Source organism: Pelobates fuscus, chromosome 1 (genome assembly GCF_036172605.1).
Source record: "Pelobates fuscus isolate aPelFus1 chromosome 1, aPelFus1.pri, whole genome shotgun sequence".
In the NCBI taxonomy this organism is placed as follows: Eukaryota; Metazoa; Chordata; class Amphibia; order Anura; family Pelobatidae; genus Pelobates; species Pelobates fuscus.
In genome coordinates, this window is record NC_086317.1 from 172,001,789 (window position 1) to 172,073,877 (window position 72,089).

The 72,089-nt window shown below is 42.8% G+C and overlaps 1 protein-coding gene across 1 annotated transcript; it reads left to right on the top strand.

The window, feature by feature from the left end:
• The first annotated feature begins 12,293 nt into the window (after positions 1-12,293).
• On the top strand, positions 12,294-56,318 carry FMOD (fibromodulin). Its single transcript, XM_063452634.1, has 3 exons — positions 12,294-12,668; positions 15,825-16,789; positions 55,801-56,318. Exons 2-3 carry the CDS (start codon positions 15,835-15,837, stop codon positions 55,950-55,952), a joined length of 1,107 nt encoding a protein of 368 aa, XP_063308704.1. The 5' UTR covers positions 12,294-12,668; positions 15,825-15,834; the 3' UTR covers positions 55,953-56,318.
• Positions 56,319-72,089: the final 15,771 nt, after the last annotated feature.

Here is a 72,089-nt window from a genome sequence, read left to right on the forward strand (position 1 = left end):
GGAGAGAGAGGAACATTAAGGGGGGCACTAAGGTACAGGGGAGGCAAGGTAAAATTACCACTAAAAGAGAAGGGAGAAAAACACTAAGGGGGGAGGAATGGGGGGGGGGGCACTAAGAGACAGGTAAAGGAGGGGGGAGGAACACCAAGGGACAGGGGAGGGAGGAGAGAGGAACACTAAGGGACAGGGAAGGAAGGAGAGAGGAACATTAAGGGACAGGGGAAGGAGGGGAGAGGAACACTAAGGGGCAGGGAAGAGGACCACTAATGGACAGGAAGAGGAGGGGAGAGGACCATTAGGGACAGGGAGGGGAAAGGGCCACTAATGAACATGGGGGGGGGAGGAGAGAGGAACCCTAAGGGACATGAAGGGGAGAGTGGCCTGAGTGGGGAGAAAGACACACAGAGGCACACGAGGGGGGATAAAGACACATAGATGGGCCTGGGGTGAGAAAGTCCACAGAGGGGCTGGGGATGAAAGCAACACACAGAAGGGTCTGGGGGTGGAAATACAAAGGTGCTGGGGGTGAACAAGACACAGAGGGGATGGAAAGGAGGTAAAGGAGACACAGAGGGGCTGGGTGGAGATTGACTGGCTGGTGGAGAAAGAGAAACACACAAAGGAGCTGGAAAGAGTAAAAGACACAAAGGGACTAGGAAAGAAGGAGACACACAAAGAGTAATACACAAGGGGATATAGAGGATAAGATACACTAAAGGGGGTAAAGGAGAAAAGAAACAAAAAGGAGGGTTAAGAGACACACAGGTGAAGATGCTTTTGGGGGGTGGGGGCATCTTCGCCTGTGTACCCAAAAGTCCTTCCATCGGCCCTGACTGCCACCAATGACAACCTGCATGTGTAATGAATGTCATGAGCACTGTCTCATTGGTGGTTACCTGGCACATATCTCTAGGGACATCATGCATACTAATCATAGTTTGGCAGCCCAGATGGCTCCACATACTGCAGTCCACTAGGAAATATCCCAATTGGTCATTTTAGGCCTAGAGTGCATTGAGGTAGCAGGCCACCAGCCCGCAAACCAACACAGTGCTGGTTTAGCAAAGACCTTACACAAATAATGCCTGCTATCTCACCCCTTGCAGAATGATGTGAGCCCACAACTCCTGTGTACCAGTGACCTGTTACCAATTGCCTCCCTGACCCATTTCCTGTATTTAATTTGTTTTCAAGTCTATAATTTATGTTTATTTGTATATATGATATATTTAAATATCTTTACTTTAACAATAACTGCCCATAATCTATTGATACAAGTAACTTTTTTTTAATTATAGTTTTTTTCTAGATATATGTAGTTTACTCGGTGCAGTTGGTTCCTCTAGAAAAAAAGTCATTGAGTTAAGTCAATATTTGTTGAAGAAACAAAAGGAAGATGACCCAATTTTTCATGATAAGTGGAGGCTTAGACTCCTGAGAATGGTCACCAATCCTGACCCAGTGGCATTAAGTATGCCGAACAAATGGTCACATACATACAATTCTTAAACACAAGCTGTAGACTATCAGAAGAATCCTACCAACAAATTGTTGAAATGTATGAAAAAAATAATCTCCTTTAAAATTGATTCTGTGTCAATCTTCTGCATATTTTACTTTGTCTAACTTTCATAAATTTGTATCTATGACTTTTTAAATATGAATACTTTCCAAGACATTCTTTAAATTTTAGGATCACCATATGTTAAAGTCTACTTTCCTGTGCTCTACTATGCACTAAAACAGATGTTTTGTACATGCCAGCAGCTGTAGTATATGGTTACTTTTGGTCTCTTTCAGTTACACTTGGCCATTTAACCAATAAAAGCATCGCCCAGAATTCAGTTTTTATATTATCTGGGGCTGTAAAAGTAATTTGTGTTTCCCAAACTTGGCCAGTTTCTATTATGAGTGTAAAACAAGAGTCACTAGACAAATAAATAATGGCCTAGTAGCTTGTCCCATGCATGGTGACCACGAAGAGGTCATCTCAAATAGCTTTTAGTCCTCTTTACCATTACAAAAGAAACCTTTCCATACACTTATGAAGCAGGTCACAGATACAGATAGTATATATACAAAATATCAGACAACTGATACAGAAACTTCAGACAATTGTTTCAGCATCCAATGATCTTTATCGAAAGAACTAGAGGCAAAATCAATCTAGGGGGCAGTAAGCACTAGGTCCAAGTCTTAATTCCCCTTCAGTTTCAGAGAGATCTGCATTCTGCATTCAGTGATAGGTAAAATAAGTGAAGTAGGCACTTACCAAGTATATTCAAACACTTACTGTAGAATAAGTGATGCTATTCTACATTCACAGGTCAGACTGGTCCCACTCATAAGATAGGTCTAAAGTGTAAATGCAAAACATTAGAATGGACTTGCCCAGTGTTCTAGAATTGAGTTACAATCTAGGTTGCCTATTGAAAAGTATTAACCTGTAGAGGTAAAAAAAGCCACCAACCTAGAGCAGGCTTTTGTCCATCTCCGTGAGTATCTGTTACTAGACTAGATTGATTGTTGTGATCTCCATTTTCTATTGGCAAATATACATACCTAAATATAAACTGAATGTTTTGGATGCAATTGTAAACTATCCTGATGATTCTGCATTTAAGGCTAATTTCCACCAGGCTGCACTACAGAGCCGATCTAATACATATCAAATGGGTCACTATAATTGCATTTTGAAACATTTCTAAAGTTTCACATGTTGTCTGCTCCATTGTATAAAGAGTTTTCTGTATATTTATTTTTTGTTGAATTTAAAACTGTATCCATGTTTAGTTTGATCATTTTAAAGCAATATCAAAAAATTTAAAATATTAATATTGGAAAGAAAATAATATATGTGTACACAATATTCGCATTTTCCATATTCCAAATACAAAGACATATTCCTCCTACGCACCTGCACATTCTCCCTCTCCCCCTACTCTCCTCCCTCTCCCCCTCCTCTTTAAATTATTCTAACCCCAATAATAATCATCTGTTAAATCCAGGTATCACATCTATCTGCCATACCCTAGTATCTACGTATCCATATGTTTCACCAAATAGATGCTCTAAGGACCACAAATAACTATCCATGTTACATTCGGTCTGAAATCACCATTCTTTATAAGAATCAATTTCATAAAGAGTATAAATTCTCTATTTTCTAATCAATATGTACCCGGTCCCATAATTGATAACTCTCTATCCAAATGAGTACTAACATTACACTTACACTAAATATTGTTATATTTTTAATTTTGTTACCAATAAGTTTCCTTTTTTCTTTTATTACTTTGTGTTACATTTCTAGTTTCACACATTGTTATAGATCAGTTAAATATCTTTAGGGTTAAATCATTAGCGACTACAAGTAACGCCCCCTCTCGCTATTGGCCATCAGGACAGCAAACCTGGCCAATCACTTACGAGATTTGGATTTAAATACTGATACTTACCTGTCTCTGGTTCCCCTCTGATGAGCAACTCTGGCGAAACGCAAGCGTCAGGGGCTCAGGACGCCTACTCGGCATATCCTAGGTGTTAATATTCACCGCTGCAATTTCACAACAATGGAACTTTCACTCCGTGTATAGGCGTCCTGTGTGTGGATGTTCAGTCCTTGTTACCATTTCGTTACCTTGATTTCCTCCTTGAAAAAGTAGCGGGTGGCTTTAGTATCAGAGCAGGCTTTTTTTAAGGGGTGCCCATGAACATTAGATTCTTACCAATATAGGAGCTAGCCAATTTGCACCTCCTTTCTCCCTTTTTCTCAGCCTTGACTCTGTCTTATGTGTTACAGTGTCTAAATAATAGCATACCTATTTTCTTATTGACAATTTTCATAGATTCACTGTTACTCTGATACAATAGTATCTATCATTAGGTACAAAAAGGACTGCGCACCCTGCTTTATTCTATTTATCAATTTCTATTTTTATTTAACAACAGTAAAAGTTAAGTTTTACTTTTGCACTAATTGTAATTACTTTCTTAATTAAGAGATACTTGCAGGTAGATTTTGTTTTCTCTCTATCTTTAGTATTTTTCTCTTAAGCTAAATTAACAATTATGGGGTTATCCCCCATTTTTTCTTTATTACTACCACGTTTTGTCTCTTCTTTATCCTATAGGCTCTATTCTCTCTAAGTAACTACTTCAAATTGTACAATCACAAAGATGACCACAAGGTACACTTTCCCACCATATCGGACTCACACTTCGCTGCTTTAGCAGCCCCATCATCTTAACAGAGGAAATAGCAGTAGCCATTAAAATGTTAAAACCCAGAAAATGTCCAGGCCCTGATGGTGTTTCAGGCCTTTACTACAAGACATTTGCAGACATCCTCATGCCTTATCTGGGCTCTCTTTTCCATATATTCCGAGCAGACAATACAGTTCCCATGGAATTTTTGAATGCACATGTCATTATGCTCCCTAAACCAGGCAAACCTCCAACAACGTGCCAAAATTTCCATCCCATATCCCTCCTCAACACAAACACTAAACTTTACGCAAAAATCCTAGCAAACCGCATCATACTCATACTGCCCCAGCAGTTGCACGCCGACCAGGTGAGGTTTCTCCTGCATAGGCAGCCCTTCGATAATACCAAGGAATTTATATACATATTACACCATGCCTGCCGAGAATCAAGGTCATGTCTGCTCCTCTCCAAGAAGGCATTCGATAGGGTGCACTGGGGGGTATATGTGGAAGGTGTTGAAGCAATATGGATTTCCGAAATCCTTTATTGAAGCTGCTAATGTATTATATTCCTGCCCGACCGCATCTGTTGTGTCCTCTGGGTTTTACTCCGCCATTTTTCTAATATTGAATGGGTCCAGACAAAACTGCCCATTCTCTCCACTCTTATATGACCTGATACTAGAACCACTAGCATTAGCTATACATGAAAATCCCAATATCTCTGGTTACTCAATGTCTCCATCTGTATCATGCACCTAGGGAATGTTTGCTGACGACATAATGGTAGCCATATCAGATCCTGAAACCTCACTTCCTGCAAAATAGTCAGTTCTGAAGGAGTTTGGATGAGTTTCCAACTATAAGATTAATTGGTCCAAATTACAGGCATTGCCAATGTGTCTCGCTGGAGGTTTGGTCAAGTCCTTGAGACATCGGTACAGATATGAGTGGAGAGATACTTTTCTGAGGTACTTTGGTATTGAAGTTCCAAAAGCCATACAAATGATAGTATCGTTAAACTTAATGAATCAATGAATACAGATCCAATGTAGCTTAACTAAATGGATAAGCCTTGACCTCTCATGGTTAGGCAGGATAGTCGCTCTCAAAAGTCAGTTCTCACCAAATGATTATATACGATCCGCACCATCTCCCTTCCAATTCCAGATTCACTAATACTAGCCATCCAAAAAGGTCTGAACATTTACTCAGAAAACCCAGAAGAGTCAATAGAAGCACCATGTATTTATCTTGCAATTTGGGGTTACTGTGTTTACACACTTATCACAAAGCCCTGATTATTGTTCAATGTGCAATCATGTTTACCCCACAGGGAATGCCTCCCTTGGTAGATATGGAGTACTCCTTAGTCCAGCCTTGGAGGATTAGCTACTTATATAAAACAGCAATCCTTGTGTCCACCTAGTGTTGCCTTCCTCCCAATACCTTTAGAATCTGGGGTTATTTAGTGCACTGACACCCATAAATGTGCCTGCTTACTACCAACAATCCCATTGTGTACTTAAAGTGACGCATCGAGGGGTTGTTTACACAAATCTGAGAATCCAGGGGAATAAAGTCATTAGGTGACCTATACAATGGTACCTCACTGTGCTCTTTTCAAGAACTATGCCAATTATACAATATGTCATCCTGGGATTTTTATAAATACATCCAAATCAGACACTTTCTAAGCTCACATACAACACACTTCTCACTCCCTTATCCCTTACTATAATTAATACACAAACATACCTTCCACAGGCAAGATATTACCATAAGTTATCAAACCCTTGGCGACTCCCACAAGAATATACACCCACATAAAGCTAGATGGGAAAGGGACCTTAACATCTCCATAGAGGATGGGGAATGGGCCTCATCCCATGAAAACCTCAAGGGAATCACCCACAATGCTTCACACTTGGAACTATTATACAAAATTATTCTATGTTGGCACTTAGTACCTGCCCAGTTGACTCACATAGACCCAAGATAATCAGCACTATGCTGGAGAGCGTGGGGCATGACGGAAACACATGGCCATGTCTGGTGGGGTTGTCCTAAGATTCAACCTCTGCTTTCATTCTGCTATCTAGGATACTTCAGACTCCTGTATCACCGTCCACATGTGTTTTCCCAGACACCTGGTCTAGGTCACAGAAATACTTGCCTGCCATACTTTTCTGGCGACTAAACAGACTCTTATCAGAAGCTGGAGAACCACAGAAATTCCCACCATAGAGGCTATACTTAATGTTCTGATACACAATAACATAATAAATAATAATAATAAAATAGGGCCCATTCTGCAACAGAAGCTATGCAAGCATGTGATATGATTTAGGACCATGGGAAGACTTTTATGCCATCCTAGGCAATTTAGGATCAGTGATAGGGGGAAAAGGGTCGGGCGGAACAGGTAGCTGGACATATTGGGGTTTGAGGAAAATGTGTAGCAAACATAACAATGCAAAATGTATTTATTTATTTATTTTAAAGCAATTGTTGAATGGGAGGATTCTTTCTAACATAACGATGTTGCTGTGCTTAACAGCAAGTTATATGCAATATACCTATTTAATTCAAACCATTTTTCAAACGCCATTGTCAATGATAACTCCCACCTCCCTTCAATGCTATTATTATTTATTTATTTTATTTATCTTTTTTTTCATTACTAATGTTAACCATACAGTTATCTCTGTATTGTAATAAGACTATGTGTTCAATACTCCACTCTCCCATATGTGTCGGCTTGTCACTGCTGTGAGTTATTTTTCTTGTAAAAAAAAAACAATAAAAGCTTATTATTGGAAAAAAATATATATTATTTACTACACCATATAATGTCTATCTTTGTTTTGTATTCATATTCCCAGACCTTCTGCTGAGATCAAGAGACGTACCTCAATATCCTTAGGCGGGGATCATACTGCTCAAGCGCAACATATAGGAGCGATACAGCTTATTTTCCTGTAAGTGCATCTCTTTTTCTCTTGCACTTTTGATTATACAACATACTACACTATATTACTTTCCCCAGTCTTTTTATTTTTTTCTCTTATATATACACCATTGGAGACTATCATAAGGTGCTACTCCAAATTTCCTCATTCTAGTACCTCATATTTCTTCCGGATAAGAGGTACTCTGGCCTGGGTTGTTCTAGCTGCCTTACATTCACTACCAGTCTTTTCTTTAGTGTTAAAACCTACCGTCTGTTTTATTTGGTTGGTATGGAAAGCTGATATTAATTTCCCTAAATCACACAGTTTCTCACCTTTAAATTTTGCTTGAGAATACCAAAGTATTGACTACTGATCTCTCACAGGTAGGATCGTCTGGATGTCAGACGCAAACATGTTAAGAGGGAACTCTCTCAATTTCTCTGTAGTGGAAGATCATGGAGTACATTACCTAAGATATTGTACCTCACTTTTGAGAGCAAAGTGAAAGAAAAATATTTTAAGTATATATGTAGTGATGTCGCGAACATAAAATTTTCGGTTCGCGAATGGCGAACGCGAATTTCCACAAATGTTCGTGAACGGGCGAACCGGGCGAACCGCCATAGACCACAATAGGCAGGCAAATTTTAAAACCCACAGGGACTCTTTCTGGCCACAATAGTGATGGAAAAGTTGTTTCAAGGGGACTAACACCTGGACTGTGGCATGCCGGAGGGGGATCCATGGCAAAACTCCCATGGAAAATTACATAGTTGATGCAGAGTCTGGTTTTAATCCATAAATCACCTAACATCCCTAAATTGTTTGGAATAACGTGCTTTAAAACATCAGGTATGATGTTGTATCGATCAGGTAGTCTAAAGGTTACGCCCGCTTCACAGTGACAGACAAAACTCCCCGTTTAACGCACCGCAAACACCCGCAAACATCCATTTGCACAACCGCAAACTCCCCATTTGCACAAGGTTGGATACCAAGCTAGCTATGTCCCGTTCCTTGTCCTCACTGATGTCATTGAAGGTCTCTTCCTCCACCCAGCCACGTACAACACCAAGGGTCCCCGAAAGGTGACAACAAGCCCCCTGTATTTTTTTTTTAAATGTACACTACTGTTACACCAGATATGAGTTGCACTGGTGTGACACTGTGCCCTAGCAGGCCCTGAAATGCACACGTGTGAAGGAAACTGACTGCTATTATTTCACAGTCAAATTTCTAGTTTTTTTTTTAATGTACACTACTGTTACACCAGTGATTGGCCCACGTCATGTCTACGCCCCCAAAACGTTCGTGTGTGGGGGTGCTGGAATGACGTGGGCCAATGGGAGCCTTGTAGTGGAGCGGCAGGGGTTAATCCAAGGGCTCTCCGCTGGTACTCAGGATTCATCATACAGAAGGCAGGACACACAGCATAATTCCCAATCCCAAGGACCACGCGACACATAGCCCTGGAGTCAACTGACAATTTTTATTCACGGCTCCAGGAGTTAACTGTCAACTGTCAACTTTTAAATGTTCTGCAATGCAGTAATAGCAAGACATACACAAGGGAAAACCATCACAGTACATATTGGAGACATAGAATATAAAACCAAACCTCTGAATACTCAGGGAACATGGCACTTAGTGGCCTGACTCACACGGGTCGCTGGCTGCTGCCCGGAGTGGACACAGTCTTTTAGTGCCATGTCCCTCTCCATGTCCTCCTCCGTTAATTCTATTATATTAGATTTACTGCCCCATGTCTCCATGTCTTCCTCCTTTAATTCTATTATATTACATTTACTACCCCCCTCTCCATGTCTTCCTCCCTTAATTCTATTATATTACATTTACTGCCCCTCTCCAATAGTCCTTGTATTACACACAGTATCCCTGTATTACACTCAGTATCTCTATATTACACACAGTATCCCTGTATTACACACTGTATCCCTGTATTACACACTGTATCCCTGTATTACACACTGTATCCCTGTATTACACACAGTATCTCTATATTACACACAGTATCCCTATATTACACACAGTATCCCTGTATTACACTCAGTATATCTGTATTACACTCAGTATTTCTATATTACACACAGTATCCCTGTATTACACACAGTATTCCTGTATTACACACAGTATCTCTGTATTATACACGATATCTCTATATTACACACAGTATCCCTGTATTGCACACTGTATCCCTGTATTAGACTCAGTATTTCTGTATTACACACTGTAACCCTCTATTACACTCAGTATCCCTGTATTACACTCAGTATCCCTGTATTACACACAGTATCCCTGTATTACACACAGTATCCCTGTATTACACTCAGTATCTCTGTATTACACACAGTATCTCTATATTACACTCAGGTTACTGGCTATGGGAGGATAATGTATAATAAACACAGGTTACTGGCTATGGGGGATAATGTATAATAAACACAGGTTACTGGATATGGGGGGATAATGTATAATAAACACAGGTTACTGGCTATGGGGGTTAATGTATAATAAACACAGGTTACTGGCTATGGGGGTTAATGTATAATAAACACAAATTGTATGTTGTCTAGGAGGTGGGAAGGTCTGGGAGGGAGGGTCTGCTGCTTATTGGCTGGAATATGTCTGCTGACTGTGAGGTACAGGGTCAAAGTTTACTCAATGATGACGAATAGGGGCGAACGCGAACAAGCTATGTTCGCCAGGAACTATTCGCCAGCGAACCATTCGGGACATCACCATATATATATGCCACTTTTGTTAGCAGTGATTGTGTACTTAAAGGGACCTTGTACCAACTGTAACTGCCTCATCTCACAGAAGTAGTTATAGTGCCTGGTGTCCCTAGCACTGTCCTTCAGCATTGCTCAGTTTTTAATGCTTTAATGTTAAACAAGAGCAGGGCCGGACTGGAGATACAAAGCAGCCCTGGAAAAAAATCTATGCCAGCCCCATAAGTCATTGCGCCATATATTGTCGCATGTAATATGTAAGGCTATGTCTTGCCACCCCAGATGATTGAGTTATATATATATATATAAAAGATATGTTGCTTTTTCTAATATAAAATATTGGTCCTTTCAGAGTAAAATGTTTAATTATACAGTAAGCATACTCACATGCAGACACAGATAATCTCACTGACACCCACAAGCTCAGAGATACACAGCATCATAGACAAACAATCTCATTGATATTCATAAGCTCATTGACATAAAAATACAAGCTCACTCACTAGCAGGCACACACACACACACACACACACACACATGCAAGCAAGCTCACTCACTAGCAGGCGCACACACACACACACACACACACACAGCTTAATGTAGTGGTTCTGGTGTCTATAGCCTGTCCCTGCAGTATTTTCAATGTAAACACTGACTTTTCAGAGAAAAGGAAGTGTTTACATTGCTTCCTAGTGACACCTCTAGTGACAAACACTCAGATGGTCACTAGAGGCACTTCCTGTGTCAGTGCGGATTGGCTGAGATCATCAAGCTTGATGATCTTAGTCATAGAGGCAGGGCCAATCAAGGGGAGACCAGCAAGACGTTGGGAAAAAAAAGGTGAGTAAAAACACACATAGACACACACATACACCATGACAGACACACACACACGCACCCCATGACACATACATATACCATGACAGACACACACACACCATGACAGACATACACACACCTTGACACACACATATACCATGACAGACACACCATGACACAGACAGACAGACACACACACACCCAACATTACACAGACACACACACACCATGATACAGACACACCGTGACACAGAAACACACACCATGACACAGACAGACATTACATGACACAGACAGACACACACACCATGACACAGACAGACACACACACACACACCATGACAGACACACACACACACACCCTGACAGACACACACACACACACACCCTCCATGACACAGACAGACACACACACACCATGATACAGACACACCGTGACACAGACACACACACACATCGTGACACAGACAGACACACATTACATGACACAGACAGAAACACACACACACACCATGAAACAGACAGACACACACACCATGACACAGACAGACACACACACCATCACACAGACACACACACACACACACCATGATACAGACACACCGTGACACAGACACACACAAACAATGACACAGACAGACACACACACACCATGACACAGACAGACACCCACACACACCATGACACAGACACACACAAACACATCATGACACAGACAGACACACACAGCATGACACAGACACACACACATACACTCCCACTGACAGACTGACATACATACTTGTTGCTACTTGTGGGTGGGCAGACAGATAGGTGTGCTGGCGGCCGCAGGGAGAGCTTGGATGGTGGCCACAGGGGGAGCTTTTCTGGCGGCCGCAGGGGAAGCTGTGTGTTCTGTCTCTGCTCCCCCGCCCTCGTGTGCAGCTTAGTGAATCCGGGGGCCGGAAAATGACGTCATATTCCGGCCCCGGTCTAATTAAGTAGCATGCGAGTGCGGGGGAGCAGAGACAGAACAGCCAGCTCCCCCTATGGCTGCCAGAAGAGCTCCTCCTGCAGCCGCAAGTCACTCAAATGTCTCCCCAGCCCCAGGTGCCGACGGCCGACTGGGAAACTTCCCGGTATCCCGGTGGGCCAGTCCGGCCCTGAACAAGAGTCTCCAGCAAACCATAACTGCTGTGCATCTTGGGCTACTGAGGATCATCGCCTTGAGTACCAATGGGTGGCTGTGATTGGAAGAGAGTGTACGCTGACTGCTTTTAGCCTACGACAGTGTCCATTGCAGGTATGCATCAGTATGACTCGAAGCAAGTGTGCAACCTCAACCTTAAGCATTCCTTCAGTGGGGGCTGAGCTTTGGGCTGTCATGAACCCTCATTCAGGCTGCTCAAAATACTGAACTGAGGGTCAACACCAGAGGACTCCAGACACTATGACCAATCCATTGAGATAAAATAGTTATACTGCCTAAAGTGTCCTTTTATCAATATACAATGTGCTTTATTGCAGGAGAAATCCTTGACAATATTCTACAGGGAGCAGGAAACCGAGTGGTACCAGAGACGTTACTGGGAAAGGTCGTACTTGGCAGGAGACTCAGGAAAACTTCCATCCTCATCCCAGGTTTCAATTTCCATAAACACCTCATAAGGGCACGGAAGGAGGGAGTGTAACAAATTGGAGAGAAAGACAGCTTAACAGACAGAGTATATGTGTGTCAGGGAAACAGTACAAGAAAGAGGACAGAATAAAAGCACACTAGTTGGTGAAATGAGATGCACTGTCACATCTTGTTAGGATTCTGGTTGTTGTGAATTAATAACTTACAAAGCTAGAAAGGCACTGAGCTGTGTACCTGGGCATCCAGCCTGAACACAAACTCACACTAAGACAGTCTTCAAGAATACTGACCTGAAAGAAAACACCGGACACGTCTGGTAAGGACATGATTTTATTCAGTTATTACAAATTGAAAATGCTGTGGAAATGTATCACTGAAAGATATGCAGTGTGAGAAATTTTCGTTGTGTAATGGGTTTTTCATGCTGGTGTCATTGTCAGGTACCAGATCACATCATATTTTTTTACCATTTACATTTCAGGAAAACAGTATTAGCTTAAAAAAAAAAAAAAAAAGAACATGAATCGGTCTGTTCCTGCTGTGCGTGAAATATGCTGTACAACTAAGTGTATGAATATAATTTGGATATTATAGTTGTGCAATTTTGTTAAAACATTTTAGTTTTACCAACATAGTATAATGGTTTTCAAACATCAAATGTGTTTTTTTGCATGTAAATGGGAAATATTTAAATTAATATTTATTTTCTTTACATTTGCAAAGCATTCGCTGGCTAAGAAATCTCATATATATATATATATATATATATATATATATATATATATATATATATATAATTTCACATCATAGAGGTGTCTTTGTGATACAGGTGTCTTTGTGAACAAACTCTACTAAACTACACGATAGTGGCTCCTCATGTATAAAGTACTTTCAAAACCTGCAATATATTGCAACCATGTGTATAGATTTATCAAATCCACACGAGGTTCAAAGTTTACAGATTTCTGAACCTCAATCTCTTAAATACACTCCCAAATGTCTGTGTTGCTGCTATTTATAGAGAATAAAAAATCCTTATTCATTTTATTCACTTTAATAGAACTATTTGTAAATGTATAAATGTGCAATTATTTCCACATCGCATATATATTCTTATTGTATTCTTTACAATTGTGCACATTATTATAATTCCTGAAACATTATTAACATTTAGAAGTTTTCAAACCACAAACAACATTTCTTTGTGTACACCAGCCTTTTTAAAAAGTTTGGCTAATTATTATTATCCAGACTGGCTAATTTGGCATAATGTATACAATTCTCTTAATTTTGTATTCTCTGTTTAGTGATTAAACCCCATATAGTGCTCTTCAAACCTCAATTCTTACATAAAGCGTATTATGCCTTACTGGGATCCAATTCACATATTTTGAGGTTTTCAAATTGTACAGGCTACTTTTTTAATGTCTCAGGTTTTCCAAATGTCAACAAGTGAATTTTGTTGTTTTCCAGACACCTTAACTATGTTATCACCTTTTCCAACCATCATAACTCACAACCGTATGGGTCCTTGAGGTCCAAAGTATTACTCATTTTGTTTATGCAATGTTAACCAGATCTCATTTTAGAACTTTCAAAATCATGAAAGTCTTTTTTCAAAGTACACAATATTGTCTGTACCCCAAGTTAACAACTATTCACTTAATGCATTCTTAAGCCCCCCACCCCCCCCCCCAAATTATTCTGCATATATAAATGTGTGCAGACTAAATATCAAACATTACATTTTCATATGTAATATTTGATATACAGTGATTTTTAAAACATTATAAGTGTTAAAAAGAATGTAGGTTCCAACAAAGTCACTTTTTTATTTATACATATTCCCAAACCATTTAGATTTTTCCCTAATCTGCAAAAAGCATTTATAAATCTGATACATCTTGTCTTTAAATGAAAAAAAAAATTAGGATTCCCAACTTCTTAATATGTAGAGAATTCAAGAGAATTCTAACCATCCATGCTTCATTTACACGTGTCAGGCTTTCCAATCCTTATAGGCCTCAATGTTCTATAGCAAAATAAGTTTAACAAATCAAATGTATATTTAGGGTATGACGTTTATGATTAAAGTCTCTCTATCTATATCTATATATATATATATATATATATATATATATATATATATATGTCACAGAGCTCAACAAGAGAATTAGAGAGGCAAGAGAATGTTTGTGAAGTGTTCTGTGTTTTCATTCAAAATGTTATTCAGTAAAGTATAAATTGTTGGGAATACAAAGTGCATTCAACATAAATATCAATTTAAATTTTTTAAATTAAAAAAGCCAAATTAAAAGTGTTTGCTGGGAGGATTCACATTGAATTCTCAACAATTTACAGCCTGATCATCTAATCTTCACTTGACCATCTTCACCTGTCTTGGGTTTGTTCTTTAAAGATATTAGAGAAAATCCCCAAAGAGCATCACAAATGTATCTTTAGAAAATGTTGAGCTGTGTAAAAGAAAATCAGATTAATCTGCCAGTACAAGATCACATCACACTTACTGTAAACCTGGCACATGTCCTCCAGCCCTGAATGATACATAAACTGATACCAGGATCTTCTGAGGACCTGAAAACAATATTTGTTGTGGTTTATGAAGTTTACGAAACAATTGTTATAGACTTGGGTCACTATCAATAAACAAGAGGGCAAATTAAAATACCACAGAGAGTGATACAAAAGTAAAATATTTCAACATTGCCAATAAAAGTTATCTTTGGTGAACGCTGTAAGGTATGAGAACCACCCAAACACAGCCTGGAAAGCTAGTGGTGGGAGCATTGTGGTTGCTGGTGGTATGGCTGTTTAGTACTCTTGAAAACAATACAACCATACAATTACTGAGATATCAATGGAATCTAGATTGTACCAGAAACCAAAGTTTGACTGTTTGTCCATCTGTGAGTGCAAGTTTAGAATGTGAGGTATACAGCCAAATAATAGCAAACACACATGTAAAACTCATATGACTTTGTCAAATGCCTGCACATAATCCAATTGGATTGCTATGGCATGGTGTGAAGCAATTCTCTAAAGGAGACTGAGCCAAAATACCTCACAGTTATCTGCAGGATTAATTAAAAGGAAAATTCTGGGTAAAATCAACATTTACATAATCTAAAGGTCTAATACTTTTTCACACAAAGACAATTTCTATTAATTATTTGAGCAGATTATAATTATCAGTTATAAGTTATTTATTTACTATAAGGCCAAATAAATGTAGGAATTCTCAGGAGTTTATATATCCCTTCTTTTCCTACTCTTCCTCATGTGCAATCGCTGTCATGCTATGCTCTTATTATATGGAAACTGTGTGGTTTAAACTGATTATTTCAATCTGTTGAGATTTCTTAAAGTCAGCATTGCAGTTTTGTTAAAAGACACAGCTTTCTAGAACAGTTCATGAATGTAATTAAGCAATGATCTCATATTCATATTTCAGAAACTGCAGAATGAAGCCCCTTGCTATACTCCTTGTAGTGTTACTCTGTGATGTGTCCTGGACTCAGTATGAAGATTCATATGATGACTCTCATTGGTGGCTTTCCTACATAAGGAGCATGCAATACAGTGATGTTGGTGCTCCATATAGCTACGGTGGTGCTCCTTCATATGATTATGATCCAGGCCCCCCTGCTCCATCTGTAAGTGACTGCCCACAGGAATGTGAATGTCCACCAACCTTCCCAACCGCACTATATTGCGATGGTCGAAACTTAAAGTATCTTCCCTATGTACCATCTCGAGTCAAATATGCCTACTTCCAAAACAATCAGATCACTGCTGTACCTGATGGTGCCTTTGACAATGCCACTGGGCTGGTGTGGTTGGCATTACATGGGAACCAGCTCTTGAGTGATAAGGTAGGCAGAAAGATCTTTTCCAAGCTTCGAGGATTGGAGAGGCTTTATATGCAAAATAACAATCTGACCCGCATACCCAGTGGACTGCCTCGTTCACTGCGTGAGTTATATCTCTCATCCAATCAGATCTCCAAAATGCCCGCTAATGCCTTAGAAGGTCTAGAAAATCTTACTGCCCTGGACTTACATAGGAATCAGATAAATGAAGTGGGGAGTGCACTGAGAGGACTAAAATCCCTAGTGCATTTGGACATTAGCAACAACCAGCTCCGCAAGTTGCCAGACACACTTCCTGGGTCTTTAGAACAAATGTACCTGGAGTACAATTACGTGAGCTCAGTGCCATCAGAGTACTTCAAGGCATATCCCAAGTTGCAGTATGTTAGAATTTCACACAACCGACTCACCAATGAAGGGTTCCCAGAGACAACATTCAATACTACCAGTCTAGTGGAACTGGACCTGTCATACAATCAACTGCACCGTATACCACCAGTTAACACCAACCTACAGCACCTGTATCTGCAGGGTAATCAGATTGAAGGTGAGACAAGGAATGTTGGTAATGTATGGTAAATTGTCATAATGCATGAGCAGACTCCAAAAATAGCCACTACCAATGCAATTACCCATTACATATCTCCCTGTTAGAATGAATCGTAAGACCTCCTGTTACTGTTGGACCTATTGCTCTGAATAGCATAGCTGGTTCTAACAGAGCCAAATTGCTGCTCCATATACCATTAAAGAGACTTGATTTCGGTAGGAAGCCCATCTTTACCTGTCTTGCATGAAGATGTTCTTTCTACAGAAACATTTGCAGCATAAATAAGTGCATCCTAGTTTGAAGAAACTGTACTCTTTTTTTTTTTTTTTAATGCAATGTTCCTATTGGCAAAATGATTTCCATGCTAATTGCCCAAATTTAGTCTTCTTTTAGAACAGAACACTTTGATAATTCTCCCCATACATCATGGGAGGATTATAGAGTGCTGTCACTAGAGCTGACAGTTTTAGTATGTGACAGAAACATAGGTACTCCAACGGTAAAAATACCAAGCGGGATATTATTATTAATTAATATTATTGGCCGCTGCATTTTCTCAGCCTAACAATAAAATGCCCACGGAGCCAGTAGGTCATCTTACTTCCTACTTAGATTTCTACTCTCCCCCGTTTTCATTATGCATATAGGTATTACAACACATCTATTTGCATGCAACACCCAATGTAAAAAGCAGCACTAGGAGGCAGCAAATCTGCCACCCATATACAGCTGTGTATAATGAAATATGCAAATTGTCCTATAAGTAGTTTCATGATGTAAAATAATATAAATTTAAAAAAAAAAAAGTATCCTGCTGCTTCTCCAGGATGCTCTCTGGGCTTGAAAAGTTTCCTGCTTGGCACTAAAATCGTGTGGAACCTCCTAATATTCTATTTAAAATAAAACAAACCCTTAACCACAAAATATACCTGTATGCTGGAAAAATACCGTATATACTCGTGTATAAGTCGATCTCATGTATAAGTCGAGGGCAGTTTTGTGACCAACAATTGTGAAATATGCTATGCCTCGTGGATAAGTCGAGGGTAAAACTTGGGGCTATGAAATTCTGTGATTTTTAGAATTATATACACACTCATACAAACAATCTGCATTCTACACACACTCATACAAACACACACTCTGCATTATATACACACACACTCATACAAACAATCTGCATTCTACACACACTCATACAAACACACACTCTGCATTATACACACACACACTCATACAAACAATCTGCATTCTACACACACACTTATACAAACACACACACTCTGCATTATATACGCACACACTGTGTGTATATAATGCAGTGTGTGTGTGTGTTTGTATGAGTGTGTGTAGAATGCAGATTGTTTGTATGAGTGTGTGTGTATATAATGCAGAGTGTGTGTTTGTATGAGTGTGTGTAGAATGCAGATTGTTTGTATGAGTGTGTGTGTATATAATGCAGAGTGTGTGTTTGTATGAGTGTGTGTAGAATGCAGATTGTTTGTATGAGTGTGTGTGTATATAATGCAGAGTGTGTGTTTGTATGAGTGTGTGTAGAATGCAGATATTGTGTGTGTGTGTGTGTGTGTGTGTGAGAGAGAACTGGGTGGGAGGAGGGCATTTTTATTATACATTTTTTATTTTAATATTTTAAGTTTTTTATTTTATTTTAATATATATTTTTTTTATATTTTTTATTGTATTTTTTTTAATGTTTGATTTAATTTTTAATTTGATTTAATTTTCGTCCCCCCTCCCTGCTTGTTAGCTTGCCAGGGAGGGGGGCTCTCACTCCCTGGTGGTCCAGTGTATGGGCTGTGTAGGAGGGGGGGCTGGCAGAGAGCATTAACTTACCTTCCTGCAGCTCCTGTCAGCTCCCTTCTCCTCCGTGCAGCTCCTCTGTCAGCTCCCACTGTAAGTCTCGCGAGAGCCGCGGCTCTCGCGAGACTTACAGTGGGAGCTGACAGAGGAGCTGCACGGAGGAGAAGGGAGCTGACAGGAGCTGCAGGAAGGTAAGTTAATGCTCTCTGCCAGCCCCCCAACAGGACCGCCGGGCTTGTAATGAGCCCGGCGGTCCTTGTCTGTATTATGGCAATGTAAGTTGCCATAATACAGATATTAACTCGAGTATAAGTCGAGTGAGGGTTTTTCAGCACAAAAAATGTGCTGAAAAACTCGACTTATACTCGAGTATATACGGTAGCTTCTTACTAGATTGCACAATTCTTCTTTACCAGAGCTGACTCAACACAGTTTTTATGTGTAGTGATGTCGCGAACATAACATTTTCGGTTCGCGAACGGCGAACGCGAACTTCCGCAAATGTTCGCGAACGGGCGAACCGCCATAGACTTCAATGGGCAGGCAAATTTTAAAACCCACAGGGACTCTTTCTGGCCACAATAGTGATGGAAAAGTTGTTCAAGGTGACTAACACCTTGACTGTGGCATGCCGGAGGGGGGTCCATGGCAAAACTCACATGGAGAATTACATAGTTGATGCAGAGTCTGGTTTTAATCCATAAAGGGCATAAATCACCTAACATCCCTAAATTGTTTGGAATAACCTGCTTTAAAAAAATCAGGTATGATGTTGTATCGATCAGGTAGTGTAAGGGTAACGCCCTCTTCACAGTGACAGACCAAACTCCCCCGTTTAACGCACCGCAAACAGTCCATTTGCACAACCGCAAACTCTTCATTTGCACAAGGTTGGATACCAAGCTAGCCATGTCCCGTTCCTTGTCCTCACTGATGTCATTGAAGGTCTCTTCCTTGACCCAGCCACGTACAACACCAAGGGTCCCCGAAAGGTGACAACAAGCCCCCTGGGACGCCTGCTGTGTTTGGTCTTCCACCTCCTCAAAGCCACCTTCCTCCTCTGCATCCTCTTTTTCAGACTCCTCTCTCTGCGTTGCCTCTCTCTGCGATATTAGAAGGTGTGTTAAGTAGTACTATTCCTATCAGTTTAATCCCTGTTACGTCCCCTATCAGGGGACGTGTATATAAGGCATCGATTTTAGGAAGAGGGAGATGAAAAAACATGCTTGGTCGGTCCTCCTACTTCAAATTTGGGGCACTGCACGTGCAATCTAATGTGCCACCAGATAGGAGTGGTGTGTTAAGTAGTACTATTCCTATCAGTTTAATCCCTGGTACATATGTATCTGTGTTGGCAAGCATATATCTAGAAGAAAATGACTGAGGAGGCTCTAACATTTCTGATGCACAGCTAGGTTTAATGACCCTCTGGTACTTCAGTGACATATAGGGAGTAGCATGTCACTGTCTAACCAGGGGCGGACTGAGCACTCGGGCAAATCGGTCATGGACCGAGGGCCCGAGGCTCTAGGGGGCCCGCCCGCCTGCCTGCCATGCAGTAAAGTAATAGCTGGGCTGGGGAGTTAAACAATCTCCCCAGCCTGCATGCAGTCAGTCAGGGGCCCGCACGGCACTCCGCGGGCCCCTGTTACAAAATACATATCCCCCATGTTCGGGCAGGCACAGTCAGAGACAGCTAAAGGGCCCTCCTAAAGACCCACTATGCTGTCTCTCACTGTGCCTGACTGGTGAGCAGAGCAGGAGAGCTGTCTGTAGTGCTGATCAGGCAGCTCCGTGCGGCTCCTGATAGAGGAAATGACATCATGTGTCAAAAGGTCAGGGAGCCGTGCGGAGCTGCCTGATCTGTGTTAGAGGCAGCACTTCAGGGAGAGATAGCATGCTCCAGTGCTGCTGGGAGAAGGATTAACCCCTCTGGCCAAAGGTAAGGCTCCTCTTCATCCAGCAGCTCCTACCCCTACAGCCCCTCTACCCTCTGCTGCCCCTTTGCCCCCTACTCCCTGCTTCCCCTCTACCCCCCTAGACCCTCTGCTGCTTCTCACCCCATACTGCCCCTCTACCCCCTGCTGTCTCCCACCCCTCTGCCTCCCTACTGCCCCTCTACCCCCAGTAGACCCTATGCTGTCCCCCTGCTGCTCCTCACCCCATACTGCCCCTCTACCCCCTACTGCCCCCCACCCCTCTACCTCCTGTTGCCTCCCTACTGCCTCTCTACCCCCAGTAGACCCTCTGCTGCCCCCCACCCCTCTACCCCCTGCTGCCCCCATCCCTCTACCCCCTGCTGCCTCCCTACTGCCCCTCTACCCCCAGTAGACCCTCTGCTGTCCCCATGCTGCTGCTCCTCACCCCATACTGCCCCTCTACCCTCTGCTGCCCCCCAACCCTCTACCTCCTGCTGCCTCCCTACTGCCCCTCTATCCCCTGCTACTCCTCTACCCCCAGCAGCCCACTACAACCCCTATACCTACCACAGCCCCTATACCCTCTACTGCCCCTTTGCCCCATACTCCCTGCTGTCCCTCTAGCTCCTGCTGGCCCCCCTATCCCCTGCTGCCCCTCTACCCTCTGCTACTCATCTACCCCAGCAGCCCCTTTGCCCCCTGCTGCCCCTCCACCTCATGCTGGCCCCCTGCTGCCCCTCTACCTTATACTGGCACCCCTACTCCCTGCTACCCCTTTACCCCCTGCTGCCCCTTTGCCTACTACTCCCTGCTGGCCCCCTTACCTCCTGCTGGCCCCTTTGCTCCCTGCTGGCTGCCCCCTACTCCCTGCTGGCACCCCCTGCTGGCAACCCCTACCCCCTGCTGTCCCATCTACCTCCTTCTGCCCCTCTTCCCACTTACTCCCTGCTGCCCCTCTACTCCCCGCTGCCCCTCAACCCCCTGCTGCTCCTCTACCCCCAGCAGCTCTTCTACCTACTACAACCCCTATACCCACCCCAGCCCCTACCCCTTACAGCCCCTCTACCCTCTGCTGCCCCAGCAGACCCCCTGTCGACCCTCTAGCCCCAAAAGACCAGCCACTGTCCCTCTACCCCCTGCTGCCCCTCTAGCCCCAGCACAGCCCCTACTCCCTGCTACCCCTTCTGCCCCTTTGCTCCCTATTCCCTGCTGGCCCCCTTACCTGGTGCTGCCCACCCTACCTCCTGCTTGTCCCCCTACCTCCTGCTGGCCCCTCTACGCACTTACTCTCTGCTGGCCCCCTACTCCCTGCTGCCCCCCATACTCCCTGCTACTCCTCTACCCCCAGCAGCCCTTACCCCTGCGGCCCTTCTACCTACTACAACCCCTATACCCACCACGCCCCTCTACCCTCTGCTGCACCAGCAGACCCCCTGCTGACCCTCTAGCCCCAGCAGACCCCCTGCTGTCCCCCTACCCCCTGCTGCCCCTCTAGCCCCAGCAAACCCCCTGCTGCTCTCCTACACCATGCTGCCCCTCTACTGCCCTGCTGCCCCCCTACTCCCTTTTTCCCCCTACTCCCTACTCCCTGCAAACTCTACAGACCCTGTACCCCATGCAGTCCCTATACCCACTACAGCCCCTTTACCGCATGCACAAACCGCATGCCTATATATTCCTTACAGCCCTTATCCATTATTATATTATTTATATAGCGCCATCAGATTCTGTAGCGCTCTACAATACCCCACTACACCTCCTATAGTCCCTATACCCACTACATTCTCTATATACCATGCACCCACTACAGCCCCTATATCCCATAAAACCACTAGAACCCCTGCAGCCTCTACACCCACTACAGCTGATATACCAACTACAACCCTATATCCATGAAAGCTCCCATGCCCACTACTGCCCTTTTCCCCTGCACCCACTACTGCCTTTATTGCTGTCTGCACTTACTACAGCCCCTATCCCCCTAAAACAACCACAGTCCCTATGCCTCCCCTGCAACTACCACAGTCCCTATCACTCCCCTGCACCCACTGTAGCTTCTATTACCCCTTGTCTCCACTGTAGCTTCTATTACCTCTATTACCCCCTGCCCCCTCTATAGTCACTATTTCGCCTTACCCCCACTATAGCCCCTATTATTCGCTGCCCCCACTATAACCTCTATACCCAATACAGCCTCTGCCCCCACTACAGCCCCTATAACCACTACAGTTTCTATGCCCCAGCACCCACTTCAGCCTTTATTCCCCTGCCCCCACGGCAGCCCCATGTCCCCTACACCGACTACAACACCCCACAGTTTTTATCTACTTAAAGGGAAACTATAGTGCCAGGAAACATGTTTTATTTTTCCCTAGCACTATAGCTTCCTAATGTGCCCTCCTCTTTTACAGGGTTAAGGGACCTGGGACACTGTACCTAGACCACTTCAATGAGCGGAAGTGGTCTGGGTTCCTATAGTGTCCCTTCATAGATACTCTGTATTTCGTGTTAGGATATGAGGATTCAAAGGCATACATATATTCACTTACAGTAAATATACACAGAAACATACATTCACTTTACATGCACATACAATCAAATATATTTTGAATCCTAATATCCCAACACGACTTACAGTAAGTATACACAGAAACATACATTCACTTTACATGCACATACAATCAAATATATTGTGAATCCTAATACCTCACACAAAGACATACATATATTCACTTACAGTGAATATACACAGAAACATACATTCACTTTACATGCAAATACAAGGTACATCTGCAACAGTATATATATATATATATATATATGTATATATATATATATATATATATATATATATCTGGAGGGGGCCCAGGTCCTAATTTTGCCCGAGGGCCCAGGACTCTCTCAGTCCGCCCCTGTGTCTAACCCAAGACCTCAACTTCTAGCAGCAAATTGCTGCTAGTTTCCTGTTAGAGCATAGAGAGCATATAGAGGACTCCAAGACAACAATCCAGGATACGGGGAGAAAGGACAGGCGAGCAGAGGTAGATTTTGAAAGCCATGTTATATCACATGACCAAGAGAGGCAAGGTAAATTGAGAAAAGAAGAGGTCACAGAACAGAGCCTTGAGGAACTCCATGAGAGGTACAGAAGTTGGGGAGGAGGAACCAGAGAAGACACTGAATGAACAGTTAGAAAGGTAGAAAGAGAATCAGTAGAGAGCAGTGCCAGGTCCGAATGTTGGAAAGAATGTATGTAGTCAGGTGGAATGAGCAGCAATCATTTGGTAGCTATTATTTTTTATGGTGTTCTCATCTTTTTCATGTTGAAATCTGTATAAACTTGCTTAAATATCATTATATTAGGATTTCCAATATTTAAGAATGTAGTAATACATATGGCATGAACTTTAACACAAAAACTAAACTGAAGTTATATCAACCGTTCAAGAAGAATGTTGAAAGCCTGCTGGTTTTCTCATTTATCCCTTTCTTCAAAGTGTTTTTTTTTTTTTTGGCACAGCTCATGAGCGCATGATGGTATGTGAATAACTGCTGCTTTGCTTTCTTCCTGCCAGTAGTGTGTTTGCATAGCCACTCCATATATTTTAGTCTGGACTCTGTTCCTTACACACACCTTCCCATATACCTTATGCCACATCACCACAGTATTTTATGTTAAATGCAACAGCTAGTGATGTCCCGAACGGTTCGCTGGCAAATAGTTCCCGGCGACATAGCATGTTCGCGTTCGCCACCGCGGGCGAACACATGCGATGTTCGGTCTGCCCCCTATTCTTTATCATCGAGTAAACTTTGACCCTGTACCTCACAGTCAGCAGACACATTCCAGCCAATCAGCAGCACACCCTCCCACCTACTGGACAGCATCCATTTTAGATTCATTCGGAAGCTGCAACCATTTCATTTTATTTTTTCAATGTATTATTTTTTTTTCAGTGCATATAAATGTTACAAGCAGATACTCCCCCCAGACACTCTGTATTACTGCAGATACTCCCCCCAGACACTCTGTATTACTGCAGATACTCCCCCCAGACACTCTGTATTACTGCAGATACTCCCTCCAGACACCCTGTGTTACTGCAGATACTCCCTCCAGACACCCTGTGTTACTGCAGATACTCCCCCCAGACACCCTGTGTTACTGCAGATACTCCCCCCAGACACCCTGTGTTACTGCAGATACTCCCTCCAGACACCCTGTATTACTGCAGATACTCCCCCCAGACACTGACACAGAGCAGAATAGGGACTGTTCCCCCTACATAGGGTCACTTGGCAGATATGGATTGACACCTATCCTAAGGATCCCTGATACACACTGACACAGAGCAGAATATGGACTGTTCCCCCTACATAGGGTCACTTGGCAGATATGGATTGACACCTATCCTAAGGATCCCTGATACACACTGACACAGAGCAGAATAGGGACTGTTCCCCCTACATAGGGTCACTTGGCAGATATGGATTGACACCTATCCTAAGGATCCCTGATACACACTGACACAGAGCAGAATAGGGACTGTTCCCCCTACATAGGGTCACTTGGCAGATATGGATTGACACCTGTCCTCAGGGACCCTGATACACACTGGGGGGGGGGGGGCTACTGTCCTCCCCCCTTGCCCCCACCCCTGCGTGGTGGGTGAGGGCCCTAAAAAAATCCCCCCCCAATCAAAGGTGACTAGGGGTCCCCATGCCCCTAGTCACCCATCCCCCCACCCCCAAAAAAAGTTATCCCCTACCTACCCCCTCACCCTAAAAAATAGTGAAGGGGGAATAAAATAACTAACCTGCAAAGAAAAAATCAACTTACCATTTGATGTCTTCTGTTTTCTAAAATCTTCTTTTTTCAGCCCCAAAAAAGGCCAAATAAAAAGCCATAAAAAAAAAAAAAAAATTATAATAATCCATCTTCACCCATGGAGGGCTCCGCGCAGACTGAGCTCTGCAGGGCGGGGGAAGGCTTATAAAGCCTTGCCACGCCCTGCAATTAGGCTAAGAACACTCTGATTGGCTGGTTTAAGCCAATCAGAGTGCTCTTTGTCATTTTACACAGTGTGGGAAAATTCCAAAGAACTTTCCCACGCTGTGTAAAATGACACATAGCACTCTGATTGGTTAGATTCCAAGCCCACCAATCACAGTGCTCTGTGTCATTTTACACAGCGTGGGAAAGTTCTTTGGAATTTTCCCACGCTGTGTAAAATGACAAAGAGAACTCTGATTTGTGGGCTTGGAATCTAACCAATCAGAGTGTTCTGTGGGGTGGGGGCTGGGGGGAGGACAGTAGTCCCCCCCTCATTATTTTTATGGGACCCAGACACTGTCCGGGCGGCGGTGCAGGACCGGGACCCAGTATGCCTGATGTTCAGAGTAGGAGTCACAACCTGGAGGTGGATTAGCAGGATCTGGTGCAGGGTAACCGCACGCCCCCTGGTGTTGAGCACCAGCGTTTGTGCAGCCACATACCAAGACCCTGAATTAGCTTCAGCGGATACCAGGAACTAGGAGCATGGAATTTAGAAAAAACAAGAAAAACTAAACAAGAATTGTAACAAGAGTACTGGATACTAGAAGCCAAGGCCAGACATCTCCACAGAACAGAGCAGGACGTGAAACTTGTTTGACCATTCTAGCTTTCTGTAACCCTTATCTTGGCTTGTTTCTTGTTTCTGTATACCTCTGTTATCCCTGACTTAAGCTTTTTTTACATTTATTCTGTGTCTGCTTGAAGACAGTCTGACTAATTTCTCATTGCCAGCCTGGCCACAATAAGTTTTAATGCACTGCCACCAAAGCACCTCGCAAGCACATTAGGTCCCACCATTATCGTAACCTAGCCAATGACAAGGGAGCCACAGCACTGGAAATAGGTAAGTGAAAAAAGGTTTTTAACCCTTTAACAGTGGGAAGGTGTGGGCATATTAAGTTATTGATAGGGACACTATTTGTATTCCTAATGCTATTGCTAATACTGTTCCTTTAACACTAGCAGGATCAACAACATTAGCATGGAATTTGTGTAACCCTGGTCCTGAACGGGCGTAAATTAATGCATAAGAATATTTTACTAAGAAGTATAGATTTAGCTCTGGTAATATTGCTAAACATTTTATCATCTAGCTTAATAAATGCACCTTATAATTCATGACTAAGACTATAGTGGCACAGGATGTTTATATTTGCATATCTTTTGAGAATGAGACTATCCCTTTTCAGCATCTGAGCTCAAGGTCGATATTGTGGAGTCTTGTGGTCCTTTTCTTTTCACATGCCAAGTTAATGTTTTTTGTTTTTTTATGTATCAGAGTCTAAAGCTGTAAATGTATTTTGATTTTAGCCATTCTGGCATAGTGAGTAAAATGGAGTTTTCTTTGGTATAATTATTAGTGCTCCAAAACAACCTTTTGTTTTGTTAATATTTTTCTTCATTCACATTAACTGGAATGTTCTGTACACAGTTATCTAACCATGTAGCTTAGTGTCAGTTGACTGTGAATGGGGATTAAATCGGCTCTGTCATCCCACCCTCCAAAAATAGTATTATATAGACAGGATCTTTATGAAATACTCACATTTAATGAAATTCCAACCCAGTCAAAAATTATACTGAGACGAACTAGGGAGTAATTTGTCTCGGTATTTTTCCTATGCTTTACAAAGCTGGACACTGGGCTGAGCTACCTTTTCACAAGTTTGTCATTTCCCAAAGCAGTCAGCGATGTAGGGAAAACAAGCTCTTTCTATGGAAGATCAAATGGTTGCGCATGTTTGAGAGTACAGCATTGCCATACTGAACCGCCAGTAGCTAAAAAGGACTGGACTGAAGAGACAGGTTCAGGTATGCATACAATACCTTTCCCTGCACCTGCAGCCCACAGCTTATGCAAAGAACCCAGATGGTGACAGAACCACTTTAACTCTAAATTGAGGCACAAATCATTGATCTCCAGACACATTTCTCACTTAGATCAGGCAGTACACGCATATCTTTTGCATGAGAGAATCTGATTGGCTGGCTGCTATCCATGACCAGCCAATGGAACTTACCAGCGCTCTTTCAGTGTTTCTTTCTCTGGCTCTGCCTCTTCTCCCCAACTCCTCTCTGTTGGTGTCCCCCAAGGTTCAGTCCTTGGTCCCCTACTGTTCTCCATTTATACTGCCTCCCTTGGTAAACTCATTAGCTCCTTTGGCTTCCAATATCATTTCTATGCAGATGACACGCAAATCTACCTGTCCTCTCCTTATCTCTCCCCATCCCTCTTGACCAGTCTCTCTGATTGCCTCTCTGCTATTTCTAACTGGATGGCTGCCCACTTCCTTAAACTAAACTTGACCAAAACTGAAATTCTGGTCTTTTCTACCTTTAAGTGTTGTTACTCCTGTGTCTGTCTCCCTCCAAGTCAACGGTGCTACCATCAGCCCCACCACGCAGGCTCGTTGCCTAGGTGTTCTCTTTGACTCCGACCTTTTCCTTCAAGCCTCATGTTCAGTCTATCGCCAAATCCTGTCATCTCAATCTCAAAAACATTGTGTGCATCCACCCCTACTTAACGCCAGATGCGACTAAGGTTCTGGTCCATTCTACTGTCCTTTCTCGCCTTGACTACTGTAATCCGCTTCTCATTGGTTTTACGTGCTCCCAACTCGCGCCATTACAGTCCATAATGAATGCGGAGGCGAGGCTCATCTTCCTGTCCGCCCGCACCTCCCACGCCTCACCCTTCTGTCAGTCCCTACATTGGCTTCCTATAAGATATAGAGCTCAATTTAAAATTCTGGTTCTTGCTTTCAAATCTCTACATAATGCTGCTCCCACCTATCTATCCTCTCTTATACACAAGTATGTCCCGTCTAGGCCCTTACAATCTGCTGAATACGTACGTCTACTGTCCGAACTACCACCTCTGATGCTCGCCTTCAAGATTTCTCGAGGGCTGCACTGTTCCTGTGGAACTCACTTCCCGCCTCCGTTAGATGCTCACCCAGTCTCCACTCCTTCAAAAAATCATTAAAAACCCACTTCTTCATAAAAGCGTATCAATTAAACTGTTAATAGCTCCCGACTGATTCCTCTTCTGCAACTGTCACTAGTCTAATAGTATCCTTACCTTTTTGTGTGATTTTACCCCACTCCCTCTAGCATGTAAGCTCATTGAGCAGGGCCCTCAACCCCTCTGTTCCTGTGTGTCCAACTTGTCTGGTTACAACTACATGTCTGTTCGTCCACCCATTGTAAAGCGCTGCAGAATTTTATGGCGCTATATAAATAACATAATAGTAATAATAATAATCAAAGTTCACATAGACAATAGCAAAATCTGTCAGGATTAGTGTGTGGGTGAAATTATCTGCAGATTCACTCACAGTCCGTCAGTGGCTCCCCAGGACTCACAGCTACATGGGGTATTTCAGTCATGGGCCAAACTGCACTGTGTAATGTGAATCTGTCACTTATGTGATGCTCACTGAGAATGCTAAAGAATATTTAAATGCCCATGGGGAAAAAAACAAGACAGGATAAAAGTGCAAAGAAAAAAAAAAACAGAACAAAATTCAAGGAGGAAATTATCTAAAAAAAAGAATGGCAAGATATTCCTTTGTCTTGGTGTTTATTACTGACATCTGCAGCAATTGGTGTACATTGTCAGTTAACATATACCAGAAGGGATTTTGTTATGTCATTTGAATTTGGAATCTGAGAAATCAGAATGCTGTGTTAACACCTATGCAGTTATTTTTATGCTTGAAGACACAGAGAGAGGTCTAGTAAGTCTGAAATTGTTATAGTTATTACAGGCTTTACTGTCTGACAAGAGTTTGCAAGAGTGCTGGCAAAAATAGGATATCCAGGGGCGTGGCCTGACCAGGGAACGAGCTGGACGCATCTAGCTAGAGCTCCGCTCCCACGGCGCTGAAAATAGCTTACAAAAGCGATTTCTACTTCTCTACTCACCTACTCCAAGCTCCAATGGATAAGAAAAGCGCAAAGAAACAACCCAAAAAAGGTCCGGACACCGGAACCTCGGTGCTGGACATGCTGACTCTCCAGAAGGTCGGCGCGTCTGAGGGCCAAGATGGCGCCGGACTAGGCCCGATGCCACGCTCTCCCTCGCCACGCGGGGCGATGACCGCGAACCCAGGGGAAGGAGAAGCAGCGCGGATCCTCACCAAATTGGCCGAAGTCCAAAATTACCTGGCGGGGGAGATTGAACGGTCCACCTCTGTCCTCAGGGCCGAAATATCAGCACTGGGCACGAGAACCTCGAGGCTGGAGGACCGGCTGGAGGACACCACCAGAGCGCATAACAAGGCCTTGTCTCATATACTTCAGCTGGAAACCCAGGTAGCTAACTTGGAACTGGCAATGGAGGATACGGCTAACCGCTCCAGAAGGAACAACGTCCGCCTGAGAGGACTACCTGAGAGGGAAGGCGAGGGCCCCCTGGAGCCTACTCTGCTCGCCCTGCTCCAGCCTATGCTACCCGACCTACCAGCTGACCGTTGGTGCATAGAGCGAGCGCATAGGGCCCTCCGTGCAAGAAGACAGGAGCCTAACTCCCCAAGGGATGTTATCATCAGGTTCCTTCATTATCAGACAAAGGAGGCCCTGATGAGAAGGAGCAGGGACGGAGACCTACAACATGAGGGGTCCACCCTTCAGCTTTATCAGGATCTGGCTCCCAGCACCCTGCAGAGAAGAAGAGAGTGGAGGCCCATCACGGAAGCCCTGTGAAGAGCTGGAGTGCGGTACGCCTGGGGCCACCCTTTCAAGTTGTTGGCGTTCAGAGGAGGGAGAGCCCATGTGCTGACACCTGGGGGCGACCCGACAAAATTTTTTTCCGAGCTACAAGTCCCACCGCAGCAGTTGCCAACATGACCGGAGACCGGGGATACTCTAGCCCCTCTACCATCGGAATGGCAGGAGGCCGGGGCTCGGAGGCGCTGACGACCGGAGCGGGTATCGTAACAAGGCAAAAGGGTCGGTGTGCCCTAGAGGGGAGGCAGAGTGGCTGGGGACTATGAGGCGTGGGGGGGGGGGATTTTCCCAGAACTTTTATTTGGGTTGGATGGGAGGGGGACCGGGACTTTCATCACCCGCCTCCACGAGGCCCAAGGAATATGGCCACCTACAGCTCTCCACTTTCAACTGTTTTTTTTCTTCCTTTTTTCCTCATCTTATTTTTTTCCCGCCCTTTACTACTGGCGGGCCCGCAGTGAGCGGAACTTTGGTGACATGGGGAGGGGGGAGGGTCTGGGGGCACTGACGGGCGAGTGGCATGCTGGGTGTCCCAGTGGTGTGGTCAGTGAGACGGGAGGGCAAAGCGTGGGAGGGAGCGACGGGGTCTGCTCGTCTTGCTTCTCCGCCCATGGTGAGCCACAATTTTTTCCACCACAAATTAAAAATGCGTGTTATAGCCGCTGCTGGGTTGCGAGGGGCACAAGGGGCCCAGGTACAAAATGTGAATGCTTAGAAATACATGGTGCAAGATGGTGGTGGCGGGCCGTGGGCGGGGGCGGGCGGGCGCATCCCGCTTCTTTTTTACAGCACTGTTAGGCTGCTGCCATACCCTCTCTGTTATATCGTTATATCGCTGTTATACCGGTTTTCTTTTTGAGTGTTACTGTCCCTCCCCTCGCTGGCCACAACAGCATCGCTATCTCCTGCTTTATTCCACAGGCTGCTCCCAGGTACTCAAAAAAACAGTATGGAAATTGCATATAAGTGAACCTTTACAAGTGCCATTTTAAACACTCAGTACATACGTAAAGTAAAAGTTTTTTTGCATTTTCAGGTGACCTGATCTGCTCTGCATTGGGCAAATAGAAACTGCAGGGGGCAGTTTTCTTGCACTGCTATAAGTAGTTTTGTGCGACCAATAAGGGTCTGAGTTTAGATGTAAATGAGTGTTGGAAGCCACATAAGAATGAGTAAGGGGTTCTTATTTTCCTTTTGTTATTGTTTGGTTTTGTTTTCTTCTCTAGTTTTTATTTATTTTTATTTTTTTTCTCTCGCTTTAATTTTTTAACATACGGTGGCTGCATTCTATTGGAGTAATGGGGAATGTTTGAATTTTCCGTTTTCTTTTTCCTTATTGCCAACCAACATTTTCTATCCCGAATTGCAACATAGGGCACATGTTGTTCTCCTCACAGGCATACAACATAGGGAGTCCCAGCAGTAGAGAGACTGTGCTTACTCGCTGAACTAGATAGGAGTAAGTTTTTGACTTCTTAGAAAAAACCCTACTTATAAAGCCTCATCCCATATGTATGACATCCCTACAAAGATTCAGTGCCATTACACAGAGCGGAAACAGAAGGCGGCCAACCTAATGCAACAACATGGGCATACCCTACTTATTTAGTAGAATGGTGTTATCTAGATAGACTTGGCTGGGAGCTGGCATTGGGCATAACGATAGGGGACCCAGGAGGGGGATACGCCCCTTGCATGCCCATATGCCGGTAGCCCCGCCTCATTCACCCCTCCCCACTCCGACGCAAACCATCAGGGGTAGCGGGGGGCCCCCCACACCCGCCCAGGGGACCTAGGCAGACAGACCCGCTAGCGAGGAGCCGAAGGCGGCTGAGCGATCCAACTCCCCCGGTCACTGTAGGTTCCTCAGGAAAGCAGGGGGATTATAAGCACGAGACCCTCAAGGAGGGGGGGAGGGAGGTCCTGTGCATACTTAGAGAAAGGAGAGGCTAAGTGGACCCCAGGGGAACAGTACAAGAGGTCTTGTAAATAAGTTGTATGGTTTCAGTTTTATATAAGTCAGTTTTTTAGGCCCATATTGGCTCTGCAATGCCTTTTGAATGCCATTTGGAATTTATGTATGTTCATGTAAACTACCTGCACGTTACGATGGAGTAGTACACACAGCAAACAGACATCGATTTATATTATGCATAACAGCGCAAAATGGTTAGTGGCTCATACATCCACATCTCCCGCCGGCGCTGCGCGCAGACGAGATGGGGAATTGTGAACCCCACACCAGTCTGGCAACGGTTAAGACCAGACGACTATATCCGAGCACCGTTAGTGCCCGGTTAAGGTTTTCTACCTACTTTCTTCTTCTTTCTATCTCCTTTACCCTTCCCCCCCAATCCTTCACACCCCTTCCCTTCTTACCCTGGGGATGGGGGTCCCTGCGGCAGGGAGTACGGATCCTGGGCTGGACAGAGGTGGGCGTACCGAATAGCGACACTGTAAATACGATAGCATGGCCCTGAAAATTTCATCCTTAAATGTGAAAGGCCTTAACACACCAAACAAGAGACGCCTTCTATTCAGAGAACTGAAGAGAATGCGATCTGACATTGCCTTTATACAGGAAACGCATATCCCGAAACAAGCACCTTTCCAGCTAAAAGACCAAATATTTAGGACTTCCTATGAGGCCAGAAAACACACGAAACACAATGGGGTGGCGATCTTAATTCGTAATAGCTGCCCATTACACGTAGATTCCACCACGACAGACCCGAACGGGAGGTATATCATAGTGTCAGGCACCCTGCTATCGCATAAGATACATCTCATAAACGTTTACGCTCCTAACAACCCAGATCAGGGATTCTGGGATGGCCTGACGACCACAATTCGAACACTAAACCATGGTCTTCTCATAGTGGGGGGCGATCTGAACGCGGTTGCGAACCCGGTAGTGGATAGGAGCACACCACGTACCGCCCCGGGACCCCAGGGTCGGGGAGGACAAGATAGGCAGCCTCACCAGTTTATCATGGACACCGGGTTGGTGGATATTTGGAGAGCACATCATCCGAGCACAAGGGATTTCACCTTCTACTCGGCTCCGCATGGCACTTACTCCAGACTTGACATGTTCTTGATTAATGAGCGATCGCTGGCGCGAGTTACGGGCTCAGAGATAGGATCCATCTCATGGTCGGATCACGCGGACATCCATGTCACAATGGGGAATCTTTGTAACACGGCCTCATGGACGTGGAAATTAAACTCATCCCTACTGCAGGACCCAGAGATAGTTGAACAGATCCGCTCAAACATCCTGGAGTTTTTCGACTCCAACACCACACCGGACATGAGTTCGGAAATAATATGGGCAGCACATAAAACTGTTATACGGGGATTGCTCATTAAGATAGCGACGGCAAAAAAGAAAATAAAAGCCCAAAACCTCCAGAGACTCCTGACTGAACTGCGGTCACTAGAACAAATACACAAAGGAAACCCAGACGAGGACACATTTCGACGCTTAGAAGCGACGCGCCACGCCATACGCGCATTGTTAGTAGACGATACCGCTAGAGCCATGACCTGGACCAAGAGAACCTTCTATGAGCGTGCTAATAAAATGGACACCCTCTTAGCCCGAGTTCTTAGGCCCCGAGCACGACGCGGACACATAACCTCCATACGTCACACAGATAAGTCAGTTAAAACACTACCTAGCGACATTGCCGAGGTGTTTACCGACTACTATAAGTCCCTCTATAACCACTCCCCAAACTCGGACAATCAGACGGCATGTAATGACGAGGCAACCCTTCGCTTCGTGCGGGACCTCGGACTCCCAAAATTGTCCCAAGACGCTATAGATACCTTAGCAGCTGAAATTACCCCTGACGAAATAGACTGCGCAATAACGTCTCTGAAAGGGAACAAAGCACCGGGACCCGACGGGTTCGACGGAAGCTCCTACAAAACATTCCGTGAGGAACTAGTCCCCCACTTGACATCTGTATACCAGGGGTTCCAGAAGGGAGGCGCCCCAAACCCCGACATGTCGCTAGCCTCCATCATCTTACTGCCAAAACCAGATAAGGACCCGATGTCTCCAGGGAGCTATAGGCCCATATCCCTTATAAATCACGACATGAAAATCCTAGCGAAAATTCAGGCGGAACGCCTCAACCCCTTTCTCGCGTCCCTGATCGACGCGGACCAAGTCGGCTTTATACCGAATAGACAACTATTCGAAAACACCCGCAGAAACATAGACTTGATATGGAGGCAGGCGGCCATGAAAACCCCGACGCTGTTCGTTTCGCTCGACGCCGAAAAGGCGTTCGATAGGGTGACATGGCCATACCTGTTCACCCTGCTGACCCACCTAGGGTTCCCCGAACAGTTCATGACATTATTACGAGCAATGTATACTAACGTCAGAGCACAGGTGAAGATCTCGGGGGCCCCGCTCGACCTTTCCAGCTCTCCAACGGTACGAGGCAGGGGTGCCCCCTCTCCCCCCTACTGTTTGTTCTATCACTTGAACCGCTGCTCCAGGCGCTACGGCGACATCCGGGCGTACGGGGAGTGAAGGTGGGAGGTCGAGAGTTCCTGGTCTCGGCCTACGCGGATGATGTGCTCTTGGCTCTGACCGACCCGGTGCAGTCAATGAGGGCCCTACAGGAGGTACTGAGTACCTTCGGGAAAGTTTCAGGGTACAAAGTGAATATGGCAAAATCGGGCGCACTCCCAATAGGGGTTATGGCGGTACACACGACACATACCACTTAAAAATAGAACAACAAGCACTTAAATATTTAGGTATCCGCCTGACAGCCAAGCCGGAAAAACTATATGACCTAAACTACACGCCCTTAATCAAACAACTAGTACGGGAAATGGAGACGTGGGTGGACAGGCCTATCTCATGGATGGGTCGCATCCATGCCGTTAAAATGAATATCTTGCCTAGACTTTTATTTGTGTTCCAAGCGGTCCCTATCCGAGTCACAAAAGCCTCGCTACTGCCCCTACAGAGAGCGATCGGAGCCTTCATATGGCAAAACAAAAGACACAGAATATCCAGATATATATTATATAGACCACGTACGAGAGGGGGACTGGGTCTCCCAAACATCTACCATTATTACTTAGCGACTCAGCTGACACAGGCGGCAATGTGGCACTCTCCGCCAGGGGACCGTAAATGGGCAGACATAGAATCCCTTATGACAGGCGCCGACCTCCCGCAGCTTCTCATGTGGGTACCAAAAGAATACAGACCAGAGATCAAGGTCACATGCCCAACAATAATTAACTCCCTACAGATATGGGACGCCTGCAAACTGAAATTCCGGCTGGCGTCGGACCCATCCCCTATTATACCATACTTACGCAATAAAGCCTTCATCCCAGGCATGACAGCTAGAGACTTCAAAAACTTCGAGAGGATTGGATTACAACGCATCTGGCAACTGTACGAAGGAACAGGGGTCATCACTTTTGACACACTAAAACAGCGGGGCCACCTCACACCAGCAGATTTTTTTAGATACATACAAATCAGAGACTTTGCGAATTTGGCACACATAAAAATAGCGGCCCGAAAACAGTTGACGTTCTTCGAACGCATCTGCCTCCGAGAAACGGTGCCCAAGGGCATGATAACGCTCATGTACGCCCACCTCTGTTCAGAAGCCAGGGACCGGGGCAATTTAGCCTATACGGAACACTGGGAAAGAGACCTAGGAGACACACTGGAAGGCATAGAGTGGCAAGAGATCTGGGAGGCAAACCATACCTCGTCGGTGTGCGTTACCCTCCAGGAGCAATCCATCAAAACAATGCTTCGCTGGTACACTACACCAGTTAAGCTATTCCAAATGCACAAGACATCTACAGATGAGTGCTGGAGGGGGTGCGGACTGAGGGGGACCTACGTTCACATGTGGTGGGAATGCCCACAGATGATCGCATATTGGAAACAGGTACAGACACTATTGACCCAGGTCTTTGGCAGAGCACCAGACCTCGACCCTTGGCTATTCCTTTTAAGTAGGTCCCTGGACGGCTGGACTAGACGGGAACAAAAGCTTCTCCATAAGATTACCTTAGCAGCAAGAAGGGCGGTAGCGTCAGACTGGCTTAAGCCAAGCACACCGTCCATCGCAGGGGTCATCAGCAGACTAAAAGAAGTCCACCTAATGGACGACCTGACAGCTAGAATAAGGGGTACCCAAAAAACGTTTCAAAAGATCTGGGAACCCTGGGAAAACTCCGACCTGAGTAATTAATACAGGACTAGGCCCCAATGACAACTCATTGGCACCTGCAGAGGATACCCCAATACCCCCCCCCCACTTCCCCTCCTACACCATCCCCCTATCTCAATCTGTTCACTATCTCTTTCTTTTCCTCCAATCTTTAATTGGAATTATCAACACATTAGACTACCGTAATGCATCCACGGGAGCAGACTCATGGGACATACTGACATCTGACACCTCAGAAGAGGGACGCGACTGAATAGCCCATAACATTACCTGCGACTTGCCATAGGCAGGGTGCGAACCTAACCTAACACTAGCAAGACACATATAGGTCACGCAGACCGGATTTACAGATACGCATGATATTATATCACAGCCACATAACGAGCAATATGACAACATGTCCACAATGCGATACCAGAGATCCCATGGCATGTCCACTGAACGATGATATTAATCCATGTAAATCTCTGTCAAACCATGTGGAACCACACTAACTTATGTTTAATCCATGTAAGCCCATGTATGTAACATATCGTGCCAAGACAACATAAAAAGTAAACAATGGGCAGGTCAGACAGGAAAGAGCACATGTTAAATGCTATGTATGCCCACGGGCTGTGTTCCTCTCAACAAAATGTAAAAATGTGCCGTATATTCATATGCCATGTTTGAATTGTTATACCTGTTACCGCTGAAGAATGCTATCATGGCTGAGAAAGCCTACTGTTTTATCATGCACAAATGAAAATAAAGAAACAGGATATCCAAAGCTTAGCTCAAGCCAGCTACCGCCTCATCTGTTGTACAGCCTTGCTCCCATTGCATGTGTAGTTGTATGCGTTACGCTGTGAGGATATTTATGGAGTGATAAATATAAAAAAATTATAAAAAATAATAATTTATAAATTTTTATTATATAAAAAATTGATATATTGGCAGTGTTCCCCTTGATTAATTTAATACAAATAGTTACCCCCTATTTTAGCTATTATAAACCCTGGATTATGTTTTATTAGTATTTCACACATTAATCACAAATGATTATAAAAATATCATTTATTGGGGGCAGGACCTGGCTGTTATGGTGGAGAGACGCATTGTGAATGAGCTCCTCCAATATCTTGATGGAAATTGTATTTTGTGTCTTCACCAAACTAAACCACGATAAATCAAGTGAAGCAATTGCACTCCTGACTTACCTGACAAGTAGTGCTCCAGTAATCACCTTGTCAAGAGCTTTGTTATCACATAGTGGCAGATGTGGCCTAGTACAATCACGGCGAAGGGGTGGCATTTAGAAGGTATGCACATATTTTTATAACAATATTGATAAAACAGGCTAGGTACATGCTGGCTGTCTAAAATTAATTATCACCCATGCTTTTGCGTTTCTAACTAATGACAGTTATCTAAAGACAGGCTGGTTAGGTTAACAAGATGGGCGCTCCTGTTTACAGTGTGATCTATGGGTAAGCTTTTGGGTGAGTATACCACCAGGCAGCAGATCTCATATGTGAATGGCACAGAGTTCCTGAGTGTGAGATGGTTGAAGACAGGACAGTCCCGGTAGTAAAAAGTCCCTCTTTACGTGAGTGAAAGACGTCCTCTGCAGCTGCTGATTTGTTATATTAGGGTGCCCGGTCTGCTGCCAGTCGCTGGGTGCTGGGTAAGTTCTCTGCTATGTTCCTGTCGCATGTGAGGATCTCCTCGACAACAGGGGTTTTGGTGATGGCTCTATTGCTTTTCTACATGCTGTTATGCCCCCCAATGCGGCGGTGGTTGCGGGCGGCTGATGCCTCTGTGGGGCATCTTGTTTCCCTGCTTGGAGGAGGGAGGAAGCACCGGAGCCAAGTGGGAAACCTCTGAAGGTCCAGTATTAGTGAAGGTGGGTAGCTTACTGGGGTTCTAGGGTGTTTGCAGGTAGATGGATGCAGTAGGGATCTGTACCTTTGGTATCTACAGTCCGCTCGTTGTACTGCTGTTGTTGGGAAGTATCCTGTGGAGGCTCTGGTCTCGCCGCCTTCACACATGGCCTCCGCCATCTTGGTGACCGTGTCTGGGGTGTGGGTAGCTTCGCCTGTCGTGCTTGCGGTGGTCGGGTCCAGAGGGGGGGGACCGGGATCACCATCCCCGGTCCAGAGGGGGGTTACGGGGCCGGTTCCCCGCGGGCCTGACTGAGCGCCGGATGGCGTGCGGCAGGGCAGCGGCCATCCACCCCGCTCGCCTCCGGAGTAGGCCTCAAAAGTGTCAGGTAGGACTCCTCCTCCAGGGGACTGAAGCCTGTTGGGCCAGCCTCACCCTGGGTCCAGGGCTCTCTGCCCACTGAGGGCCACCGTTGCCAGTCGGATTTGTGCCACTTGCGACCATCCAGCTCAGTGGTCCGGCCCCTCCCCCCTGCACAACTTGATTTTGAAGCCAGGTTGAACAAAATATTTGCTGACTTCTAGAGGAGGTTGCAGAACAGGGTCACTGAGCACCAGCAACGATGCAACATCCCAGAGAAGCAACCCCAGCCCTCTCAAAAAAATTCCCACGGCATCCCTGGCAGCGAGACCTGACCACAGGACAGAGGCAAACCCAAGAACGGAGGAGACGTCTAATCCACTACAAATCGGCAGGAGCCGGGCGCAGCCTAGCTACAGGTCAGCTTAAGCGTGGGATCCACCCTGCAATATTCCGACAGAATGGCATCCTAGAGGGACTTCTAAGGCCACAACTGGGCCCATCGCTACACTCTCTTACAGTACTACCATGGCCCACGAGCGGGCTCATACGCCTGATAACAGATTTGCTGAAACAACACTCTGCTAAACCCCTGTCAGGATCGGGACAGGGATCCAACACGCAAAGTACAAACAGGTACAGGGTACGTATACCGGACCTTAGAATGGCCGGACTAACGTACGGAGAGTATAGAGAATGGTCAGAGACAAGCCGAGGTCGAGGGAACGAGAGGACAGGTAAGCGAGGAACAAGCCGGGTCAAGGATAACAGAGGTAAACAGAGTAAGACAAACGAGCCGGGTCGGAACCAAAAGGATAACTGAAAAACACCAGAGCACTGTGTGACTAGACAGGCTAGAACCACGACAGGGCAATGAGCAACAGGGCGAAGTATGTTTAAATACCCTGGCTAGAGGGGATAGACACGCCTCCGACGAGTCCTGATTAGTCTCCAATGGATTGAGTGACAGGTCGTTCCGGATTGGCGTCATGACGTCGGTCTCCGGGCGCCCTGCTACATAAGGAAGTGACTCCCTCGCGGACGGCGTTTATGTGACCGGGTCGACCGCGAGGAACAGGAGAAACCTGGCGTCCGGACGGATAAACGTTTAAGTCTCTACCTCTCTCGGAGGCAGAGACTTCAGGTACCCTGACAGTACCCCCCCTCTCAGATACGCCCACCGGGCGGAAGGAACTGGGACGAGATGGGAAGCGGGCGTGATACGCCCTGCGGAGACGAGGAGCATGAACATCCTCTTGAGGTACCCAACTCCTCTCCTCAGGACCATATCCCTTCCAATCGACCAGGTATTGTACCTTCCCCCGGGATATTCGAGAATCAATAATAGAGTTAACCTCATACTCCTCCTGACCCTCCACCTGAACAGAGCAAGGAGGGGCTGTTGTGGAGGAAAATCTGTTGCATATAAGTGGTTTCAGCAATGAAACATGAAATGAGTTAGGGATGCGTAAGGTAGTAGGCAGAGCTAGACGATACGCAACTGGATTGATACGAGTCAGCACCCTGTAAGGTCCAATATAACGGGGAGCGAACTTCATGGAAGGCACTTTTAAACGGATGTTCCTTGTGCTCAGCCATACCCTATCACCTGGAACAAAGACCGGAGCCGCCCTTCTACGTTTATCAGCGTGTTTCTTAACCAGCATAGAGTTGTGCATAAGGATTTGTCGAGTCTGATCCCACAACTTCCTCAAATTGGCAACATGAACATCAACCGACGGCACCCCCTGGGAAGGGGAAGCCGACGGAAGAATAGACGGATGAAAGCCATAATTCATGAAGAAGGGGCTTGAATGAGTAGAATCGCAAACGAGATTATTGTGTGCAAACTCCGCCCAAGGAATCAAACCGACCCAATCATCCTGGTGTTCGGAAACAAAACATCGTAAATATTGTTCAATTTTCTGGTTGGTACGTTCAGCAGCTCCGTTAGACTGAGGATGATAGGCAGAAGAAAAGTTCAATTTGATACCAAGTTGCGAACAGAAGGACCTCCAAAAACGGGAAATAAATTGGGAGCCTCTGTCAGATACAATTTGAGAGGGTATCCCATGTAGGCGAAAAATCTCCCTAGCGAATATCTCTGCCAATTCGGGAGAAGACGGGAGTTTAGGCAGAGGAATGAAGTGAGCCATCTTAGTGAATCTGTCAACCACGGTGAGGATAACAGTCTGTTTTTTAGAGATAGGTAGATCGACAATAAAGTCCATGGCCAAACAGGACCATGGTTTCTCTGGAACCTCTAAGGGGTGCAGGAATCCACATGGGAGCGTATGGGGTTGTTTGGTTTTAGTACAAACCTCACATGCAGCGATGAAATCTTTAGTATCCCTACGTAAAGCAGGCCACCAGAAGTCTTTAGAGATTAAAGCATACGTCTTGCGAATACCAGGATGTCCCGCCACTTTGCTGTCATGGAAACACTGCAACAGTTCCAGTTGAAGAGCAGGAGGAACGAAATGTCGACCCGCAGGAGTCTGTTTAGGTGCTAGATGTTGCAGCTTAATGATCTCGGCCAGTAACGGAGAATGAATCCTGAGATTCGTATTAGCAACAATATTGCATTTCGGAACTATAGAAGAAAGAACCGGTTCAGGTACAGTAGAAGGTTCATATTGGCGAGATAAAGCATCGGCTTTAGAGTTCTTAGAACCAGGTCTGTAAGTCAGCACATAATTGAAGTGAGTCAGGAATAAGGACCAACGAGCTTGCCTAGAGGACAAACGCTTAGCTTCCCCAATATAGGACAAATTCTTGTGGTCTGTTAAAATAGTAATAGGGTGTAAGGTCCCCTCCAATAAATGTCTCCACTCCTTTAGGGCTTTAATGACCGCTAACAGTTCCCTGTCTCCGATGTCATATCTGCTCTCAGGCCCAGAAAGTTTCTTGGAAAAAAAACCACAGGGGTGTAATGGTTTGTCCACCCCTAATCTTTGTGACAAAACCGCACCTACTCCTGTCTCAGAGGCATCGACCTCGAGTAGAAACGGCAAAGTCGTATCAGGATGGACTAATATCGGAGCAGAAGCAAAAAGTTCTTTGAGATTCTTGAAAGCAGCGAGAGCTTCAGTAGACCACGTCTTAGTATCCGCGCCCTGTTTGGTCATATTGGTAATGGGCGCAATAATAGAAGAATAACCCTTAATGAAGCGCCTATAATAATTGGAAAACCCAATAAACCTCTGAATAGCCTTGAGTCCCTTAGGCAATGGCCAATCTAAAATAGACTGAAGTTTGTCAGGGTCCATTTTAAAGCCTTCCCCAGAAATCACGTATCCAAGAAAGTCTATCTGGGTCTGGTCAAAACTGCATTTTTCCAACTTACAGTATAAACCGTGTTGCAGAAGTTTGTGTAATACCTTTCTGACTTGGTGGGTTTCAATCTCTCTAGAGTGTATGAGTTTGTCATCCAGGTAGACAATAACACAATCATGTTGAAACTCCCTAAGAACTTCGTTAATCAAATCTTGAAAAACTGCAGGTGCATTACAAAGACCAAAAGGCATGACCATAGCGGGTATTAAACGCTGTCTTCCACTCATGGCCTTGCTGAATTCTCACCAAGTTGTATGCCCCTCTGAGGTCCAACTTGGTGAAAATTTTAGAGCCCTTTAGCCGATCAAAGAGCTCGGTAATCAAGGGGATAGGATAGGCATTTCTGATGGTTATTTTATTCAGACCTCGGTAATCGATACAAGGTCTGAGTGAACCATCCTTCTTTTTTACAAAAAAAAATCCAGCCCCAGCAGGAGAGGAAGATCTCCTAATGAATCCCTTGTCTAAATTCTCCTGAATATACTCCTCTAAAACAGAATTCTCTTTAGTAGATAGAGGGTATACATTGCCCCTGGGAGGCATGGTACCAGGTAATAAATTAATTTTACAATCAAATGTCCTGTGTGGAGGCAGTGTATCAGCGTTCTTCTTGTCGAACACTGCTTTTAAGTCCAGGTACAGAGGGGGTATCTGTATCCCCGTAGACTGGTTAGACTGGTTAGAACTGTCTGGTGTGTTAATTACAGCCAAAGGAGATACCCTGCGTAAACACCTCTCCTAACAACCCTGGCCCCATGAGAGTATTTCCCCTCTCTCCCAATAGATATTAGGGTTATGTCTCTTTAACCATGGGTACCCCAGGACTATGGGAACAGAAGGAGACGAAATGAGCATAAGTGATAAGTTCTCCTCGTGTAAGATACCAACCGTTAGGTTAATGGGTATAGTCTCACGAGAGATAACAGGCTCGAGTAGCGGTCTACCATCTATGGCCTCAACGGCCAAGGGTGTATCTCTTAACTGGGATGGGATAGTGTTTTTAGTAGCAAAGGCTTGGTCGATAAAATTCTCAGCAGCTCCGGAATCTATCAAGGCCATAGTCTTTAGTACTCCCTTCTCCCACGTTAAAGAAACTGGTAGCAGAAGCCTGTGATCTTTATAATTATGCGTAGAGGACAAAATAGAAACACCCAAGGCCTGTCCTCTAGAGAAACTTAGGTGCGGGCGTTTCCCGAGCGAATGGGACAATTCAGGCGCAAGTGACCTCTGACTCCACAATACATACATAATCCCTCCCTTCTCCTGTACTGTCTCTCCTCTTCTGAGAGGCGAGTATTGCCTATCTGCATAGGTTCAGGAAACAGTGGGGTATTGGAATCAGGGCTTAGAAATGCGGGTGCTAATTTAAAGGCAGGTCTCAGGTTCCTCTCTCGAGTGTTCTGTCTCTCTCTTAAACGCTCATCAATACGAGAAATGAACGAAATTAAATCCTCTAAATTCTCAGGGAGCTCCCTAGTAGCAACCTCGTCAAGGATAACATCTGATAGCCCGTTCAAGAATACATCCATATAAGCCTGCTCATTCCACTTGACTTCTGCTGCCAGAGACCTGAACTCTAGTGCATAATCCACTAGTGTTCGGTTCTCCTGTCTCAGGCGCAACAGTAATCTGGCTGCATTGACCTTTCTACCAGGCGGGTCAAAAGTTCTTCTAAAGGCAGCTACAAAGGCATTATAATTATATACCAACGGGTTATCGTTCTCCCATAATGGGTTGGCCCATCTCAGAGCTTTCTCAATGAGTAAGGTGATAATAAATCTAACTTTTGCCCTATCGGTAGGATAGGATCGAGGTTGCAATTCAAAGTGAATACTGATCTGGTTTAAAAAACCACGACACTTCTCAGGTGAACCACCATAGCGTACTGGTGGGGTAATACAGGAAGAGGCACCTACAGTGTCTACCTCTAGGCCTGAACTTACAGAGGAAATAGGAGTAGGACGCGTCTCCTCTGGTGGGTTATTAGCACGAGATAATAACGCCTGTAGTGCTAAGGCCATTTGGTCCATTCTGTGTTCCATGGCGTCAAACCTGGAATCAGAGGAACCAACCTGACTGTTTGTACCTGCAGGATCCATTGGCCCTGTCGTAATGTCAGGATCGGGACAGGGATCCAACACGCAAAGTACAAACAGGTACAGGGTACGTATACCGGACCTTAGAATGGCCGGACTAACGTACGGAGAGTATAGAGAATGGTCAGAGACAAGCCGAGGTCGAGGGAACGAGAGGACAGGTAAGCGAGGAACAAGCCGGGTCAAGGATAACAGAGGTAAACAGAGTAAGACAAACGAGCCGGGTCGGAACCAAAAGGATAACTGAAAAACACCAGAGCACTGTGTGACTAGACAGGCTAGAACCACGACAGGGCAATGAGCAACAGGGCGAAGTATGTTTAAATACCCTGGCTAGAGGGGATAGACACGCCTCCGACGAGTCCTGATTAGTCTCCAATGGATTGAGTGACAGGTCGTTCCGGATTGGCGTCATGACGTCGGTCTCCGGGCGCCCTGCTACATAAGGAAGTGACTCCCTCGCGGCCGGCGTTTATGTGACCGGGTCGACCGCGAGGAACAGGAGAAACCTGGCGTCCGGACGGATAAACGTTTAAGTCTCTACCTCTCTCGGAGGCAGAGACTTCAGGTACCCTGACATCCCCAAAGTGGCATCGTCTGATGCGAAACCTGAACTCCTACCAGCTGGCATTGTGCTCCTTCTAATTAACACGCCTGATTAACATTGCCTGACACCTCCACTGTCAGTATCTATTTAATTGTTTTTGTTTACAGTTATGGTTTCCTCTTTTGGTTTAAAATTTCTTGTGATTCCTCAGCTCAATGCCTTTAGATAGGCACACTCTGCTTACATAACTTAAAATGTTACACGTATCTGGGCGCCTCTTAGGTGTTCTAATCTCTCTGTCTGTCATAATATATGTTTCCTAGCTTACCCAGGCATTCTGACCAGAAATACATAGTACACCCTGACTACTACTCTATTAAATCAATACTTTAATAAATTTGTGCATGGTCTTTCGAATGACTTGCAGTGTTCTGTCATGTACATAAAATTGTCATATATCTTAAAATGCTTGCTTATGCTGTTGGGGCATGGCAGATATGTTGTATATCTCTATGCACGACAAAAATAAAGAATGAAATATATATATATATCATTTATTGTGACAATTAATATTTGAATATTCAAGTATAACATAAGTATACAATATAGCTGCAGTTATAACACAATTACAGATATCTCAATACCAACAGTTATATCCACATTAATTAAATTTTCAACAAGATTTACTAACGAAAACTTCAGCTTCAGCTAGACACTCTTTAACACAGAACACAGATCCCGGCATCACACAACAGCACAGCTTACAGACAACTTTTTCTGTCAGTTTGAATCACAGTTAACTCATTCACTGCTGGCTACAATGCTCACAAGAAAAACACCTTTAATATTGTAATTAACAAATACAATATTTCTCACATAAAAATCAGTTAAAATATGCCTTTCCCATCCAGTAACCAAAATAATAATGCAACCAATTTTTTTACACTGCAGATGATTAACTTTCCTGATTAAAGATTAACTATCCCTAAATTCAGATAAGCCAATATCTCTGGATAATAGTTTGATATGCTAAACTTGGCAAATTACCAGTAAATATATTGGTCACTTATTCCACCTGCAGGAATGGAATGTGGAACTATATATTCCCTCAGCAAATTTAGATTTCAAATTTAGAAATCTGATCATCCATATCCAGGTATATTTCTACTTTTAGTAAAAATGTATTAATTTAAATTAAATTAAATAAAACCAGCATATTTAGCAGCTTTCTTGTAAAAATTCCTTAAGCTTGGAGATGTATTCCTTCCATGATGACTGCAGATATGAGTAAGTTTTTTAATGGAGATTGTAATTAAGACAGTTCTGGTTATTAAAAGATTCCATATTTAGTTGGAAGAGATACAGTGTTAGATTAACCCCTTAAGGACACATGACATGTGTGACATGTCATAATTCCCTTTTATTCCAGAAGTTTGGTCCTTAAGGGGTTAAGGTTGACACCTAGACTTTGTTCAATAGATGGTGTTGTAACTATTACATTGCCTGTCTACATAAAAGTCATCAGAAATAATCACCGCTAAATCCCTTTCCTCAGATGTGGAGGTTACGACTCTATCAAATATTCTGTACTTTGCCCTTTGACATGATCTCCCTGAAGTAAACCCATGTTGTCTCTGATCTTGAAATCCATGCGTTTTTAGATGTTCAACAATCCTATCCTTTAACATGGTTTCCATTACTGTTTCCACTACTCTAGTAAGGCTTATTGGCCTAGAGTTGCCCAACTCCTCCCTACTACCTTTCTTGTGAATGGGCACAACATTCGCCAACTTCCAATCTTCTGGGACTACTCCTGTTAACAATGATTGGTTAAATAATTCTGTTAATGGTTTTGCTAGTACACCACTAAGCTCTTTTAATAACCTTGGGTGTATTCCATCAGGTCCCATTGACTTATTTGTCTTTACTTTTGACAGTTGAAATAGAACCTCTTCCTCTGTAAACTCACATGTAACAAATGACTAATTTGTTCTTTTTTCCTAACTGAGGCCCCTTTCTGTCATTTTCATCTGTAAATACTGAACAAAAATATTAATTGAGGCAGTCAGCTAGACCTTTATCCTCTTCTACATGCCTTCATTCTTTTGTCTTTAATCTAACTAATCCTTGTTTTACCTTTCTTTTCTCATTTATGTATCTAAAAAATGTTTTGTCCCTGTTTTTTTACTGACTGTGATATTTTCTCTTCTGTGTGTGATTTGGAAGCTTTTATAACTTGCTTAGCCTCTTTCTGCCTAACCTTATAGATCATTCTGTCTTCCTCACTCTGTTTTTTTTTTTTATAATTACTAAATGCTAACTTTTAATTTTTTTTACTGTTTTGGCCACATCTGCAGAGTGTTTTTTTTTATTTGCTTTTACTGACAAGCCTAATGCAATTTTCTGTTGCCTTCAGCAGTGCAACTTTTAAATAATCCAATTTCTCTTGGACTCCATTTAAATTGTTCCACTCTGATATTGACTCCTTTACACATATTCTATTTTTAGAAAAGTCTGTTTTTTTAAAGTCTAAAAATATTTGTTTTTGTGTGGTATGACTCAGTCACTGTTCTTATATAGTAACAAATAAGAATATGGGGAAAAAAGTAAGATTTTTGGTGCTACTATTACCTAGTGTGAATCACTCAACCACACAGATTATTAAAGTGCAAAGAAAAGATAATGGTGAAAGCACTCAATACATGCAATTATAAGTTTACCAGTACTGTCTTGAACATATATCCAAAACAACAAGACATATAAAAGAACCATAGGGTAATACTGTCATAAATATGAATAATGACCATATGTTACTGGTTAAACTCACATGGCTCTGAGTCACTTATACAAGCTGACTCAGAATATGAACTTGAAATGGAGATGAAAGCCTTTTAAACAGGACGTCCTGTATTGGTGTAAGTGGATCCTCCCTGGGTGTAGTCTTTACAATTATTCCAGGATACAGGATCAAATTAAACTTGTTTATTTAATACAAAATAAAAAGATATTTAAGAAATCAAATACAGATGCAAATTGTCCATAAAGTGTACCACGACGCGTTTCGGCAAAGAAGCCTTTCTCAAGTGGTGCTGTCTGTTCATCTCCGATGTTTCTATTTTTATTTGAAAGATTTGGCGCCTTTCCCGCGGTGTTCGTGTCTTCTTACTTCCGCTTTCATCATCATTCATCGTCCGACGTGTTCCCTACGTCATGACGTCATGATGTCATTCCGGCGCCGTATGCCGGAAGTGTTGCGGGCGCCATTTTGAAAAGTCCATTCTATACATGATTTTCCAGTCCTTTATAAAATTAGTCGTTTTGACATAAATAAGGACGTAAATGGTTACAATGATTAATAAAAGCTTCTAAAAGAGGGAAATAAAGGAAAAGGATGATTAAATAGAAGGAATTAGCCATAAGAAATATGTTTGTATATAAAAACGACACTATTGTCAATCTGTTAAATATACACTCCAAAATAATTTAAAGAGACAGTTTAAAAGCTCCAATTTAAAATTTACAAATATTATTATATATATGAATTGACTTCAAAGTCTGCATTTAAACCATATGGGGACAGAGTTTCCATATTGAAAATCCATTTCATTTCAGTTTTACTAAGGAGGTTCTCTATGCCCCCTCCCCTCCAATGTACTTTAGCTGTTTCTATTCCCACAAATTCAATACCATTTGTACTACCTCCGTGGACTTCTAAAAAAAAATTTGACACACTATGTAGGGTAAATGTCCTATTAATATTATAAATATGTTCCCTAATTCGTATTTTGAGTGGTCTAGATGTTTTACCAATGTACTGAAACCCACAAGGGCAGATAATCATATAAATTACATTTTTGGAATTGCAAGTAAAAAAGGATTTAATATCATAAGATTTTTTGTTGTGGAATGAAAAAAATTTAGTGATATTCTTCTTTTTATGCTTTCTTAAAGTGCAGCCTCTACATGTCCCACAATAGTAAAAACCATTCTCTCATTTAAACATAGTTAAAAATTGTGGATTATTTTCCTTATCTAATAAACTCGAAGTTAAAACCTGTTTAAGACTTTTTGCTCCTCTAAAAATAACTTTAGGTTTTACCCCTAGATACTGTTGTATATCTTGATTCTGTTCTAAAATGTGCCAGTTTTTCTTAATTATTTTTTGTAATTGATTGCTGTTAGAACTATAGTTAAAAATAATGGGTACAGTAGGGTTATCCTCTTTTTGTTCTTTTTTCTTATATTTTAAAATATTTTGTCTTGGCTCTGTCTTGTCCAACTTCATCCTTTATACATTTTAAAGAGTCTTGATTATAACCCTTTTCCACCAGTTGATTTATTAAAACCTTTGTCTGTTCTTCATATTGTTGAATTTCTGTACAGTTATGTTTGATTCTTAGGAATTGTCCTTTTGTTATGTTTGCCAACCAAGGTCTAAAATGGCAACTTTTTAAATTAATAAAACTATTTACATCTACCAGTTTAAAAAAAGTTTTGCTTTTAATCTGCTTTTCCTCAATATAGATGCATAAGTCCAAAAAATTAACTGTTTGGGTACTGATCTCATATGTTAAATTGATGTTCCAACTATTTTGGTTAAGATTATTTAAAAAAACTTAAAAGGGACTCTTGTGTTCCTCTCCACACTAAAAAAGAATGTCTATATATCGTTTGTAGAGGACCAGACTTGCCCCAAATTCTGACCAGACTTGCCCCAAATTCTGAAAATCTCAAGTTCTTCCCAGTGAACCATGAACAGATTTGCATAACTTGGGGCAAATCTGGCCCCCATAGCCGTTGCCTTAGTCTGTAAATAAAAATTATTTTCAAACAAAAAAAAATTGTTAAAAAGAATCATTTGGATGCCCTCTATAATAAAATCTATCTGTTGGGAGTTCAAATCTGTATCTTTATTCAAAAAATGTCTAGCAGCCTCGCAACCTCTCTCGTGTTCTATAATGGTATAGAGGCTGCTAGTTGGAACATCAATTTAACATATGAGATCAGTACCCAAACAGTTAATTTTTTGGACTTATGCATCTATATTGAGGAAAAGCAGATTACCGTATATACTCGAGTATAAGCCGACCCGAATATAAGCTGAGGCCCCTAATTTTATCCCAAAAAACTGGGAAAACTTATTGACTCGAGTATAAGACTAGGGTGGGAAATGCAGCAGCTACTGGTAAATTTCTAAATAAAATTAGATCCTAAAAAAATTACATTAATTGAATATTTATTTACAGTGTGTGTATATAAGGCATGCAGTGTGTGTATATGAATGCAGTGTGTGTGTATATGAATGCAGTGTGTGTATGAGTGCAGTGTGTGTGTATGGGTGCAGTGTGTGTGTGTGAATGCAGTGTGTGTGTATAAGTGCAGTGTGTGTGAGTGCAGTGTGTATGAGTGCAGTGTGTATGACTGCAGTGTGTGTGTATGAGTTCAGTGTGTGTTTGAATGCAGTGTGTATGAGTGCAGTGTGTGTGTGTATGAATGCAGTGTGTGTATGAGTGCAGTGTGCATGACTGCAGTGTGTGTATGACTGCAGTGTGTGTATGACTGCAGTGTGTGTATGACTGCAGTGTGTGTGTATGAGTGCAGTGTGTGTATGAGTGCAGTGTGTATGTATGAATGCAGTGTGTGTGTATGAGTGCAGTGTGTATGAGTGCAGTGTGTATGAGTGCAGTGTGTATGACTGCAGTGAGTGTATGACTGCAGTGTGTGTGTGTGAGTGCAGTGTGTGTGTGTGAGTGCAGTGTGTATGTATGAATGCAGTGTGTGTGTATGAGTGCAGTGTGTGTATGAGTGCAGTGTGTGCAGTGTGTATGTATGAGTGCAGTGTGTGTGTGTATGAATGCAGTGTGTGCAGTGTGTATGTATGAGTGCAGTGTGTGTGTGTATGAATGCAGTGTGTGTGTATGAGTACAGTGTGTGTGTGTGTGTGTGTATGAATGCAGTGTGTGTGTGATGCAGAGTGTGATGCAGAGCCTTGGTGGGGGGTGGGCATTTTTAATATTTTTTTTATTATTATTATTTTATTTTATTTTTGTTATATTATTATTTATTTATTTTTATTATTATTTTTATTATTATTTAATTATTATTATTAATTATTTTTTTTCGTCCCCCCTCCCTGCTTGATACATAGCAGGGAGGTGGGCTCTCCTTCCCTGGTGGTCCAGTGGCATTGGCAGTTCAGTGGGGGAGGATGGGGGCTGGCATAGAGCACTTACCTCTCCTGCAGCTCCTGTCAGCTCCCTCCTCCTCCACGCCGGTCCGCAGGGCCGCCATCAGGGGGTGACAACCATGACGGTTGTCACGGGCCCGGCGGTCCTGGGGGGCCCGGACTGCTTTGGCAGTCCAGGGCCCCACAATTACACTCTGCACATATATATAGCGATCATCGCTATATATATGTGCAGCCGCGGGCCCCCCCGGCTCCCTGTATTTGCAGAGGGGGCCCAGCGGACTGCAGGAGCACTTTCCAGCATTTGCCTAACTCTAACTCCCGCGAGATGTGCGGTCGGTAGAGCGTTGCATGGGTTACCATGGCAACACTCTGCGCGACGCGCAAACCACGTCTCGCGGGAGTGAGAGACCGGGAAATGCTGGAAAGTGCTCCTGCAGTCCGCTGGGCCCCCTCTGCAAATACAGGGAGCCGGGGGGCCCAGAATGCCACCGGGCCGGACCACCAGGGATCAAATAATCTTCCCCCCTCCCTGAACCAGGTAAGAAACAGGGAGGGGGGAATAACGTTCATTACATTACATACATACACTAATTAACACACACACTGCATTTATTACACAAACACACACACTGCATTCATTACACTAACACACACACTGCATTTATTACACAAACACACACACTGCATTCATTACACTAACACACACACTGCATTTATTACACTAACACACACACACTGCATTCATTACACTAACACACACACACTGCATTCATTATACTAACACACACACACTGCATTCATTACACTAACACACACACTGCATTTATTACACTAACACACACACTGCATTTATTACACTAACACACTGCATTTATTACACTAACACATACACTGCATTTATTACACTAACACACACTGCATTTATTACACTAACACACACTGCATTCATTACACTAACACACACACTGCATTTATTACACTAACACACACACTGCATTCATTACACTAACACACACACTGCATTTATTACACTAACACACACACTGCATTTATTACACTAACACACACACTGCATTTATTACACTAACACACACACTGCATTTATTACACTAACACACACTGCATTTATTACACTAACACACACACTGCATTCATTACACTAACACACACACTGCATTCATTACACTAACACACACACTGCATTCATTACACTAACACACACTGTATTCACAACACTAACACACACTCTGCATTCACTTCACTAACACACACACTGCATTCACTTCACTAACACACACTCTGCATCCACTACACTAACACACACATACTGTATTCACTACACTGACACACACTCTGCATTCACTACACCGACACACACTCTGCATTCACTACACCGACACACACTCTGCATTCACTACACCGACACACACTCTGCATTCACTACACTGACACACACTCTGCATTCACTACACCGACACACACTCTGCATTCACTACACCGACACACACTCTGCATTCACTACACACACACACACACACTGCATCCACTACACTAACACACACACTCTGCATCCACTACACTAACACACACACTCTGCATTCACTACACTGACACACACACTCTGCATTTATTACACTGACACACACTCTGCATTCACTACACTGACACACACTCTGCATTAACTATACACACAGCATCCACTACACAAACATCCTGTATTCACAGTACACACACTACATCCACCACACATTTAAACATTCTGCATTCACTATTCAGAGACACTGCGTCTAAAACACACACTACATCCACTAAACACATTGCATCTAGTACACACAAAAACTACATCCACTACACAAACACACTACATCCACTACACACACTGCATCCGCTACACAAACACACACTCTGCATTCACTGCACAAACAGTATCTAATACACACAAACACTACATCCATTACACACATTCTAATTCAACGATACACACCACATTCAGTCCTGCATCATTGTTTGCGGACTAGGTAAGAGTCCTGTGGGCGGACTCGTGGGTGGGCCGGGGGGGATGGGGCGGGGCGGGGGGGCCCAGACCTTGTGCTTTGTCAGGGGCCCCAAAATTTCTGGTGGCGGCCCTGCCGGTCCGTGCAGCTCTTCTGTCAGCTCACACTGTAAGTCTCGCGAGAGCCGCACTATGACCCCGCGGCTCTCGCGAGACTTACACTGGGAGCTGACAAAGGGTGCTGAACGGACCGCCGCGGAGGAGAAGGGAACTGACAGGAGCTGCAGGAGAGGTAAGCGCTCGCTGCCAGCCCCCTGTCTGTATTATGGCAATGTAAATTGCCATAATACAGACAAAACTCGAGTATAAGCCGAGTTGGGGTTTTTCAGCACAAAAAATGTGCTGGAAAAACTCGGCTTATACTCGAGTATATACGGTAAAAGCTAAACTTTTTTGAAACTGGTAGATGTAAATAGTTTTATTAATTTAAAAAGTTGCCATTTTAGACCTTGGTTGGCAAACATAACAAAAGGACAATTCCTAAAAATAAAAAGTAACTGTACAGAAATTCAACAATATGAAGAACAAACAAAGGTTTTAATAAATCAACTGGTGAAAAAGGGTTATAATCAAGACTCTTTAAAATGTATAAAGGATGAAGTTGGACAAGAGCCAAGACAAAATACCCTACTGTACCCATTATTTTTAACTATAGTTCTAACAGCAACCAATTACAAAAAATAATTAAGAAAAACTGGCACATTTTAGAACAGGATCAAGATATACAACAGTATCTAGGGGTAAAACCTAAAGTTATTTTTAGAGGAGCAAAAAGTCTTCAACAGATTTTAACTTCGAGTTTATTAGATAAGGAAAATAATCCACAATGTTTAACTATGTTTAAAAGAGAGAATGTTTTTTTACTATTGTGGGACATGTAGAGGCTGCACTTTAAGAAAGCATAAAAATAAGAATGGCACTAATTTTTTTTCATTCCACAACAAAAAATCTTGTGATATTAAATCCTTTTTTACTTGCAATTCCAAAAATGTAATTTATATGATTATCTGCCCTTGTGGCTTTCAGTACATTGGTAAAACATCTAGACCACTCAAAATACGAATTAGGGAACATATTTATAATATTAATAGGAAATTTACCCTACATAGTGTGTCAAAACATTTTTTAGAAGTCCACGGAGGTAGTACAAATGGTATTGAATTTGTGGGAATAGAAGCAGCTAAAGTACATTGGAGGGGAGGGGACATAGAGAACCTCCTTAGTAAAACTGAAATGAAATGGATTTTTAATATGGAAACTCTGTCCCCATATGGTTTAAATGCAGACTTTGAAGTCAATTCATATATATAATAATATTTGTAAATTTTAAATTGGAGCTTTTAAACTGTCTCTTTAAATTATTTTGGAGTGTATATTTAACAGATTGACAATAGTGTAGTTTTAATATACAAACATATTTCTTATGGCTAATTCCTTCTATTTAATCATCCTTTTCCTTTATTTCCCTCTTTTAGAAGATTTTATTAATCATTGTAACCATTTACATCCTTATTTATGTCAAAACAACTCATTTTAAAAAAGCACTGGCAAATCATGTATAGAATGGACTTTTCAAAATGGCGCCCGCAACACTTCCGGTATACGGCGCCGGAATGACGTCATGACGTGTGGAACACATCGGACGATGAAAGATGAGGAAAGCGGAAGTAAGAAGACACGAACACCGCGGGGAAAGGCGCCAAATCTTTCAAATAAAAATAGAAACATCGGAGATGGACAGACAGCACCACTTGAGAAAGGCTTCTTTGCCGAAACGCGTCGTGGTACACTTTATGGACAATTTTTATCTGTATTTGATTTCTTAAATATCTTTTTATTTTGTATTAAATAAACAAGTTTAATTTTATCCTGCATCCTGGAATAATTGTAAAGACTACACCCAGGGAGGATCCACTTACACCAATTTTAAACCCCAGAATTTAAACCCCAGAATACCTTAGCTCATTGCCCTGTCGTGGTTTCGGTTCCTGTTATCCGAGAATGTGTTTTCCTGATCTTGTTATTGATATTCTTGGTATTTGACTTTGGCTATTCCTGACTATTCTAGTTTCAGATTTCCCTGACTTGGCTTACTTATCGATCTTGTGTATTTCTGGCTACTTGACCGTTCTCTATTTTTCAACATATTAACCCGGCCATTCTAAGGACTGGTTTACGTTCTGTCTGCTTGTAAATGTTACATAGTTCTGCATGCTCGATCATATAGTTGTCGTGACAATTACATAATCTGCTTAGTTTGCATCACATATCACATAATATCACATATTTTGATCAGAAGGGTTTAAAAACATAAAGCAAGGGGAAAGGGGGAATCCCTGCCTAGTACCATTATGAAGACCATATTTGATTGTATGTGAAATCTCATTTATGTTAGCCACAATGTAGGCCAGGCATGATTATTATTATTATTCAAATTAAAGATAAGTTGATCTAGCAAAAGACCACATTTATTAAACATGAATGTATCACTAAATCCATCTTCTCTTTCTCGCTCACTCTTCTAGCCATTTCAGATTAGTGGAAGAACATAAGACACTCTAGGGTGTTTACTACAGTACAATTTCATAATAAATTAGAAATTTTAGTACAAAATTACTACATTGGAAAAAAGAATAGAAGCCACCATGTTTTCATTTTGGCAATTTTTAAAGTCAGTTTACAGCAAGGAAGACATTTATCATCCAGAGTAGTGACAGTTCCCCTTTAATGTAACACTTGAAAATATATTGTGATCTAGTAGGACTCGGATATAACTTAGTAATTGTTTGTTTTGTTTTTGCAGAGTTCTCTGTCAAAAGTTTCTGTACATTTGTGGACATCACTAACTTCTCCAGGCTGCAGGTTCTACGATTGGATGGAAATGAGATCCAAAGAAATGCTATCCCACCAGACACACCCCTCTGCTTGCGTAATACTGACATCATCCACGTCTAACTATACTGAGGAGCACACACCACGTACTGGCTCTCCTGAACACCATCACTACCAAATCACCCACATTCTGAACTTGCAAATGGTCTCAGTGCTATTCACTACACCAGGAATTCCCCAGTCAGTTCCTGACTATTCCTTTTTAAGTGTGTAACACTGATAAACAATAATTAATATAAGTGAATATGTGCACTAGAATAATTAATCAATTAAAAAGAAAAGTTTAATAGTGATGTTTAGTTGCTGTCAGGATGAGAAGTAAGGGGATTATAGTAACAAATCTACATAAACATGACACTATGCTTTAATCTATTCTTCTGTGCTGCTTCTGTGAAATGAGTCTTTACAAAATACAAAGTGCAAAAGAAACACCCCCACCAAAACAGAAATGTATTTTTGGGATATCATAGAAAGCTCAAACACAGTGAGAACGCATAGATATTCTAATAATATATTACATTAACTGCGCTTGAGAGTAGCAGATCATTTGCTCTTTATAAAAGATAACGTCAAGGAAAATGCTCAGTAAGGACTTCATGAATGTGGTCAGTTACACTCTCCTTGTTGTATGTTCGTGGAGCCTGTTAACTGCATTTATACCCTGTTGTGCACATAAACCATAGCACCACTGCATCCATTTTTATCCATTTTTGTGCTTTCTGAAGGCACCTGTCCTATACCATGAAATGCATCATAGTGACACCGTAACTCCTATCAGAAAGGAGTTGTTTACAAAAAGGTAAATTCTGGTGCAATGTTCTGAAGGTGGATCAGCATGAACATTCCACCAGTTTGTATAGTGGCTGTTGCCCTTATAGAACTTTGACATGGCACTGTTACATGCTGCAGAGCATAACGTGCCCATAAGGTACTTAGACAAGTGACCCAAAACTCTCTTGAAGATGAGACTACACTACCCAAAGTCTGTTTAGACGCCAAGACAAGATAATGTTGTGATACATGGACAGTACTTGTATCACCCCTGATTTTAGAAAACAAGTTGTTGATCCAACTCCTGCTGCAACACTTGATAATCCCCATATTAGAAAGGTATGGAATTTGTAGGTCCTGTAGGTAGAATCAGATTGTGCAGTATTAGTAGGCAACTACTTGTTACACGGTTCCTGCATACTTTATGCTGCAGGTCACCAGTATCCTACAGTTTTCTACTACAGGAGTACTGTTAGTTTCCTTATCCTGCCTGAAATTATCATGAAAGAAACTTAGATAAAATGGTACACTATATGGCAGAGGAGCAGAGGTTGGCATCATTCATTTAAACAAGTAAAATGAAGCAATTGCAGTTTTTTATTCTGCTAACCAGATAACATGGCAGAAAACTGCACTTATAATCATTACTCTTAAAGTATCTTGCATGCACAAGGGCATGTTTACAATGCAGTCTAACAGTAAAAGTGAAGAATATTTTAGATAACTTCTACATAATCCCATAATGCACTGCCGTAACAACTTCAACAATACAGCCAATCCACTATATACAATATGTAGTTAGGGGCAGATTTACATCATGAACCTGTAGACACAACATTTTCAAACACCCCTAATCCCCCAATCCCTTACAAATTATTAAAAAGAAAAGTTGACTGTTTAAATATGATAAATATTGTTGAATATACACACACATATAGAGTGATTGTGTGCATGTATATGTGTGTGCATGTATTAACAGTGTGCATAAATGTCTGAGTGCATATCTATGTGTGTATGTGCGTATCAGTGTGTGTTTGTATAGAGTGCGTAGCAGCATGTGTAGTCGTGTGTCTGTAACAGTGTGTGTGTGTATAGTGTGGGTAGCAGCATGTTTGTTTATGTATGTGTAACTATGTGGCTAGCAGCATATATAGCGGTTTGTGTATGTGTTACAGTGTGGGAAAACAGAAAAAAAATGTGGGAACAAATTCAAATTTAAAACATAAATTTTTCAAATATTTTCATAATCTAATCACCCAAGAATAAGTGAAAGAATGCTTTAACTCACTATTAACAAGTTGGAAAAAACATACTATTCGATAAGATAAGTTAATCTTTTAACACGTTTAAGAAAAAGTATGACAAATATAGAAAAAGTACAATTACCATGGGTCATCATTGCACAAAAAATTGGACTACTGTCTCTTATCATGTTACCCTAAAAACATCACTCGGGGTCTCTGTTGTGCTGGTATTATAGCTATGATTATTATCACTATTCCTATAGTGTGATCCTAGCGTAGCAGGTAAAATGCGCATTGAGTGCTTGGACACATTACAGTGGAACCTCGGAACTCGAACTTAATCCGTTCCAGAAGACTGTTCGAGTTCCGATTTGTTTGAGTACCGAATCAATGTTTCCCATAAGAATGAATGTAAAATTGATAAATCCATTCAGGACCCCCAAAATTGCAGCATTTTACATTTATATGTAAGCATTAAAAATAATTCTCAAATTATATTACGTGCAATCTTCCTCTTCCTCTTGTTCTCCTCTGTCCTGCCCCCCTGCAGCTCACCTCTCTGCTCCCCGTTGCTGGGAGGAGTGGAGACCCTCAGAGTCACAGTCAGTACAGTTCCCCTCGGTTAAGGTTTTGGGGTCCCCCCTTTAGACAGGGTGTCTGAGCCTGAAGAGGAAGGTGATGAGGATGATGAAGCCGAGGAGGTACCTGGATCCATGTCCTGGGAAAGTTTGTCTTCCATGGTGAGCTCACTGTCTGCTTGTCGCCGAGCACAGTCAGGCAATCCCAGTGAGAGCGGAGTGTGCCCTCACGGGCTCCTAGCTGGCCAGCTCCCACCTGGTGAGATTGGAGAGGATGTGGTGAAAGCTGACTGGAGGAGTCACATAGCCCCGGTGAGCGGCTCTTTGATGTTCGAGTACCAAAGATTGTTCGGTACCGAGACATTTTTTTCCTCAAAATTTGTGTTCGACTTCCAAATTGTTAGAGAATGGGACCATTCGGGTTCTGAGGTTCCACTGTATTTATACTTTTGTCCTTGTTCTCCTTCCTATATCCTGATGGGAATTTCTGAATGCAGGGTTCTGGAATGCTGGAAAATTACTAGTGAAATCCGTTTGTATTAAGCCTTCGGACAAGGGACAGAATAGGGAACAACCATTCCAGCTTTCTGCTCTCTAGTGTCTCTGTTTGGGATCTAGCTTGGTAAATGTAGCCTTTGGAGTAGATTTTCGTATTATACTATGTTAGTATAGTTACATTACTAGTCATAGGCTATAGGAATAGTAGCTATATGACCAGCGCAACATAGACCCCTAGTGGCAGTTTTTGGGATAACATAATAAAAGATAGTAGTGCAATAGTGACCCCTGGTGATTGTTTGGGGTTACACAGGAAGGGATTCAAATGGATTGATATATGTACTTTATCAATTAGTGCTTTTTTCTATGTTTGTACTTTTTCTTATACTTGTTGATAGATAAAGGTACCTTATTGAATAGTAAGTTTTCCAACTTGTTGATAGTTAGTGGAGACATTATTTCACCAGTATATAGATAATTAATTAGGTGATTAGATAATGACCTTTATTCTAAGTATCATAATAAAAGTTATGTTTTAAATTGGATTTTCCCCCCTCATTTTCCTTTTTCTGTTTAGTCAAACAGAAGGGCTTAAACTCCTTAAGTTTTATGGACAACTTTCCTATGTCCTAGGGATTCTTTTCTATTATATAGTTAACAGTGTGGGTAGTAGCAATGTGTGTGTAGATAGTATGGGCAGGGTAATGTGTGTGTAACATTGTAGGCAGCAATATGAGTAGCAATGTGTAGCAGTGTGTGCATTCAAGGTAGCAGTGTATGTGTGTGTATAATGCCTGGTATTTCTGAGTTGGCCATTTTGGCCTACAGTCCTGCTCTCTCCCGCAAATTGCCGTGTTCAGTCTGAGAGGGCAGACATTGCCCAAATCAAGCACCCTCAGACTGAATGCAGCGATACCAGAGTGCTGGAACATCTATTCCAGCAAGCAAACATCAGACACTGGAATAGATAATAGAGAATTTAGCAGGAAAAGTAGGCGCCCCCAACAGGCATGTGCCCACTTTGTCTAATGGGAAATTCGGCCCTGCATCCAGTTATTTTTGTGGGTGAAAAACTGTTATTTTAATTCTCTTGGCTTTCCAGAGTATCTTGGCCTAGCAAGTTCCCCTGGCAGACGTGGCATAATTATGCTATTCTTGCATTGTATTCAGCTTTATTATTCTATGAAAATCTATGAAATCCAATGTATATAAATATATATATCACTATAAATATAAAAGGTAAGAAATAAAGAGAATATATCTGTATTATATGCACAAATGAACTGAAGTTACTGACAGTCTGTTTCCATTTTCTTAATTCTTTGGTACAGCATATTGCGGTTCAGAATTGTGTGACTGTGGTTGTATGCTGCCCTCTGGTGTCATCCAAAAATATTACAATCGGCTAAAAGGCAGTGTGTAGTGGAGAATTTGTCTCCAGAGGAATGCTTGCTTTTAGTGTGGTGTGAATGAATTTTCCCATTGCAGTACCTTACAAAGGTGATATTAAACCATAAGATGGAAAATAATAAGTGAATTAAAATCTTTAATTTCTACAAAGTAGTAAGATCACTTGCTGGGTCTGCAAGATGTAAAAAAAAAAAAAAAACTCTCTCTTGCTGGATTAGAAAAAGTATTTAAAAGTGAACATAAAGAAGATTATCTTGAAGGGAAATTATCTTCAACAAATCCAATCCCCCAAAATAAAGTGGATATTAATTACCTTTAAAAAAATATTCTTTCCAAGGCAGTCTTAAAGTAAAGTCTGCAGTTTTAAGCGGACACGGTATAACAAATATGGCCATTCACTTTGATTTTAAAGAAGCCCCTGCAAGGAGTTTCCATTAGCCCCATTGAGTCCTACCATGCAGGGCAGGCTCATTGGCTCATTGAGTGCTTTCAACCAGTGAGCCAGGTTTAGCTCAGTGCTGCATTTTCTGGGCTTACAGGAAGAGTTATACACAATATATTTAGGTGGTACACCCCTACCTAGTAAAAAGTGCGAGTGTGGTGCCTAGTTTTAGAAATAGGGATGTACTCTCAAAATTATAGTGATTACAAATACATGTAAACAAAACAGAAATAAATTATAGTGTAGTAAGTAAACACAAAAACGTGAGTGGAAATTAACTCACAATGTAGAGAGCCTTTTCAGGATATAGGCTCTAAACTCTGCAGCCTCTGTGCAGTTAACGTGGCAAACAACCTCTCTTCAAGGGATATTCCTTCAGCAGCTCCAAATAAAGTGAATGTGAATGAGAAATGGTAAAGAGACAAACGCCTTCTAGGTGTAGTAATTCTGATACTTTCAAAATAGTATATGATTGAATGCAATGCTCACCTGGCTTGGAGCCTTTCAGCAACTGGCCACAAGTTTAAAAAAACAATGTCACTTTGGGGGTGACATTCCCCTATCTGGAATCCAAGTAGCAGATGAAGACAGAAGAGAGTAAGTGTATTACCTTTTATTACCAATAAAATATATATTAAAAACAGTATAAATAACATAAAAATAAAAAGTACTTTTCTCCTGTCTCCGAAACACTTTTCTCCTGGAATAGCAGCTTTTTCATTCTGTAAATTCATCCTGTGTCTAGTTCCATTTTTAAATGCCCGCCAGTTCCACCCTTTTCTTTGGAGGTCCAATCCATATTCTGGAGATAAACTGGAGGTAATCTGAGGTATTCAGGAGGATAAATAAAACGTTAAGATTCGTTTGATTTAAATTATTTACCTCATTGGAATGGCAGACTTAGTTCAGTGTAATAGTTGCTATGCATTTGTTTCACGTTCCACTTTTTGGAGGTTTGGTTGTTGTCTAATGTGTAGACAGTTCTCTATCTTGCGGCAGGAGATTGTATTTTTGAAGTCTGAGATTTGTAAATTATCTGGTAAACAAACTCAGGCTGGAACTGCTGCAACTGCTGCAAAGCCACTGCCACAGAGACATACTAGGAATGGCAGATGGATTACTGTAGGATCTGGTAGACTTAGAGTTGTGGACAAAAGGCATATTGCACAGTCTGTTGCTCTACATAATTCATTTTCTGCACTTTCAGAGTGTAATGGTGTCATGGAGACAGGCACTGAGGGTAGTGGTGTTGTGGAGATAGGCACTGAGGCTAGTGGTGTTGTGCAGAGAGGCACTGAGGCTAGTGGTGTTGAGCAGAGAGGCACTGAGGCTAGTGGTGTTGTGCAGAGAGGCACTGAGGCTAGTGGTGTCGTGCAGAGAGGCACTGAGGCTACTGGTGTTGTGGAGAGAGGCACTGAGGCTAGTGGTGTTGTGCAGAGGCACTGAGGCTAGTGGTGTTGTGCAGAGAGGCACTGAGGCTAGTGGTGTTGTGCAGAGAGGCACTGAGGCTAGTGGTGTTGTGCAGAGAGGCACTAAGGCTAGTGTTGTTGTGCAGAGAGGCACTGAGGCTAGTGGTGATGTGCAGAGAGGCAATGAGGCCAGTGGTGTTGTGCAGAGAGGCTTGAAGACTATGGTGAGGCCTAATAGAAAGCAGTTGTTGTTGGGGGATTCCATCATAAGAGGTGTGGAGATGGACAATGGTGGTCTTGTGAGGTGTCTTCCCGGAGCTACTGCTCACAGAGACAGGAGAGGTATCTGTAATATTGTTAAGCAAGCAAAGCAGGAAGGGGAATTGGATGTACTTGTCCATTTAGGAACAAATGACTTGGCTTGCAATGAGGTTTCAGAGGTTAAGGAAGTTTTTAGTGTTTTTGCCAATGATATACGGCAGCTGGCTTACACACTGTCATTCTCTGAAGTTCTGCCTGTGCATAACACTCAGAATGACAGGCGGATGCGTATTAGGGACTTTAACTTGTGGCTTGGTGAATGGTGTCGGGAGCAAGGATTTGGCTTTATTTCTCATAGTAGCTCTGTTTGGAATGGAAATAAACTGTACAAAAAAGATGGTTTGCACCTTTCTCAAAAGGGAACAAATGTTCTCAGTGAGCAGTTCATAGGTTTTGCTAGGATGTATTTAAACTAGGAGGGGGGGGGGGCAAAAAGGTGATAAAACATGAATCCAATTGTCCCCCAAAACAAGGACAGAAGATGCCTGTAGCAAGTGTGTTATAAATGATAAGCTTAGAGTCATGTCAACAAATGCTCGCAGTTTAGGGAATAAGATCCATGAACTTGTGGCAATAATGGCAACTGATAGTGTAGATTTAGTCGCTGTTACTGAGACATGGTATAATAAGAAAAATGACTGGGACATAGCAATACCAGGGTACTCTTTATATAGAAAAGACAGGGAAGGCAAGAAAGGGGGAGGGGTGGCCCTGTATGTGAAGGATAGCATAAAATCTAGCCTAATAAAGGTTAGTGAGGCGAACATAGAGTCCGTTTGGGTACGTTAGAATTTGGTAATCACACAGTAACTCGTGTAGGTGTGATTTATAGGCCCCCAGGACAAATTGAAGAGTTAGATAATCTACTAGTTGAGGAAATAGCTAAAATGACAATGAAGGGGGAAGTTATCATCATGGGTGACTTTAATCTTCCTGATGTGAATTGGAAAACAAAAATAGCTACTTGTGCCAGGAGCACACATATTCTAAACTCCCTAATGGGATTGTCTCTAAAACAAGTCATTGAGGAGCCAACTCGTAAAGAGGCCATACTAGATTTAGTGTTAACAAATGGAGATTTGGTATCAGATATTACTGTAGGTGAACGTTTAGGATCCAGTGATCATCAGTCAGTGTGGTTTAACATAAGAACAGTGACTGAGTCACACCACACAAAAACAAAAGTTTTAGACTTTAGAAAAACAGACTTTGCTAAAATTAGAATATGTGTAAAGGAGTCATTATCAGACTGGAGCAATTTAAATGGAGTCCAAGAGAAATGGGATTATTTAAAAGTTGCACTACGGAAGGCAACAGAAAATTGCATTAGGCTTGTCAGTAAAAGCAAAAAATTCAAGAAACCACTGTGGTACTCCGCAGATGTGGCCAAAATAGTAAAAAACTAAAAGTTAGCATTTAGTAATTATAAAAAAAACCAGAGTGAGGAAGACAGAATGACCTATAAGATTAGGCAGAAAGAGGCTAAGCAAGTTATAAGAGCTTCCAACTCACACACAGAAGAGAAAATAGCACAGTCAGTAAAAAAGGGGGACAAAACTTTTTTTAGATACATAAATGAGAAAAGAAAAGTAAAAGAAGGATTAGTTAGATTAAAAACTAAAGAAGGAAGGTATGTAGATGAGGATAAAGGTCTAGCTGACTGCCTCAATTAATATTTTTGTTCGGTATTTACAGATGAAAATGAAGGAAAGGGACCTAAGTTAAGAAAAAGGATAAATTAGTCATTTATTACACGTGAGTTTACAGAGGAAGAGGTTCTATTTCAACTGTCAAAAGTAAAGACAAATAAGTCAATTGGACCTGATGGAATACACCCAAAGCTATTAAAAGAGCTTAGTAGTGTACTAGCAAAACCATTAACAGATTTATTTAACCAATCATTGTTAACAGGAGTAGTCCCAGAAGATTGGAAGTTAGCGAATGTTGTGCCCATTCACAAGAAAGGTAATAGGGAGGAATCGGGCAACTATAGGCCAGTAAGCCTTACTTCAGTAGTGGGGAAAGTGATGGAAACCATGTTAAAGGATGGGATTGTTGAACATCTAAAAACACATGGATTTCAAGATCAGAGACAACATGGGTTTACTTCAGGGAGATCATGCCAAACTAATCTTATTGATTTTTTTGATTGGGTAACTAAAATTATAGATCAGGGTGGGGCAGTAGACATTGCTTACCTAGATTTCAGTAAGGATTTTGACACTGTTGCACATAGAAGGCTTATCAATAAACTGCAATCTTTAAGTTTGGATTCCAATATTGTTGAATGGGTAAGGCAGTGGCTGAGTGACAGGCAACAGAGAGTTGTAGTCAATGGAGTATATTCGAAGCTTGGGCTTGTCACCAGTGGGGTACCTCAGGGATCTGTACTTGGACCCATTCTCTTTAATATTTTTATTAGTGATATTGCAGAAGGTCTTGATGGTAAGGTGTGTCTTTTTGCGGATGATACTAAGATATGTAACAGGGTTGATATTCCAGGAGGGGTAAGCCAAATGGCAAATGATTTAGGTAAACTAGAAAAATGGTCAGAGTTGTGGCAACTGACATTTAATGTGGATAAGTGCAAGATAAGTCCTAACCTCAACATCTGAGGAAAGGGATTTAGGGGTGATTATGTCTGATGACTTAAAGGTAGGCAGACAATGTAATAGAGCAGCAGGAAATGCTAGCAGAATGCTTGGTTGTATAGGGAGAGGTATTAGCAGTAGAAAGAGGGAAGTGCTCATGCCATTGTACAGAACACTGGTGAGACCTCACTTGGAGTACTGTACACAGTACTGGAGACCATTTCTTCAGAAGGATATTGATACCTTAGAGAGAGTTCAAAGAAGGGCTACTAAACTGGTTCATGGATTGCAGGATAAAACTTACCAGGAAAGGTTAAAGGATCTTAACATGTATAGCTTGGAGGAAAGACGAGACAGGGGGGATATGATAGAAACATTTAAATACATAAAGGGAATCAACACAGTAAAGGAGGAGACTATATTTAAAAGAAGAAAAACTACCACAACAAGAGGACATAGTCTTAAATTAGAGGGACAGGGGGGCGGAGCTTGGACTCGAAGCGGAGCGGTCGCCATCTCTGGGAGCTCCCAATCCTCCTGTTACAAATCCGACGCCATCCTGAAACAAAACGCACAGATCACTACACTTACCCCAAAAACGGCTTCGGGAGGGAGAGGCACACACTTTCATGCCTTTTTTCCAAACCCCACGATCCGGTAAGGTGAAACGGAGGCTTAAGGCCTACCCCACGCCCACTACCACCGGACTGGAGTACTTCCTCGACGGGATCTTCACACGAGGTGAGCCAGACCTAGCAGGCAGCCCCCAGCCGACCCCTGACACTGCCCCAACTAGAATGGGGAGACGCACTCAAAAGTCACAGCAGGGTATGCCAGCAGAGCAGGCCGACATCGGAGCTCTACTGCAGCGGCAGGCGCAATCCAAAATGGCCGCGGAGGCCTCACAGGCCCAGACACCACCCCGCTCTCAACCCCAAACACCCACTCATGCAGAGAGGGAGGAAGAACACATAGGGGCACCAACCCAAGCACCTCCAGATAACACCCTGGCCACTAAACAGGACCTGCACAACTGGGTACAGGACATAAAACAAACACTAGCCACGGATGTGGGCATACTTAAAGGAGACCTACAAATGGTGACGGAGCGAGTAAGGGGGACAGAAGAGACCATCACAACCCTGCTAACCGACATGACACAAATGAAAACTGAGCTCCAACAAATGCAGATTAATCAACAGGGCCTCGCTTTACAAATGTCGACCCATGAGGACCGCGCCCGTCACAATCACATAAAAATACGCGGGATACCCGCTGACGTCACACCTGACGAATTACCCCACTATGTAAGGAGGCTCCTGGCCACTATCCTGCCGGCCGCAACAGCCAAGAAAACCACTCTTGATGGGATGTACAGGCTCCCGCCTACACCCAATATGCCCAACAAAAGTTCCAGAGACGTCATCCTGCGCTGTGCCACCTCACGGGACAAACTCAACATCATGGCGGCAATACGGGGTAAAACCCCCCTGGACTTTGAAAGTGCACAATTATTATTCTTTCAGGACCTGACTAGAGCCACGCTCCAATGGCGCCGTACATTGCACCACATCACAAGCCAATTGCGCACCGCTGGGGTGCAGTACAGATGGGGCACACCCAGGGTCCTCCTGATCACCCACAACGGAACCACTCATAAGATCTCCTCGGACACAGAAGCTCCTGCTGTGCTCGCCAAACTGGGACTGTCGGACAGTGGCCATACCACACGAGCACCTACACAGACATGGGACCCGGACACCATAATACCTTTTATCCCGCGATCACCGGAACCAACAAACAGAGTCACCTGACTGGACACCGCGCAAGAGATCCTACCAAGAGCCCGCGCGGATTTTGGCGCAGGACAGAGTTGTACAGAATCACACTGACTTTTATGACTTTTATATCTTTCATGTTTTCTTTTCTTTTAAATCCCGTTGCTCTCACTCTCACTCTTTTGCCTTCTAGTGAAATACCAGCATGTACCTAATTATCGTTATACTATCCCACGAATCAAACACACCTAAATAAGGCTCCTACAACTGACAACATATAAGACAACTTCACCATGTGGGAGCCCATTAGATGGTAGCAGCGCCACTTCCCTCAAGGGAAAAGCAACTAACACCCCCCCGCCACCCCCTTGGTCAGGGGCTACTAACCACCTTTGGGGACGTGGGCTACCGAATACTTTGGTGTCCATTTCCTCAAAGCATCCTCACCTGAATCTATCACGACTCATTTACCAACCCTGAACTTACACAAGATATCTTGTCATAAGACTACCCCGTGAGTTGGCCTGCACTACCCCACTTCAAATTAAGTGGACATCCTAGTCCACATATTTCCCTGAACCACCACAGAGGGTACTGCCTCCCGGGCTAACACTCCCATGTGCCGACCCAGTTTAACACGAACCAAACCTCAACCCAACATGCATACACCTTAACCGCCGACTATGGCAAATTGGACACACAACCCTGTAGTAACCTTATGCCTGTCTAGTTACTAAACACTTGTTACTTGAAGGTTTAAAACATGTTTAAAAAAGAAAAAATGTGCTTGGACATCATATGCCACAATGCTATATCACTTGTACTGACGGAATGCTTTAAATGCCTGCTGTTGCGGCAGAACACACGTATATGTACCTTTAAGCACAAAGTAAAATAAAGAATTTAAAAAAAAAAAAAAAAAATTAGAGGGACAAAGGTTTAAAAATAATATCAGGAAGTATTACTTTACTGAGAGGGTAGTGGATGCATGGAATAGCCTTCCAGCTGAAGTGGTAGAGGTTAACACAGTAAAGGAGTTTAAGCATGCGTGGGATAGGCATAAGGCCAGGGACTTATGAAAGTATTTAGAAAACTGGGCAGACTAGATGGGCTGAATGGTTCTTATCTGCCATCACATTCTATGTTTCTATGTTTCCTCCTGCGTTCTTCTCGTGTAATGTATGATGCAAGGCGGTGCTTCCATAATGATCCTCGTCTGTTTGTGTACTTGGAAGTAACGCGCAAACTCTCTCACGATACGTCACTTCCAGTTGACGTTCGAGACTACTATACCCATAATGCTCCACCATATCATTGTGGCACTCCATTTTCTGGCTGGATCGTCCGATTTGTAAAGTGGAGAATTGTCCATTTGGACTCTGATAACAAATTCGCCACTTTAAAAATCGGTCATAACACTATAAGTCATAACACTAAACACTACGGGAATGAGTTTTTCTAAAAAAAATGTTTTACATAAACTTATTTTAAAAATATATATATATATTTCCGCTCATAAAATGATGAGATGACTATTATATTACAAAACAGTTTTGAGGTGACAGTTGTCAAAATAGCCAAACAGAAAAAATATGTAGGTTTGCTATCCTTTCAGTTTGGCTAATCTGGCCTTAAAGGGACACTACAGTCACCAGAACTACAACTTAATGTAGGTCTTCTGGTGAGTATAATCATTCCCTGCATGCATTTTCATGTAAACACTGTAATGTTTACATTACAGCCTAGGGACACCTCCAGTAGCTACTCCTTAGACGGCCACTGGAGGTGCTTCCTGGGTCACAATGTGCAGCACTGATGTTCAATGTCTCCACCCTGTGTATGGAGGTGCTGAACTTTTTACGTAGAGATGCATTGAGTCAATGCATCTCTATAAAGAGATGTTGATTGTTGCAACGTAACATTTTGCAGCGTGTGCACATTAGCCCCCCAATGCTTTCCTATGGGAAATATGAGTACCTCTGGTAATAGTAAATATGCCAATGCACCCTTGCCCCAAGGTATCATTTCCCAAATTAGATTATGAAACTTGGCGTTTACAGACTATAACATTTATGGTACCCGTCTCTAAACCCTTCATACTGTTAATATGCAAAGAGTATTTGAAAAACACGTTAAACGTTTGAACTTATTCATAAAATAAAAATAGTTTTGGGCAATTCCGGTTTCCTCCATGTGGCATTTTAGTTAGGATGAATTTCGTTCATGCAATATTTTCAAAGAAAAACTATTTGGACAAACCAAAAATGCCATGAAAAAACGGCCTCTCTGTGTACTACGAAATATTAATATTATGTATAATTTTTGCAGTATACTTTTCTCCCTACTTTATTATATATTTATAATATATAAATATAGATTTTGATCTGTGAATAAAGCAGCTGACTCCTAACCATCTATCATCACATTTTTTGACACCACAGTTAGAATTCTGAATCAAGAAAAAAAGAAAAGGGTTTTGCCCATTGCCCATTTTGTTTGTTACTTGATTCATCCATATAGTTTTTCAGAGTTCAAGATTTCAGACAAACCGCCAATCAACCACAATTAGCAAAAACGGACATTTTTTTTTCAAACTGAATGCACAAACCTACTATTTTTTAACTGAAAATAAGTGGTAAGTTAAAATGTAATGTTTGATAATTATCGACACGTTAACAAACACCTATGAACAATTAATCATGTCAAAGAGATCCCAATCTCACAATATAAAGGTTATAATTAATCTAATTATGATTTGCATTTTTTGACTAGATTCTCTTTCCCATAATCCAGAGAGAATTTTGTCATTTGCACAGCCTGTAGCATGTTTTAAAAGAGTCATAACCAAACCAACAAGCTATCCTATGCTATTTGGAGATGCTTTTCGATGTGGAATACATTCTGTACTATTCCTGACTGGGTTTTAGGATCCAGATGTCCAAATTATAATAAATTATAAGTATCAATTGCAGAGGCGGATCCTTGGTGGGCAACAGGGCAATTGCCCCCCACCCCTCGAGATAACAAGGCAAGCCGAAGCTCTCCCTTGCCAACTAATGCAGGGCTGGCACTGTCCAAGTGCCAGCCCTGCAATGTGCCTTCAAGGACCAGAAGGGAAATCAGAGATCAGAGAGAGGACCCGGGAGTTCAGCCTGCAGCCCTTTCACTCTCACCACTGGGACCACCAGGGATTCACCACCGGACCACCAGGGATCGAGAAATGTCCCCCCTCCTCCCTCAGCAAAGGTAAGAAGGGAGGGGGGACATAAATGTATTTATTTTATTAAATAAATAAAAAACATTATTAAAAAGCCTCCCTACCCTCCTTCCCCCCCATACACACATTGCCCGACAAACACTTCCCCCATACACACATTGCTCCACAAAAACTGCCACCCACACACACTGCCCCACAAACATACATTGCCACCCCATACACACACTGCCAAACCAACATTGCCCCCATACACACACTGCCCCACAAACACGGCACATATACACACACTGCCCCCATACACACACTGCCTCCCCCCAAACACACACACTGCCCCACATACACATACATTGCCACACACGCACTTATACTGCCCCCATACACACACTGCCCCACACATTGCAAGCCTCACACACACACAGCTCTCACACACACACACTGCACCCCTGACATACACTGCTGCCCTCACGCACTCACACACACACTTCACCACTCACACATTACACCCCCCCCCCCCCCCACACACACACACACAGCGCCTTTCACACACAGGGCCATCTTTATTATTGATTGGACCCTGGGCAAAGCATTTGCTTGGGCCCCTGGATCCTGCCCCCCTCTTCCCTTGTGTGCAATCATGCCCTCCTCCCTTGCATGCAACCACGTCATCCACCCCAATGCAGTGGTGGAACTAAAGTAAAGAGGTGCAAGAATGTTTTTGCCCCCCCCTATTGCAAGGGGGACAAAATGGTAGATCACCATCTGTCGTGTAACTCCAACAATGCATTGACAGCTGGGGTTCTACCATATACCCATGTTTGAAGGTTTGTATTTAGCACTAAGCAGTGTTTGTGTGTTTGAATGTAAGTATGTTTTTGTATGAAGTATGTTTGTGTAAATGTAGGGATGTGCTTGTATGTAGTGTTTGCGTTTGAATGCAAGCATGTATTTCTGTGTAGTGTTGGTTTTTAAATGCAGGGGTGTGTTTATATATAATTTTTATGTTTAACACAGATGTATGTTTGTATGTAGTGTTGATGTTTCAACGCAGGAGTGTGTTTGTATGTAGAGTTAAAGTTTGAATGCAGGGGTGTATTTGTGTTTTGTGTTGGCGTGTGACTGCTAAGATGTATGCACATATACACATTCACACACACATACTGAAACACATGCAGATACACAGATATATACACTGACACACATGAATTTATACAGACACATATACACACACTGACACACAGATAAAGTCACACAGACTGATACACAGATACACAACCTGACACACATGCAGATACACAGACACACATGCCGATACATACACACACACACACACCGATATACACACTGACATATACACACACAGATACACATACAGCTACACAGAAATACACAATGACAACATACAGATACACATATACACACAGTGACACACTTGCAGATACACAGATACACACACATATATACACACTGACACATACACAATGATACACAGACACATATAGCGACAGACATGCTGACACACAAAGATATACGCTGACAGATATACTTATACAGACACATACAGACAGACACATACTAAAAAACACAGACATACTGAAAGACATGCTGACACATTCACCGACATAAACATACACTGACATACTGACACATACAGACATACGGGTACAGACATGCACACACTCACACACATACACAGCCATACCGACACACACATACTGACAAGCATATTGACACACATTCACAGACATACTGGCACACACACACTGAGAGACAAACATAAACTGACAGACATACTGTCAGGGCTCCGCGGGCGGCTGTGAGGGGAGGCTGCATACTGACATACAGACATTCACAGACACACACAAACTTACAGACATAGTGACATACAGACATTCACAGACACACACAAACTTACAGACATAGTGACATACAGACATATACTGA

Excerpts from the sequence above, each read along its gene's own strand:
- FMOD (XM_063452634.1), top strand. The coding sequence starts at position 15,835 with ATGAAGCCCCTTGCTATACTCCTTGTAGTGTTACTCTGTGATGTGTCC. Across the intron at positions 16,790-55,800 it reads GCAGGGTAATCAGATTGAAG|AGTTCTCTGTCAAAAGTTTC; the intron begins GTGAGACAAGGA and ends TTGTTTTTGCAG.